The following is a 71,530-nucleotide window of genomic DNA, read 5'->3' on the forward strand; positions in this document are numbered from 1 at the left end:
TTCAAAACTCTATAAAGTGCACTTTAAGGGCATAAATACTATCCAGGGACATGATTAAAAATGAATTCGTAAATGTATTGAAAACCAATTTTTAATCTGTTCCGGAGGTCAGAAAAAAGTAATAAGTATTTTATCTGTTCAAAACTCTTTATAAAGTGCACTTTAAAGGCATAAATACTGTACAGGGACATGATTAAACAAATTCGTAAATGCATTGAAAACCAATTAATCCGTTCTGGAGGTCAAAAAAAAGTATTCTTTTCAAAATTCTTTATAAAGTGCACTTTAAAGGCATAAATACTGTACAGGGACTTGATTTTTAAAAAAAAAGAAAATCGTAAATGCACTGAAAACCAATTAATCTGTTCCGGAGGTCAGAAAATCAGAAAAGAGTAAAAAAAAGTCCTATCTGTTCAAAACTCTTTATAAAGTGCACTTTAAAGGCATAAATACTGTCCAGGGACATGATTAAAAATGAATTCGTAAATGTATTGAAAACCAATTTTTAATCCGTTCCGGGGGTCAGAAAAAAGTAATAAAAAGTATTTTATGTGTTCAAAACTCTTTAAAAAAAAATGCACTTTAAAGGCATAAATACTGTACAGGGACATGATTGAAAAAAAAATCGTAAATGCATTGAAAACCAATTAATCCGTTCAGGAGGTCAGAAAAAAAGTCTTATCTACTCAAAAGTCTTTATAAAGTACACATTAAAGGCACGGGGCCAGCGCTATAAACGCTTCGTATTGCGAAAAAAATGTGTAAACCGAAACATGGTTTCCCATAGGAATGCATTGAAGACCAATTAATCCATTCCGGAGGTCAGAAAAAAGTAAAAATACATTATCTGTTCAAAACTCTTTATGAAGTGCACTTTAAAGGCATAAATACTGTACAGGGACATGATTAAAAAAAATCGTAAATGCATTGAAAAACAATCTGTTCGTACTGCGAAAAACATTTGTAAACCGAGGCATCATTTTCAATGGATTTTTATTCGTAAACCGAAAATTACGTCAGCCTAGGTGTTCGTAAACCGAGGTACGCCTGTGCTTGTAAATCTGCTCAAAAAAAGCACTCAAAGACGCCTGAATAACACTTAGATTAGTGTGAATGGAGCTTAAAGGGTAAGTTCACCTTTTCATGCGAAAGTGAACTAGCTCAGTCTGTCCTGGCCACCCCTCCAGACCACAGAACAGCCATTATGTCTGGCGCCAGACAGCCCCGGAGGGAGTATCCATCATAACGCCCGCAATTACAAGTGCTCATTGGTCAGAGCGGTCACATTCTCCTGGGGCACCTTACCCAAAGAAGAAGCCGCAGTCACTCTCCTCATTGGTCAGAGCGGTCACGTTTTTTCTCCTGGGGCACCTTACCCAAAGAAGAAGCCGCAGGCGCTCTTCTCATTGGTCAGAGCGGTCACGTTTTTTCTCCTGGGGCACCTTACCCAAAGAAGAAGCCGCAGTCACTCTCCTCATTGGTCAGAGCGGTCACGTTTTTTCTCCTGGGGCACCTTACCCAAAGAAGAAGCCGCAGGCACACTCCTCATTGGTCAGAGCGGTCACATTCTTCTGGGGCACCTTACCCAAAGAAGAAGCCGCAGGCACACTCCTCATTGGTCAGAGCGGTCACATTCTTTCTCCTGCGCCACCTTACCCAAAGAAGAAGCCGCAGGCACACTCCTCATTGGTTGGAGCGGTCACATTCTTTCTCCTGGGGCACCTTACCCAAAGAAGAAGCCACAGGCACACTCCTCATTGGTCAGAGCGGTCACATTCTTTCTCCTGGGGCACCTTACCCAAAGAAGAAGCCACAGGCACACTCCTCATTGGTCGGAGCGATCACATTCTTTCTCTTGGGGCACCTTACTCAAAGAAGAAGCCTCAGGAACACTCCTCATTGGTCAGAGCGGTCACATTCCATCGCCTGGGGCACCTTACCCAAAGAAGCCGCAGGCACACTCCTCATTGGTCAGAGCGGTCACATTCCATCTCCTGGGGCACCTTACCCAAAGAAGCCGCAGGCACACTCCTCATTGGTCAGAGCGGTCACATTCTTTCTCCTAGGGCACCTTACCCAAAGAAGAAGCCTCAGGAACTCTCCTCATTGGTCATCATGGTCGTGGCTGCTTTAACCAATGAGCTCTTGCCATTTCAAGCATTATGATGGATGCTGGTAGCATGGGCATCAGGACCATGACTTCTCCACGGTTTATCATTGGCCCGTCCCCAACCTCAAAAGCTACGGCAATGGGTGAACTGATTTCTCGTCCTGTTCCATGGAAACCTCCACATGGCTGGTAACACCAGGCATTCTCTACTCGGGGACAGTGGGCACTCCGGTAGTAACTATGGTTCATGCTTGCTTCCCAATTAGGACCAATTGGTGTTTCTCAATCAATGAATACCAGATGTTCTAGAGGAGGGGTGTCAAACTGGCGGCCCTCCAGCTGTTGCCAAACTACAAGTCCCATGAGGCATTGCAAGATTGACAGTTACAAGTATGACTCCCACAGGCAGAGGTATGATGGGACTTGTAGATTGGCCACAGCTGGAGGGCTGCCAATTTGACACCCGTGTTCTGGAGCAATAGTTGAGACCAGAGCTGAGTAAAGTCTTCCAACACCTCCCTTGCCCCGCTAGCAATTAAAAGAAAAAAGGTCATACCCACACATAAAATTTATGGGGCTAGAAATTTGTATTGAAATGCTGGATGAGGCTGGGTGTCACTGTGGGAGGACTCTTGATGTAGTTAGAGGATTCTGCAGACTTGGTGGCCCTGCATGAGAGGAGGTCTCTGGAGAGAGCTGGGGGCACCTTGGTAGAGTGTAGGCCCCTGCAGGGGCTGGGTGATGCTTTTGGGTTGGGGATCTGAGAGGCTTTGCAGGGTGCTGGATGGCATTGTGGTATGTTTGAGGGCACTACTATGAGAGCTAGGAGGCACTTTAGGAGGCTAGGTTAGCTTGCTGGAGGCCATGGCCCAGTGGTTAAGAGCCAAAGTCCCAGAGCAGAGGACTGCAGACTTTCTAAACAAAGGGCCAGTTTATTGTCCTTCAAGCTTTAGGGGGACTGCCACTAGTGAGAGTAAGCACTGCCCCATCATTGTTCTCAATGGCAGGTATGGTGCTCCATCGTTGGTGTCATTGGGAGGCATAGTGCCCCATCATTTGTGTCATTGGAACGGTTCCCCATCATTGGTGTCATTTGGAGACACGGTGCTCCATCGTTGGTGTCATCGAGAGGCATAGTGCCCTGTCATTAGGAGGAATGGTTCCCCATCATTGGTGTTATTCGGTGAAATGGTGCTCCGTCGTTGATGTCATTGAGAGGCATACTGCCCTATCATTGGGAGGAATGGTTCCCCATCATTGGTGTCATTTGGAGAAATGGTGCTCCGTCGTTGATGTCATTGAGAGGCATACTGCCCTATCATTGGGAGGAATGGTTCCCCATCATTGGTGTCATTTGGAGAAATGGTGCTTCATCGTTGGTGTCATTGAGAAGAATAGTGCCCCATCATTGGTGAAATTGGGAGGAATGGTTCCCCATCATTGCTGTAATTCGGAGAAATGGTGCTCCATCGTAGGTGCCATTGAGAGGAATAGTGCTCCATTGTTGGTGTCATTGCTAGGCATGGTTCCCCGTCATTGGTGTCATTTCCAGAAATGGTGCTCCATCGTTGGTGTCATTGAGGAATGGTGCCCTATTATTGGTAACAGGGGGACCAGATAAAAGCAACCAAAGGGCTGCATCTGACACCTGGGCTACAGTGTGGAGACCACTGTCCTAGATGATACTGAAGGTCTTTTGATTCCAGTAGGTGATTTCAAATTCATGTATGATCTCCTCTTAGATCTTTCTAGAGGGTACTCCCACCTCTCTTACTTCTACCTGAAGAAGCTGAAGCCCAAACTCCACTTAGCTCCATTGGTTGATTCCTAGTGACCCATGCAGCCCAATGCCCAGGACTACTCTCTCCTGCATGGTACTTCTTCGCATCTGGATTACCGTTTTTGTTCCTCACAAACACAAGTCCTCGATGCTCTCTACATCAAACGACCTAATTCTCGGCTCGGGTCAGATACATGAAGTCCTGGTTTATATCGATAGTAACTTACAAAAGTGTCCTCCTGGAGGTTGAGCGAGGTTCTGTAGGACACAATGACTGAAGTCTCCCAGGAGCCTACCTCATTAACTCCTATGGCACCCCAGAGAGAAACCCAACGGGGCATTTTCCTGAAGCATGGGACTAGGTAAAAAAAAAAAAAAAAAAAAAAAAAAAAGGGAAGGGGAACATAAATGTTCTTCAAAACTCTTGGAAAACTTAAAAATCTCACTTAGTAGAGGAACCGAAACTTGGCCATTAAGACAAAATTTGGTCTTGGTGAAGATATGCTGTTCATGTATGGTTACAATTGAGGAACTATAGATATGCATGAAGAGAAAATTCTTAGTACCGCCCATTTCTACGTACAGAGGGATCATTTCCCGGACTGAACCTTGGGGTAAAGGGACAAGTTCCCAGGTAGCATCACATGCTCACTTTTCCTTGGGAACGCCTCTATTCGGTTGGTGGGAGAAAATACTGTCATTTCGGGTATGGAGGAGCATGGGAAAGCATGAATGGTTGGCAGTTGGCTGAAATGACTTTGTACTTCTGGGTATGGGGGAGCCTGTGGTAAAACGATTGGCAGTTGGCTAAAAATACTTTGAAGTTCCAGGTATGGGGGAGCATGTGACAGTGCCAACGGTTGGCAGTTGGCAAAAAATACTTTGTAGTTCCAGGTATGGGGGAACATGTGACAGCGCCAACGGTTGGCAGTTGGCAAAAAACACTTCGTAGTTCCAGGTATGGAGGAGCATGTGATAGCGCCAACAGTTGGCTAAAAATACTTTGTGCCATTACATACTCCCCATACCCAGAAGTACAAACGATTGGCAGTTGGCTAAAACTACTTTGTACTTCTGGGTATGGGGGAGACTGGTAAAACGATTGGCAGTTAGCTAAAAATACTTTGTACTTCTGGGTATGGGGGAGACTGTGGTAAAACGATTGGCAGTTGGCTAAAAATACTTTGTAGTTCCAGGTATGGGGGAGCATACGATAGCGCTAATGGTTGGCAGTTGGCTAAAAATGCTTTGTACTTCTGGGTATGGAGAAGCATGTGATAGCACTAATAGTTAGAATTTGGCAAAAAAAATACTAAGTGCCATCACATGCTCCGCCATACCTGGAAGGTCAAAGTATTTTTGTCCAATTGCAAACCATTAGAACGATCACATGATTCCCCATACCTGAAACTACAAAGTATTTTTTGCCAACTGCCAATCGTTTTAGCACAGGCTCCCCCATACCCAGAAGTACAAAGCATTTTTAGCCAACTGCCGTTTGTACTTCTGGGTATGGGGAGTGATAGCACGAACAGTTGTCAGTTGGCTAAAAATACTTTGTACTTCTGGGTATGGGGACTATGTGATGGCACAAAGTATTCTCAGCCAACTGCCAATCGTTGACGCCATCGCATGCTCCCCCATACCTGGAACTACAAAGTATTTTTTGCCAACTGCCAACCATTTTACCACAGGCTCCCCCATACCCAGAAGTACAAAGTATTTTTAGCCAACTGCCAACCGTTTGTACTTCTGGGTATGGGGACTATGTGATGGCACAAACGATTGGCAGTTGGCTAAAAATACTTTGTAGTTCCAGGTATGGGGGAGCATGTGATAGCGCCAACAGCTGGCTAAAAATATTTTGTGCCATCACCTAGTCCCCATACCCAGAAGTACAAATGGTTGGCAGTTGGCTAAAAATACTTAGGGAAAAAAAAAAAGGGAGGGGGGGGGGGGGACAGGGACCCCTTTCCTTTTCCTCTACAGGAAAGAAGATGGAAGGCTCCGGGACCACAGCAGCACAGGACCACAAATTTAGGACCCTTAGCGCTCATTCACATTGGTGGCAGCCCCTGCTGTGGATCACTTTTCAAAGGGTAGTTGATAGGCAGCTTGCATGTCTCCTCACTTTCCGTTTTAACCCTTAAAAGCCCACACCACTGCACCAATTCCTCCCCCCGTGCAGCCTGCCCATCCCCCCCCCCCCCCTCTCCAAGATGAGACAGACCCCAATACAGACTACAAAGACAAGACTCCATGAGTCAATCTGGATTCCAATGAAGTTTTATTAGGAGTAGAAAGTGCCGGAGTATATCAAGCACCCCCCATCTAGTGCCATGCCCCTCCCCCTCCCCACCGAACAGTATCCTTGAACAGTAATAAATACAAAAAGACATCTCCTGCAGGACGAGGGTCTAGAGAACGTGCTGAAATGTCGGACGCCCGCCCGCGTGGTCTGCTCAAGGGCCGCATCGGCTTCCAAGTGGCTCTGCCGAGTCATGTGACCTGCCGCTCGTTCCGCCCTCATTCCTGGGGATTTGCTGGGGCCGGTGCTGCCTTGCCGTGATCTTCACCCTTCTTCTTGTGGCCGGATACGATGTCGTCGATGCGGAGAAGTAAGATGGCGGTCTGTGCAGGAGGGGGGAGAAAAAAAAAAAAGTCACAAAAAAAAAAAAATACAGAAACTGATGGGACTGTGGGGGAGGGGACAGAGTGTAAGCTCCTCTGGTACAGAGACTGATGGGACTGTGGGGGAGGGGACATTAGAGCATAAGCTCCTCTGGTACAGAGACTGATGGGACTGTGGGGGAGGGGACAGAGTGTAAGCTCCTCTGGTACAGAGACTGATGGGACTGTGGGGGAGGGGACATTAGAGCGTAAGCTCCTCTGGTACAGAGACTGATGGGACTGTGGGGGAGGGGACATTAGAGCGTAAGCTCCTCTGGTACAGAGACTGATGGGACTGTGGGGGAGGGGACATTAGAGCGTAAGCTCCTCTGGTAGAGAGACGGATGTGACTGGGGGGGAGGGGACATTGGAGTGTAAGCTCCTCTGGTACAGAGACTGATGGGACTGTGGGGGAGGGGACATTGGAGTGTAAGCTCCTCTGGTACAGAGACGGATGGGACTGTGGGGGAGGGGACATTAGAGCGTAAGCTCCTCTGGTAGAGAGACGGATGTGACTGTGGGGGAGGGGACATTGGAGCGTAAGCTCCTCTGGTACAGAGACTGATGGGACTGTGGGGGAGGGGACAGAGTGTAAGCTCCTCTGGTACAGAGACTGATGGGACTGTGGGGGAGGGGACATTAGAGCGTAAGCTCCTCTGGTACAGAGACTGATGGGACTGTGGGGGAGGGGACATTAGAGCGTAAGCTCCTCTGGTACAGAGACTGATGGGACTGTGGGGGAGGGGACATTAGAGCGTAAGCTCCTCTGGTAGAGAGACGGATGTGACTGTGGGGGAGGGGACATTGGAGTGTAAGCTCCTCTGGTACAGAGACTGATGGGACTGTGGGGGAGGGGACATTAGAGCGTAAGCTCCTCTGGTACAGAGACTGATGGGACTGTGGGGGAGGGGACATTGGAGTGTAAGCTCCTCTGGTGCAGAGACTGATGGGACTGTGGGGGAGGGGACATTGGAGTGTAAGCTCCTCTGGTGCAGAGACTGATGGGACTGGCTCAGTGTTCTCCGTACAGCGCTGCAGTAGATGTCAAAGCTAAATAAAAGTATAATAGTGTGCGACTGTGGGGGGGGGCATTAGAGTGTCAGCTCCTTTGGTGCACATGTGGACATAAATGGTTCAATATTCAGTAGGTAAGTGTCCTGCATGAAACAAGATGTCTTCTCCACTCACCTCTACTGCCGTTTTGTAAGTCTGCAGTTTCACCGCCAGCGGCTCCCAGATTCCCAGATCCTTCATGTCGGCGAGGACGCCGTTCTCCCCATCCACACCCCACGTCTGGCAGCCCTCCTGGGTGTGCTTCGCCTTTAATAAACATAACATTTACCTTTTAGAGACATTCTGTTTAAAGTCACAAAACACAACAAACGTTTCCTGTGACCACTTCTCCTTCCAATAAAAGATCGGGTAACATGCAAATTTATGCAAATTCCACGCACGCCGAACAGGAATTTTTAAGCAGCTTTTTCATGGCATCACTCACCTTTGATAAATATCGCGCTTTGTAGAGATCTGATGGAGCCATTGAAAGATACAAATTCTGCATATAACAGGGCAGCTAGAATAGACTGACCCCCCCGGGACTGCCAGCGTTGCATGCTGGGATATCCGCACCAATAGTGGGGTTCTGAGTTGTGGGATTAGATGGTCCGGCCATTTTGCACACAGGTCTATGTTGTGACGCTGTGCTCATGGGGGCACCCCCACCTTTACTAGGGGGAGAGGAGGGAACACCGGCGGCCGCAAGGGAGAGAGGAGGGAACACCGGCGGCCGCAAGGGAGAGAGGAGGGAACACCGGCGGCCGCAAGGGAGGGAGGAGGGAACACCGGCGGCCGCAAGGGAGGGAGGAGGGAACACCGGCGGCCGCAAGGGAGGGAGGAGGGAACACCGGCGGCCGCAAGGGAGGGAGGAGGGAACACCGGCGGCCGCAAGGGAGGGAGGAGGGAACACCGGCGGCCGCAAGGGAGGGAGGAGGGAACACCGGCGGCCGCGAGGGAGGGAGGAGGGAACACCGGCGGCCGCGAGGGAGAGAGGAGGGAACACCGGCGGCCGCGAGGGAGAGAGGAGGGAACACCGGCGGCCGCGAGGGAGAGAGGAGGGAACACCGGCGGCCGCGAGGGAGAGAGGAGGGAACACCGGCGGCCGCGAGGGAGAGAGGAGGGAACACCGGCGGCCGCGAGGGAGAGAGGAGGGAACACCGGCGGCCGCGAGGGAGAGAGGAGGGAACACCGGCGGCCGCGAGGGAGAGAGGAGGGAACACCGGCGGCCGCGAGGGAGAGAGGAGGGAACACCGGCGGCCGCAAGGGAGAGAGGAGGGAACACAGGCGGCCGCAAGGGACAGGAGGGAGCACCAACAATGAATGGGAACCGATGGGTGAGGTCACCATTCCCAGCCATTGCCGAGCATTCTCTCCTCTCTCTTCTCCTCTGGCTGGCACAGAAGATCATGTGACCAGACTGAAGTGGCCTGAAATATTAGTATATACCTCTTTCTTACCCAGGTTAGTCAGCATAGGTGGGGGGGGGGACCAGTTAGTTAGGTTGAGGCTGGAATTCTACTTTAAGCAACACATGTCCATAGGGGGAATCACGTCTGACAGAGAGAATGTCTGTCTGACCTAATCAGGCATCAATAAAGCTTGTTGCAGTATGGGGGGGGAAGAAAGAAGTGGCACGTGGCCTATGCATTTGTGTGCTTGTGGTGTAGTCAAAGCCGGTGTGTCAGGATCCTCACCCTCAGAGAGGTCAGCACCCGGATGGTGCTGGCTCCGCAGTTCTGGATCAGCGTCCTTGGAATGACCTCGAGGGCCTGGGCCACGGCGCGGTACGGCCACTGCTCCACCCCAGTCATGGCCTTGGACTTCTCGGTGAGGACGTGTGCCACAGCCATCTCCGCCGCTCCTCCTCCCGGGACCAGGTACGGGTCGATCATTACGTTACGGCAGACCTGCATGGCGTCCTGGAGGTTCCGCTCCACCTCCTGCAAAAAGCACAAAACACAATTTAATCGACATTTCCCTGCAGCTGATCTTTTGGGGGCCATGACTGGCAGCCATATTGGTAGAGGCAGGACCTTGCTTCCTCATTTCATAGCTGCCCGGGAGTTCACTAGTGATCTGATGACAGAGGTGGAGGAAGCACAGATCCACTGAATGGAAGAAGCAGGGAGATCCTTGCTCTGCAGGTTCTCAGGTACAGCTTCATCTTTTGGGGGCCATGACTTGTTCTGCAAGGTATCAGGCAGCCATATTGGTAGAGGCAAGACCTAGCTTCCTCATTTCATAGCTGCCCCTCCCAATCACTGGTGATCTAATGACAGAGGTGGAGGAAGCACAGATCCACTGAATGGATGAAGCAGAAGCAGGGAGATCCTTGCACTGCAGGTTCTCAGGTACAGCTTTATCTTTTGGGGGCCATGACTTGTTCTGCAAGGTATTGGGAAGCCATATTGGTAGAGGCAAGACCTTGCTTCCTCATTTCACAGCTGCCCCTTCTGATCACTAGCGATCTGATGACAGAGGTGGAGGAAGCACAGATCCATTGAATGGATGAAGCAGAAGCAGGGAGATCCTTGCACTGCAGGTTCTCAGGTACAGCTTTATCTTTTGGGGGCCATGACTTGTTCTGCAAGGTATTGGGAAGCCATATTGGTAGAGGCAAGACCTTGCTTCCTCATTTCACAGCTGCCCCTTCTGATCACTAGCGATCTGATGACAGAGGTGGAGGAAGCACAGATCCATTGAATGGATGAAGCAGAAGCAGGGAGATCCTTGCACTGCAGGTTCTCAGGTACAGCTTCCTCTCCAGCAAGGAGGACAGTGAGCAGCACAGTAGTGACATCACCAAATCTGGTGAGACAAATCGAGGCAGCAGTGCCTTAGATCTCCCACTGCAGATATACAGTGGCCCTAGGGCCGTAGGCTGGGCTCTAGGGTTTTAAGCTGTTGAAAACCAAAGTAAAACCCAAATCTACAGACTTCGTTCTGATCTTTAAAAGGTTACGTTCATCTATGGAAGCATGTTACACCCACACTGAGGGGGTAACGCGTGTCAAAAGACCGGTAGCCGGTGGAATTGGCCTCCGATCACGTGACCACAGTGACAGTGGTCACATGATCGCCGATCCTTCAAGCCTTTCCAATTTACGAACAGAACTGCAGAAGTCACTTACAGCCAGGATCTCCTTGCTGGCCCCGCGCAGGACGATGGTGCAGGCCTTGGGGTCTTTGCATTCGGTGATGAAGGTGAAGTACTCGTCGCCGATCTTTTTGATCTCGAAAAGTCCGGCGCCCGTCCCCACGTCCTCTTCCCGCAGCTCGTCTGTGCGGCTGGCGATGCGAGCTCCGCAGGCTCTGCGCGCAGAATACAATGCCGTCATTGACCTGTATGGAACCATTACCTGAGCGGCAGCTTCTGCATCCCTTTCCCCGGGAGGTACCTGGCTATCCTGTTGTTGTCCGTCTTGCGGACTCTGCGGATGGCGGTGACGTTTGCTTTGACCAGATAATGCTGAGCGAGATCTGAAGGAAAGCAGATAAGAATGATATAGAAAAAAGAATCCGAAATACAAAAATGTAGTCAACTTAAAGAAAAGTTCCACCCAAACGTGTAAGCTCCTCCCACATTTGGTCCCCTACTTCCCCCCCCCCCGGAGCCCTCTCGGACACATCGCAGGTCATAAAAGACTGCAGCCCATTCACAAAGAGCATCACGCTTCGCACATGCTCAGTAGGAAACGGCTGTGAAGTCGCTACTGGTTCCCCGTAGACTAGATGGCTGTGGCAGCACCCGATCGTGGATTGAAGACGAGGAAACCGCCAGATCCATGAACAGGTAGAGCGCCCTAATAATAAAAGTCATCAGGCCACAGTATTTGGGGGGATGGGGGTGGAGCTAAACTTAAAGTCACTGGTCACAGAGTTGGGCGGACATGCCCGTGCAAGTGCGAAGGGGAGGAGCCGCGACGCCCGTGCAAGTGCGAAGGGGAGGAGCTGGGGCACGCCCCTGCCAAGAACGAAGGGGAGGGGCCGGGGCAAGACCGAACGGGAGGGGCCGGGGCAAGACCGAACGGGAGGGGCCGGGGCAAGACCGAACGGGAGGGGCCGGGGCAAGACCGAACGGGAGGGGCCGGGGCAAGACCGAACGGGAGGGGCCGGGGCAAGACCGAACGGGAGGGGCCGGGGCAAGACCGAACGGGAGGGGCCGGGGCAAGACCGAACGGGAGGGGCCGGGGCAAGACCGAACGGGAGGGGCCGGGGCAAGACCGAACGGGAGGGGCCGGGGCAAGACCGAACGGGAGGGGCCGGGGCAAGACCGAACGGGAGGGGCCGGGGCAAGACCGAACGGGAGGGGCCGGGGCAAGACCGAACGGGAGGGGCCGGGGCAAGACCGAACGGGAGGGGCCGGGGCACGACCGAACGGGAGGGGCCGGGGCACGCCCGAACGGGAGGGGCCGGGGCACGCCCGAACGGGAGGGGCCGGGGCACGCCCGAACGGGAGGGGCCGGGGCACGCCCGAACGGGAGGGGCCGGGGCACGCCCGAACGGGAGGGGCCGGGGCACGCCCCTGCAAGACCGAACGGGAGGAGCCGGGGCACGCCCCTGCAAGACCGAACGGGAGGAGCCGGGGCACGCCCCTGCAAGACCGAACGGGAGGAGCCGGGGCACGCCCCTGCAAGACCGAACGGGAGGAGCCGGGGCACGCCCCTGCAAGACCGAACGGGAGGAGCCGGGGCACGCCCCTGCAAGACCGAACGGGAGGAGCCGGGGCACGCCCCTGCAAGACCGAACGGGAGGAGCCGGGGCACGCCCCTGCAAGACCGAACGGGAGGAGCCGGGGCACGCCCCTGCAAGACCGAACGGGAGGAGCCGGGGCACGCCCCTGCAAGACCGAACGGGAGGAGCCGGGGCACGCCCCTGCAAGACCGAACGGGAGGAGCCGGGGCACGCCCCTGCAAGACTGAAGTCAAGCTTTACAACAACTGCCCCGTTCAGCCCAGTGTAGACTCCTCTCCGCTGCTCCGCCATTAATAGGAGGGGCACCCGGGTCGGTCATTATAAAAAGTGTAGCCCCTCCCCCCTCCTCACCAGAGATCCCCTTCTCTGTGATGACCACATCCGGCTTTAGTCTGATGATATCTTCGCAGATCTGCTGGATGTACTCCTCCTCCAGCTGCAGGATTCGGGCGAAGTCCTCCTCCCGGGTGATCTCGATCTCCGTCTGCCGGAAAAGGACAACAAAAGCCGACGTTAATAAACGATCGTCCTCGCCGGCACACTACCAGCGGCCATTGGGGGCGCCCTCACCTGGCTCTCTCCCTTCTTATACTCCAGGGAACAGTCCAGGAGGACGATCCGCGGGTTCTTGATCAGCCGCTTCATCTTGGGGTGTGTGACGTCTTTGTTCACCATGACACCGCGCAGAACCTGGGACTCTTCGATGATGCCGCCTGGAATCTACAGAAACGAGAGCGAAGGAAATGTTGGCGCGGAATCCTAAAATCAGAAGAGCCGGCTTAAAGGGATAGTTCACCTTTACCAAAAAAACTGCCCCTGCAGGTAGAAGGAAACCTGTAGGTGAAAAGACTCCCTCCCGCCACCGCCCCTTTAAGAGCCGGGAGGTGGAGGCAGGCGTTCCAGTCATGTGACCGCTGTGATTGGCAGTCACAGCGGTCACATGATCAGAAAGCTGCCGGTTACTGTGTTGGGAGTGCGCACTCAGCACAGCAAACGTTACATAAATGTCCTAGGCCAGGGGTGGGCAACCTGCGGCTCTCTAGCCGTTGTGGAACATTTCCCATGAGGCATTGCAACATTACAAAACTGACAGTTACAGCTATGACTTGCAGAGGCATGATGGAACTTGTAGTCCTGCAACAGCTGGAGAGCCGCAGGTTGCCTACCCCTGTCCTAGGTAAAGGTGTAGGCCACCTACATACCTCCTGCAGCCTGGCGGAAAAACTCAAGAGCTGGCATCATCCTGTCCTGACTGGTTGCTAGGACGTTGCTAGGACACTCCCTTCTGATTCAACCCGCCCTGGCATGTGTGGTCTTCCCTGTTCTGAGCTTAGCAATGCTGTAAAAGGAGGAGATGGTGGACCACACATGCGCGGCGGGGTTTAGGAGCTCGTTCCTGTGATGGTGTGAGTGAGCAGTAGCAGCTGGGAGTCTCTTAGCAACAGCCTAGCAACAAGGCAGGACGAAGCCATCTCTGGGTGTTTTTCGGCCAGGCACCAGGAGGTAGATAAAATGGCCTATGCCAGGGGTGGGCAACTGTGGCCCTTCAACTGTTGGTGAACTACAAGTCCCATCATTCCTCTGCCTTTGAGAGTCATGCTTGTAACTGTCAGTTTTGCAATTCCTCGTGGGACTTGTAGTTCTACAACAGCTGGAGGGCCACAGTTGCCCACCCCTGGCCTATGCCTACAGCAAGGGCATCTTCCAACTTCATTTACAGCTGCACAGCTTTTTATCTAGACTCCTCCCCAGGGGCGTCCCTAGGGTTGGTGTCACCCAGTGCGGTGACACCAACAGTCCGATGACACCGATAGTCCGATCCAATATGCTCCCCAATCCGCAGATCCGATCCCTCGGCTTGCAACCTATACGGGGTTAACTGATCTGGCAACACCGGCCCGGGGGGGGGGGGGGGGATGGGGTGCGACGGGGACACAGGGAGGGGAAGAGCCAGGGCTGTGTGTGCACGACAGGGACCGCCCACCTCTGAAGGGGTGACACCATGTGTTACCGCAGATCCGATCCATCTTGCGGGAATCGTTGGCTTGCAACCTATACGGGGTTAACTGACACCAGTCCGGGGGGGGGGGGGGGAGCGACGGGGACACAGCGAGGGGAAGAGCCAAGGCTGTGTGTATGTGCACGACAGGGACCGCCCACCTCTGGACGGGTGACACCACGTGATACCGCAGATCCGATCCATCTTCCGAGGATTGTCGGCTTGCTTTAAAACTTTTTGGTGTCACCCCATGCGATAGGCGTCACCTGGTGCAGCGCACCCCCCGCACCCACCTAGGGGCGCCACTGCTCCTCCCTGCACAGGCAGTTTTTTTGGTAAAGGTGAACTAACCCTTTAATTATCGCCAAATATCAACTAGATCAATAAAAGGCACAGATATGGGTGTCACTCGTGAGGTTTTTATTTTTTTTTTCACCCCCTATATACAGATCTTCACATCCTTCCAGCACTGGGATCACATCCCCCGAGCCTTTCCAAGGCTGGAGGGACGGAGTAAGGCAGGGGGGGTCAAACTGGCGGCCCTCCGGGTGTGGCGAAACTACAAGTCCCATCATGCCTCTGCCTTTGGGAAGTCATGCTTGTAACAGTCAATCCTGCAATGCCTCATGGGACTTGTAGTTTAGCAACGGCTGGAGGGCCGCCAGTTTGACACCCGTGCTGTAAGGAACACCATGTGGTCACAGAGCTGGGATGACATGCAGCCTGTTCGTTCTAACCGAGCCTCTCCTCCCGTGCTCCGTAGCGAATGGCAGTTCGCCGCGGAAAAGCCATGAAGAATCAACCAATGATTATCCACCGTTAAGCGGCACAACCAATCACAGCCTTCTCTAGTACCGCCAGGTTCTGTCAATCAATCTCCCCGCTCGGCACTGACCTTCTCCACCTTGGCGTACTTCTTGATGTCGATCTCCTTGCGCCCGTTCTCCTCCAGCTCTACGGTCTTGACGGCATCCAGAGCGATGTTGCAGGCCATGTCCGCCCAGCGTTTGATGGCCTTGGTGTTTATGGCGCTGTTGATGATCTTCAGCATCCAGCTCTCGGTCGCTCGTGTCCACAGGGGTGCTGAGGGGGGGCGGGGACAAAGCATGAGCAAGGCATGGAGGGAACATTTTTTTTTTTTTGATTTACATATAATGGGGAAAGGTAACCGGTCTCCGTTGAAAAGTATTCCGATAGGTTCATACATCTGGGATAAACATATATACAAGCCCATTGGGCGATGCATTGTCCCCTCCCCCACCTGCTCCTCCTGCCTTGCCAGGTTTGTTTATTGGTCCCTTCCTAGTGACAGGGCTTTTTATTAGCACCGATCACTGTAGTGGTGTCACTGGGGATGACAGTGACACCAAGTTAGTCCCCCCCCAGTGTCAGAATGCTCGCTGCAGTCCCACTACAAGTCGCTGATCGCCGCCATTACTAGTATAGAAAGAAAAAAAAAAAACAATCCCAGTCTCTATACCGCCGTTTATAAACGCTATAACTATAGGAGGAGCCACAAGCAGGAGGAGCCCCTCATATCAATGTGTTCCATCGGGGCACCTGAACTCCTTCAGAGTGCTGATCATGTCATCCAGGGCCTTGCGGTAGGCGCTGATCACGACAGTCGGGTGCATCTGCTGCTCCAGGAACTGCTCAGCGACGGCCAACATCTCTCCAGCTGTAAAGACAGAGAAGAGGCTCAGATCTCACCCCTCCCCCAGCATCTCACCCCCCTCATCCCTCCCCCCGCATCTCACCCCCTCATCCCTCCCCCCGCATCTCACCCCCTCATCCCTCCCCCACATCTCATCCCTCCCCCAGCATCTCACACCCCTCCCCCCAGCATCTCACCCCCCTCGTCCCTTCCCCCCCACATCTCACCCCCTCATCCCTCCCCCCGCATCTCACCCCCTCCCCCCAGCATCTCACACCCCTCGTCCCTCCCCCCAGCATCTCACCCCCTCGTCCCTCCCCCCCGCATCTCACCCCCTCGTCCCTCCCCCCGCATCTCACCCCTTCCCCCCGCACCTCACCCCCTCATCCCTCCCCCCACATCTCACCCCCTCCCCCCAGCATCTCACACTCCTCGTCCCTCCCCCAAGCATCTCATCCCCCTCCCCCCACGTCTCACCCCCCCCACCAAATTTCCCCCCCCTCCCAATCTCACCCCCCCCTAATCTCACCCACCTCCTTAATCTCCCCCCCCCCCCAATCTCACACAACCTCTCACTCTCCTCCCCCCAATCACACACACCTCCCCCCCCCCCCCCCAATCTAACACACCCTCTTAATCTCACCCCCCCCCAATCACACACCCTCTTAATCTCACAACTCCCCCCCTCCCCCTTAATCTCCCCTTGAATTTTACACACCCTCTCAATCTCATCCCCCAATCACACACCCTCTTAATCTCACCCCCGCCCCAATCTCACACCCACCCACCCCCCCAATTTCACACACCCTCTTAATCTCACCCCCCCCCCATCTCCCCCTCAATCTCCCCCCCTCCCAATCTCACACACCCCCGCCCCAATCTCACCACCCCAATCACATCTCCCCCCCAAATCTCACACACCTTCTTAATCTCCACTCCCCAATCTCACAACCCCTCATATGCCGTCCCAAAAACGCCCGGCTTGTGTGTCCCTGTTCCCCTCACCCAGAATGATGACAGATGTGGTGCCGTCTCCCACCTCCTCGTCCTGGGTGCGGCTGATCTCGATCATGGATTTGGCGGCGGGGTGCTGCACCTGGATCTACAATGGAGAGAGAAGCAGGATCCACTTACAATGGGGACGGGGGGGGGGGGGTACATACATCCGGCCTCTGCAGGTCTGATCTGAGCCCCCCCTGCAGCACTACGGCAACACTGGGCCATGTTAAAGAGAACCCGTCACCCTGACCATCCATGGTCTTAAAAATGTCCCCTCCCCCCAACTAACACCTATATCGGCTTACCCCCCCCCCCCCCCTCAGTCGCATGATTTCACAGTCGGACGACACGCCGATTTCAGGGGCGACTCGCAAGACATCCGACCCAGAGGACTACGCAAATCACAGCAAAAGCAGCGCATGGACGGCCTTAGAAATCGGTGCGGCTCCAACCAGGTCAGAACCGCACCGATAGGACGGCTGTCACTGCGGACAATGGGCTGCGATTCGCAAGTCGCATCCGGTGTGACCGGGGTCCAAGGCTCCATCCACGCTCGTCATGCGACTCTGGACACGGCAAGTCGTACCCCACCGACAACCGATCGAATATGTACGACTCCACATTCAAGTTGCAGCGACTTCAAACTACTTCCTGCACTGCTAATGCAGCGTGAGTGCCATACACTGCAATGTGAACCCTCGCGCCCCGTGTGCGCCCCCCATTCGCAGCTGTCAATCACCGGGTCCTGGCCGGTGACTACTCACCCGGTGATTTCCGACAGGGAGGATTGTTTTGTTTGCCGACGGTTCTCCTCCCTGTCTGCTCCGGCACACTGCACAGCCATCCAGATCAGTGCGATTACAGTGAAGCACGCAGACCCCCCGAGTAAAAAACACTCCCAGCACACAGTTAACCCTTTGATCTCCCCGCATATTAACCCCTTCCTGCCCCGTGCCATTAGTATAGTGAAGCACACAGACCCCGCCCCCTAGGTGAAAAAGAAAAAACAAAAACTACACCCAGCACACAGTTAACCCTTTGATCTCCCCGCATATTAACCCCTTCCTGCCCCGTGCCATTAGTACAGTGAAGCACACAGACCCCGCCCCCTAGGTGAAACAAAAAAAAAAAAAAAACTACACCCAGCACACACAGTTAACCCTTTGATCGCCCCTCGTGTTAACCCCTTCCTGCCCAGTGCCATTAGTACAGTGTCAGGGCTTTTTATTAGCACTGATCTCTGTATTGGTGTCACTGGGGATGACAGTGACACCAAGTCAGTCCCCCCCCCAGTGTCAGAATGCCCGCCGCAGTCCCGCTGTAAGTCACTGATCGCCGCCATTACTAGTAAAAAAAAAAAAATCCCCGTATCTAGACCGCCATTTGTAGACGCTATAACTTTTACGTAAACCAATTCATTTACACGTATCGGGGTTGTTGTTTTTTTTTGTAGCAGAATACATTTTGGCCGGAATTTATGATGAAATTTGATTTTTTTCATTTTTTTTTACTGGACATGTTTAATAGCAAAAAGTCCAAAATATTGCTTTTTTTTTCAAAATTGTTGGGCTTTTCTTTTTTTTTGTTATAACGCAAAAAATGTAAAAAAAAAAAAAAAAAAAAAAAAACAAAAAAAAACGCAGAGGCGATCAAATACCACCAAAAGAAAGCTCAATTCGTGGGAAAAAAAGGACCGTAAATTTCATTTGGGTGCAGCGTTGCATGACCGCGCAATTGTCAGTTAAAGTAATGCAGCGCCGTATCGCAAAAAAAAAAAAAAATGGCTTGGTCAGGAAGGGGGGATCCTCTTGAGGGGGAGGGGATAATGATCACATCCTGGCTTTATTAATGGGTGTGATGTCTGTGCCCATGCCCAGGGGGCGTGGCCAAAAAAGGCGGGGGGAATCCTCTGGAGGGGGGATAATGATCACATCCTGGCTTTATTAATGGGCGTGATGTCTGTGCCCACGCCCAGGGGGAGTGGCCAAAAAAGGAAGGAGGGGGTGATAATGATCACATCCCGGCTTTATTAATGGGTGTGATGTGTCTGTGCCCACCCCCAGGGGGAGTGGCCAAAAAAGGGAGGAGAAATCCTCTTGAGGGGGAGGGGTTAATGATCACATCCTGGCTTTATTAATGGGTGTGATGTCTGTGCCCACGCCCAGGGGGAGTGGCCAAAAAAGGAAGGCGGGGGGAATCCTCTGGAGGGGGGATAATGATCACATCCCGGCTTTATTAATGGGTGTGATGTCTGTGCCCACGCCCAGGGGGAGTGGCCAAAAAAGGGAGGAGAAATCCTCTTGAGGGGGAGGGGTTAATGATCACATCCTGGCTTTATTAATGGGTGTGATGTCTGTGCCCACGCCCAGGGGGAGTGGCCAAAAAAGGGAGGAGAAATCCTCTTGAGGGGGAGGGGTTAATGATCACATTCTGTCTTTATTAATGGAAGTGATGTGTCTGTGCCCACCCCCAGGGGGAGTGGCCAAAAAAGAAAGGGGGGATCCTCTGGAGGGCAAGAGGTTAATGATCACATCCTGGCTTTATTAATGGGTGTGATGTGTGTGCCCACCCCCAGGGGAGTGGTCAAAAAAAAGTAGGGGGAAATCCTCTGGGGGGGTTAATGATCACATCCTGGCTTTATTAACCCCTCGCCTACCGGGCACTTATACCCCCTTCCTTACCAGGCCAATTTTCAGCTTTCAGCGCTGCCGCACTTTGATTGACAATTGCGCGGTCATGCAACATTGTACCCATATGAAATTTTGATCATTTTTTTCTCACAAATAGAGCTTTCTTTTGGTGGTATTTAATCCCCGCTGGGCGCTTTACTTTTTGCGCTATAAATAAAAAAAGTGCAAAAAATTTGAAAAAAAAAAAAAGTTTATTTGTTTCTTTTATAAAATTTTTCAAACCGGTATTTTTTCTCCTTCACTGATGTGCGTTGATGAGGCAGCACTGATGGGCACTGATAGGCGGCACTAATGAGGTGGCACGGATAGGCGGCACTAATATGCAGCACTGATAGGCGGCACTGATGATGGGTACTGATAGACGGCACTGACTGGTGGCACTGACTGGCAGCACTGCTGGGCTGCACTGGTGGGCGGCACTGGTGGGCACAGGTAGGTGGCACTGCAGAGTGGCACAGGTGGGGGCACTGCTGGGCACAGGTGGGCGGAGCTAGTGGGCGCACTGCTGGGCGGAACTTGCGGGTGGCACTGCTGGGCACCGATCATCAGTGCCCTGATGATCGGTGCCGATCCCCGCTCTGACAACTGCCGGTTCTCGGCAGTACTTTCCTCACGATCTGACAGTGTGAGGAAAGTGCAGCCGAGAACCGGCACTTGCATTTCCCTGTGATCAGCGTGTCATTGGACACCGCTGATCACGTGGTAAAAGGCCGCTGTGATTGGCCTTTTACCACATCACGTGATCAGCTGTGTCCGTAGGACACAGCGATCACGGAGATCGCCGGGTGCGCACCCCCTGGGGCGCGCAGGAGAGCGCGTTCTGGGAGGACGTCATATGACGGTCCACTCAGAACTGGCCGGCCGCGGTGAAGCCGTCATTCGGCTATGCGCGGTCGGCAAGAGGTTAATAGTTGTGATGTCTGTGCCCACCCCCAGGGGGAGTGGCCATAAAAGGAAGATGGGGGAAATCCTCTGGAGGGGGAGGGGTTAAGGAGGCAGCACGACTACTCCTGGATGCAGCTTTAAAACAGTTAGGCCACGCCTTCTGGATGCACCACCAGGACTCACAGTTAGATCTCAGTAGAGCACATTTTCGTAGACGGCACACGGGCGCCATGTGATGCGTTTACAGACGCCGTGCGGACAGAACACTCACCTCTCGGAGGATGGCGTTCCCGTCGTTGGTCATCACAATCCCGCCCATCGGGTCCAGCAACATCTGGAAGGAAAGCAAAACAAAAAAAAAAAACGTTATTAACCTGTTGCCGCCGGCACCCGCCGCGTATATATGCGTCACTGGGCGGGGTTGATGTTCCTGTGCTGACAGCACGCTGCGCCATGAATTCCCAGCACAGAGACCGAGCTGTCAGTGACAGCTCTCTGTCCAGGTTAACCATTGGTAGCCGGCAGGACCAGCTCCTGATCATGTGACCACAGTGACACCCCGGTGGGGGATTTCGCTGCAGAAGGAAGGGCATTGTCACTTCGTTACAGGAAGTGGAAACAGAACGGGTCTGCTGGCGGGATCAACAGCTAATAAGGGTGACAACAATTTCAATGCAGGAGAAAGCGTTGTCACCCTGTTACAGGAAGTGGAAACAGAACGGGTCTGCTGGCGGGATCAACAGCTAATAAAATGTTACAGAATGGGGAAGCGGTACTCTACCGGAGCGCCTCATTCGTGGCCGCGCCCACCTACTAACACGGTGACCTCTCATGAAGCCAGCCCATCTGTACAGTGGCCCTCAGGGGCCCCACGTTAATGAGTCCGCCTTCTCCACTGCTATAGAGTGGCCCCAGATTTTTTTATTTTTTTTCCCCACCACCCCTGCCTTCCCGAGGCCCTCTCGATTATAATGCCACCTACCTGCTTTGCAGTCAGGACTTCAGGGGGCCCCACAATAAAAGTTCTACCACTTCCTTGTTGTATAGTGACACCTCCCCCCCTCCATTTACACCACCCCCGCCTTCCCTTTGGCCCTTAAGGGCCAATTCATCTAGAATTCCACCTATCTGCTTTGTAAACATCCCCTGTCCGCAGGGTGACAACACTGCTGTGTAATTTCAATGCAGGAGAAAGAGCGTTGTCACCCTATTACAGGAAGTGGAAAAATAACAAGTCTACTGGCAGGATCAACAGGGGATACAATGGTGTCACAGGTAGGATGAAGGGGGCGGGGCGTCAGCGATGGTGAGCCTGGCCCAAGCAGAGGCTTCTCCGCAGAGATCTCCTTCCCCTCCAGAAGCGTGGCCCTTACCTTCATCATGGCTCGGGGCCCCAGGCAGGTGCGGATGATGTCGGCGATGGTCTGTGGAGGACACACACAATCAGGATATGTACGGTGAGCCGTGATTGGACGGCAGACGTAGAGAGGGGCTTACCTTGGCCGCGTTGATGTTCCCGGCTTGGACCTTCCTGCCCGACTCCCTCTTCATATTCTGACCTGAAATACGAGACTATCAGTGAGACGCTGCAGAATGTACACCGGCATCCACCCCCGGGGGGCGCCCTAAGGGAACCCCCACAGTGAGCTGGGGCAGACCCTGAACTGCCCCTCCCCCAATGTCAACTAAACCTGAGGGGCCCCGACATCACAGAGCAGACTGACAGATCCATACACCCCCCCGGGGCCCTTAATATGGCTCTCGGGGGCCCCTCACATGGGACACTGCCAACCAGACTGTGGCCCCTCATTGGAGCCCCTCCTTTAGATTACCAATCCCGTTTTGTGCCCCCCCCCCCATTCATAATACCAACTGTTGACATACAGAACACACATCCGTGATGTCACTCACATGTCCTGTACAGGGGCCCTCGGGGGCCACTCATATCAGATTGCCCCCCTCACACAACTAATAGCTTTAGGAACCCCTCCTGTCCTGTGACCTCAAGGGGCCCCCCTCATATACCCATAGAGGACCCCACATCTCACCTTCCCCATGGAGTGGCCCTCAGGGGCCCTCACACTAATTCTTACTTTGCCTTGCACTGAAGCCCCGCCCCATTCATACACAGATATCTCTCATTCATGAAACCACCCACCTGTAAAGTAGCCCTCAGGGGCCCCACATTAATGACTCCACTATAGCCTTTCCTGGAGCCCCTCAATTTTGATGCCACCCACCTTCTCTATAGAGTGGCCCTCAGGGGCCCCACAGTAAGGATTCAACCACTCCCTTGTTGTGCAATGACCCCACCCCCATTTACATCAACCCTGCCTTCCTGGGGCCCCTTAATTAAGAAACCACCGACCAGCTCCGAACAGTGGCCCATGGGGGCCCCACACTGTAAGTGACCCCACATTTACGACACCCCTGACTTTTGTGGCTCCTAGAGGCCCCTCAATTATGATGCCACTCACCTGCTCAGTGCAGTGGCCCTCAGGGGCCCCACATTCATAATTCTAGCACATCAGCTTGTACTGTGAACCCACATTTATACCACCCCCTTAACTATGGTGCCACCCACCCATAGAGTGCCCCTCAGGAACCCACATTAACATTCCCCCGCCCCCCCCATCCCTACATTCCCTGTGGCCCTTAGGGGCCCCTCACCTACATATAGAGTGGGCCTCAGATTAACGATTCCACCAATTTCCTTATACAGGGAACCCCCATTACACCCCCTCCCCTGTGGCACTTGAGGGCCCCTTAATTATGATGCCACTCACCTGCTCCGCACAGTGGCCCTCAGGGGCCCCACATTCCTGATTCTACCAATCCAACTTTCACTATGACTCCACATTTATGCCACCCCCCTTACCTATGGTGCCACCCACCCGAGGAGTGGCCCTCAGGGGCCCCACCATTTACACCACCCCTACCTTCCCTGTGGCCCCTCACCCACCTTTCCTGTGGCCCTTAGGGGCCCCTCACCCACCTGTACAGTGGCACTCAGGGGCCCCAGATTATTGACTCCATCAATTTCCTTGTACAGGAAATGCCGCCCACCTACTGCGGACAGTGTACCTCAGGGGCCCCTCATTCCTGATAGTACCACTCCTACTTTGTACGGGGCCCCATGTTCATACCTCCCTTTCCTGTGGCCCTTAGGGGCCCCTATCCCACCTGTACAGTGGTCCTCAGGGGCCCCCCAGATTAATGACTCCTCCAATTTTCTTGTACAGTGAACCCCTATTACACCCCCTGCCTTCCTTGTGGGTCCCCCCCAATTATGATGCAACCCACCTGCTCCACTCAGTGGCCCCCAGGGGCCCCACATCCATTATGCCATCATTTTCCTTGTACATTTATACCACCCACTCCCTTTCCTGGGGCCCTTTTAATTACGGTGCCTTGTTCAGGGGCTCCTCGTGCATGAGGCCCCGCCCTGTGGCCCTCAGGGGCCCCACATTTCAAGGTGGAACCTGCCCACATTTATTTCACCCCTCTATGTATGGACAGGGGCCTACAGTGGTCACCCCCTTCCTTGTCTTCTCCTGTGGCCCTCAGGGGCCCCTCCTCCATGTCCAGTCCTGACACCGCCAGTCTGGGCCCGCCCCCCCGTTATGATAGGGCCCCGCAGGGCGGACACTCACTAAGCACGAGCACCGGGCGGCCCATCATGGTGTCGGTCGATCTGGGATCGGAGGATCCGGTCGGCGGAGAATCTTCTGGAGAAAGAAAAGCGCTGAGCCGCCTCCTGATCGCACACTACCCTCGCCGCTCCGCGGTCTCAGCCAATCACAGCCGCCGACGGCGCAACTCCACCAATCCCCCGCCGGGGGCGGGGCCGTCGGGGCTAGGCTGAGCGAGCTTGGTTGACCCCGCACCATCCGTTGGAAGCCGCATGGCAGCCATTGGCGCAGCGCGCGTGCGCGGCCCGTGACGCGGCGCGTTGCATGCCGGGAGTTGTAGTCCATGCCATGGAAATCTACAATCATTGCCTAGCAACAGACCAGGGGCTCCTATAGAGAAGTATAGGCCGCCGGGATGGATGCTGGGAGTTGTAGTTTTTCCTGGTCTCCTGTCATTGGCTGCTGGTGACAACTTCTAGTGACTAAATTAGGGCAGAGAGGGAGTAATGAATGAATGGGGAGAGGCGGGGGAGGGCTCAATACAGCCATATGGAGGGCAGAGGAGTCACCCCATGTCGAGGATTTCTGAATAAAATGAAGGGTGACCCCAGAGGGGCAACAGAACACTGACACCTGGTGGTCACATTATTGTGAAAAATATCCTGCATTACCGAAACTGAGGACCATAGAAAGTTCTGAGGACCCTAGAAGGTTCTGAGAGCCATAGAAAGTTCCAACCATGGACCATAGAAGGTTCCAAGTGAGGACCATAGAAGGTTCTAACCGAGGCCCATAGAAGGTTCCAACTGAGGACCCTAGAGGGTTCCAACCGAGGACTATAGAAGGTTCCAACTGAGAGCCATAGAAGGTTCCAACTAAGAACCATAGAAGGTTCTAACTGAGGACCATAGACGGTTCAAACTGAGGACCATAGACGGTTCAAACTGAGGACCATAGATGGTTCTGAGAGCCATAGAAAGTTCCAACCGAGGACCATAGAAGGTTCCAACTGAGAGCCATAGAAGGTTCTAACTGAGGACCATAGAAGGTTCTAACTGAGGACCATAGACGGTTCTGAGAGCCATAGAAAGTCATAGAAGGTTCTAACCGAGGCCCATAGAAGGCTCTAACCGAGGGCCATAGAAGGTTCCAACTGAGGACCCTAGAAGGTTCCAACTGAGGACCATAGAAGGGTCCAACTGAGAGCCATAGAAGGTTCCAACCAAGGACCATAGAAGGTTCTAACCGAGGCCCATAGAAGGCTCTAACCGAGGACCATAGAAGGTTCCAACTGAGAGCCATAGAGGGTTCTAACTGAGGACCATAGAAGGTTCTAACTGAGGACCATAGACGGTTCTGAGAGCCATAGAAAGTTCCAATCATGGACTATAGAAGGTTCTAACTTGGGACTATAAAAGGTTCTAACTGAGGACCCTAGAAGGTTCCAACCTGAGGACCATAGAAGGTTCCAACCTGAGGACCATAGAAGGTTCCAACTGAGAGCCATAGAAGGTTCCAACCGACGACAATAGAAGGTTCTAACTAAGAGCCATAGAAGGTTCCAAATGAGGACCCTAGAAGGTTCCAATTGAGAGCCATAGAAGGTTCCAACCGAGGACCATAGAAGGTTCCAACTGAGAGCCATAGAAGGTTCCAACCGAGGACCATTTAAGGTTCCAACTGAGAGCCATAGAAGGTTCCAACCGAGGACCATAGAAGGTTCCAACTGAGAGCCATAGAAGGTTCCAACCGAGGACCATAGAAGGTTCCAACTGAGAGCCATAGAAGGTTCCAACCGAGGACCATAGAAGGTTCCAACTGAGAGCCATAGAAGGCTGAAACTGAGGACCCTAGAAGGTTCCAACCGAGGACCATAGAAGGTTCCAACCGAGGACCATAGAAGGTTCCAACCGAGGACCATATTTTTATTTATTTTTTGTTCGGTTTGGGTTTTTATTTCTTCTACTTCTTCCTCTTTATAATAATAATAATGTATTTTTTGTTTGGTTTTGGGGTTTTATTTTTTTATTATTATTATTACTGGTAATAATATTAATATTAATGATAATAATAATAATAATAATAATAAAACCCCAAAACCAAACAAAAATACATTATTATTATTATTATTTTTATTTATTTTTTGTTCGGGTTTTTATTTCTTCTTATTATTATTATTATTATTAATAATAATAATCTATTTTTTTGTTTGGCTTTTTATTTTTTATTATTATGACTATAAATTATCATTTTTTTTCATAATGGTAAGAATAGTAATGACATTGGGGGATCCAGCAGGTGGCAGCAGAGAGGAGGGACCTCTAAATCTCCAGACAGAGCGGGCACGACTACACTTCCCATGATTCTTGGCGGCGGTCAGGCCGGATATCCGGTTTGGAGGAGGGGTGACGTGTCTCTCAATTTGGTGATCTGTAGATTGGAGTCACTCAGAGCCGGGAGCGGAGAGAGGTGAGGGGGTGTTGGGGGCTCCCGGGCCCCTGTGTGTTAGTTGCCTGAGAGCCATTCATATCCAGGGGCCCCTCTGTACAGTTATAGGGCCACTCTTATTCAGGAGCCCTCTCTTCTCCATTCATTACAAGCGGGCATGTGTATTCCAGGGGCCCCTCTCTGCAGTCATAGGGCCTCATATTCCAGGGGCCCCTCCATGCAGTCCTAGGGCCTAATATATTCCGGGGGCACCTATATGTTTACCATCTGTTATCTGGGGCCCCCCTCTGTTTGGTGATGGGACCCTTTGTATTCTGGAGGTCCCTGTGGATCTGCTAGTCACTGTTCTTATATAGGGGCCCCTCTGTGTACTGACAGGTGGCCCCTGCGTATACTGATGGTACCCTATTTATTATAGTTACTCTGGAGTCCATGTCTAATGGCTGCCCGCTATTCTCAGGGGCCCCCACTCTTGCAGTGGGGCCCCAACTATGATAGCTTTCTTGCCCTGGGGGGCTGTCCTAAACAGTTGGGGGCAGTACTAAGCCTCCCCCCCTTCCGGTCCGGACGCTTCCCCCCCCCCCCTTCCAGTCCGGACGCTTCCCCCCCCCCCCCTTCCAGTCCGGACGCTTCCCCCCCCCCCCCCTTCCGGTCCGGACGCTTCCCCCCCCCCTTCCAGTCCGGACGCTCCCCCCCCCCTCCCGGTCCGGACGCTCCCCCCCCCCCCTTTCCGGTCCGGACGCTCCCCCCCCCCCCCCCCTTTCCGGTCCGGACGCTCCCCCCCCCCTTTCCGGTCCGGACGCTCCCCCCCCCTTTCCGGTCCGGACGCTCCCCCCTTTCCGGTCCGGACGCTCCCCCCTTTCCGGTCCGGACGCTCCCCCCTTTCCGGTCCGGACGCTCCCCCCTTTCCGGTCCGGACGCTCCCCCCTTTCCGGTCCGGACGCTCCCCCCTTTCCGGTCCGGACGCTCCCCCCCCCCCTTTCCGGTCCGGACGCTCCCCCCCCCCTTTCCGGTCCGGACGCTCCCCCCCCCCCCTTTCCGGTCCTGACGCTCCCCCCCTTTCCGGTCCGGACGCTCCCCCCCCCCCCCTTTCCGGTCCGGACGCTTCCCCCCCCCCCCCTTTCCGGTCCGGACGCTTCCCCCCCCCCCCCTTTCCGGTCCGGACGCTCCCCCCCCCCCCCCCCTTTCCGGTCCGGACGCTCCCCCCCCCCCCCCCCTTTCCGGTCCGGACGCTCCCCCCCCCCCCCCTTTCCGGTCCGGACGCTCCCCCCCCCCCCCTTTCCGGTCCGGACGCTCCCCCCCCCCCCTTTCCGGTCCGGACGCTCCCCCCCCCCCCCCTTTCCGGTCCGGGCGCTCCCCCCCAATCTTCTTGTCCAGGCCAATTTTCAGCGCTGTCACACTTTGAATGACAATTGCGCGGTCATGCAACACTGTACCCATATGAATTTTTTAGCATTTTTTTGAAACGGATAAAGCTTTATTTTGGTGGTATTTATTCCTCGCTGGGATTTTTATTTTATTTTTTATTGCTATATAAATGAAAAAGTTCAAAAATTTAGAAAGTATTTTTTTAATAAAATTTTGCTAATATTTCATCATAAATCTTGGCCAAAATTTATACAGTTATCTTTTTAATATAAAAAATAAAAATAACCCAAATTAGTTTATAACCAAAAATTATATTTTTTCAAATTTTTTTTTTTTTTTTACATTTTTATTTTACTTTTTTTATAATATTTTTTTGTTTTGCTTTGTTTTTTTACATCCTGTCACCCTAGCAGTAGTGTCACCATGGTGACGCTGTACTACTTGTGGGGGGTGATGAAGATTTTTTTTTCTTTTTTTTTTTACACTGATTGCTTTTATGCCATAAAGGCTGTAACATCAATCATTTCTCCTTCTCTCTGCATTCCTGCAGCCATTGAGAAATACTGTGAGAGCTGTGATTGGTCACAGCTTGTCACATGGTACAAGACTGTTGTGAATGGCCCTGTACCATGTGACCTCTGTGATCATTCACAGATTTCACACGTAGTAAGCAATGATGTCAGAAGTGACATCTTGCTTACTACTTTGCATGTGATCACTGATTGGCCAATCAGTGATCACATGATCGGGACCTCGCGCAGAGGTCCCGTACGATGATCGGACACAGCGGGCACCAGATTGTGGTTGCGGGGCCCTGTGTCTCAGGTCGCTGTCCCAGTCACCGTCCCCGTGTCCCGGTTCGCCGTCCCCGTGTCCCGGTTCGCCGTCCCCGTGTCCCGGTTCGCCGTCCCCGTGTCCCGGTTCGCCGTCCCCGTGTCCCGGTTCGCCGTCCCCGTGTCCCGGTTCGCCGTCCCCGTGTCCCGGTTCGCCGTCCCCGTGTCCCGGGTCTCCGTCCCCGTGTCCCGGCTCGCCGGCCCCGTGTCCCGGCTCGCCGGCCCCGTGTCTCGGGTCTCTGTCCCCGTGTCCCGGTTCGCCGGCCCCGTGTCTCGGGTCTCTGTCCCCGTGTCCCGGTTCGCCGGCCCCGTGTCTCGGGTCTCTGTCCCCGTGTCACAGTCGCTGTCCCCGTGTCTTATTGTTCTTTTTCTGTTTCTAGATGAAGACTGTCCTGGTTGCGTTTGCGGTCCTGCTGGCCCTCGGGCACTGCGAGGAGGGGGCCCGGCTCCTGGCCTCCAAGTCTCTGCTGAACCGATATGCGGTGGAGGGGAAGGACCTGACTCTGCAGTACAACATCTACAACGTGGGCTCCAGGTGGGTGTGGCTGTGCTCGGGGTGGACCCAGCCTGCGGGAGGAGCGATCTACCCTCCTACTATGGGGCTGGGCAGGGCTACGGTTTCCCAGCATCCCTTGCTCAGTAAACCGCATATTAGCATAAAGGGGGGTGTGCCTAGCACAGAGTGGGCGGAGCTAGGAGAAGCACCACCCTGTAGTCTGAGCCGACCCCACGAACGTGACGGGGGGGGACAACACAGCCATCGTGCTCCGGGGGGCAGCCAAGCGTTGTCACAGAACTTATCTGAGGCCGACCGCCTGATCCCGGAAGACTGCGGAGGACCAAGATGGCGGCACCCGACCAACGCCGCCGAACCTGATCAGCAGATTGCAGCAGGACAGGACTGGATCCGAAAGGGCACCTCGGATAACTTTAAGGGGGAGTGGTTCTGTAGTTCTGGGTGTCTCCATGCTGTGGGTGGGGGGAGGGGTTCTGGGTGTCTCCATGCTCTGGTGGGGGGAGGGGTTCTGTAGTTCTGGGTGTCACCATGCTGTGGGTGGGGCTCTGTAGTTCTTGGTGTCTCCATGACGTAGGAGGGAGGGGTTCTGTAGTTCTAGGTGTCTCCATGCTCTGGGTGGGGTTCTGTAGTTCTGGGTGTGTCCCTGCTCTGGGTGGAGGGGAGGGGGTCGCATCGATCTGACAGATTCGGGGTCATGCTCTTCTTCTCTTCCAGCGCTGCTCTGGACGTGGAGCTCTCAGACGATTCCTTCCCCCCGGAGGATTTCGGGATTGTGGCCGGCATGCTGAACGTGAAATGGGACAGAATCGCCCCGTATCCTTCCACCTCGTCCTGTGTCCGTTCCTCTCATGCAGGGGGGACCCCAGACCTTCTACACAAGGGGCCACTTTACTGTCCTTCAGATATCACGGGGACCAGGCTTTGGCCAGCGGGAGTAGAAAATATCCTGGTGTCAGTGGGAGGAATAGTGCTCCATCATTGGTGTCAGTGGGAGGAATAGTGCCCCATCATTGGTGTCAGTGGGAGGAATAGTGCCCCATCATTGGTGTCAGTGGGAGGAATAGTGCCCCATCATTGGTGTCAGTGGAAGGAATAGTGCCCCATCATTGGTATCAGTGGGAGGAAATATGCCCCATCATTGGTGTCAGTGGGAGGAATAGTGCCCCATCATTGGTGTCCGTGGGAGGAATAGTGCCCCATCATTGGTGTCAGTGGAAGGAATAGTGCTCCATCATTGGTGTCAGTGGGAGGAATAGTGCCCCATCATTGGTGTCAGTGGGAGGAATAGTGCCCCATCATTGGTGTCAGTGGGAGGAATAGTGCCCCATCATTGGTGTCAGTGGGAGGAAATATGCCCCATCATTGGTGTCAGTGGGAGGAATAGTGCCCCATCATTGGTGTCAGTGGGAGGAATAGTGCCCCGACATTGTTGTCAGTGGGAGGAATAGTGCCCCGACATTGTTATCAGTGGGAGGAATAGTACCCCATCATTGGTGTCAGTGGGAGGAATAGTGCCCCATCATTGGTGTCAGTGGGAGGAATAGTGCCCCATCATTGGTGTCAGTGGGAGGAATAGTGTCCCGTCATTGGTGTCAGTGGGAGGAATAGTGTCCCGTCATTGGGGTCAGTGGGAGGAATAGTGTCCCGTCATTGGTGTCAGTGGGAGGAATAGTGTCCCGTCATTGGTGTCAGTGGGAGGAATAGTGTCCCGTCATTGGTGTCAGTGGGAGGAATAGTGCCCCGTCATTGGTGTCAGTGGGAGGAATAGTGCCCCGTCATTGGTGTCAGTGGGAGGAATAGTGTCCCGTCATTGGTGTCAGTGGGAGGAATAGTGCCCTGTCATTGGTATCAGTGGGAGGAATAGTGCCCCGTCAGTGGGAGGAATAGTGCCCCATCATTGGTGTCAGTGGGAGGAATAGTGCCCCATCATTGGTGTCAGTGGGAGGAATAGTGCCCCATCATTGGTGTCAGTGGGAGGAATAGTGCCCCATCATTGGTGTCAGTGGGAGGAATAGTGCCCCATTATTGGTGTCAGTGGGAGGAATAGTGCCCCATCATTGGTATCAGTGGGGGGAATAGTGCCACATCATTGGTGTCAGTGGGAGGAATAGTGTACCATCATTGGTGTCAGTGGGAGGAATAGTGCCCCATCATTGGTGTCAGTGGGAGGAATAGTGCCCCATCATTGGTGTCAGTGGGAGGAATAGTGCCCCATCATTGGTGGCAGTGGGAGGAATAGTGTACCATCATTGGTGTCAGTGGGAGGAATAGTGCCCCATCATTGGTGTCAGTGGGAGGAATAGTGCCCCATCATTGGTGTCAGTGGGAGGAATAGTGCCCCATCATTGGTGTCAGTGGGAGGAATAGTGCCCCATCATTGGTGTCAGTGGGAGGAATAGTGCCCCATCATTGGTGTCAGTGGAAGGAATAGTGCCCCATCATTGGTATCAGTGGGAGGAAATATGCCCCATCATTGGTGTCAGTGGGAGGAATAGTGTCCCGTCATTGGTGTCAGTGGGAGGAATAGTGCCCCATCATTGGTGTCAGTGGGAGGAATAGTGCCCCATCATTGGTGTCAGTGGGAGGAATAGTGCCCCATCATTGGTGTCAGTGGGAGGAATAGTGCCCCATTATTGGTGTCAGTGGGAGGAATAGTGCCCCATCATTGGTATCAGTGGGGGGAATAGTGCCACATCATTGGTGTCAGTGGGAGGAATAGTGCCCCATCATTGGTGGCAGTGGGAGGAATAGTGTACCATCATTGGTGTCAGTGGGAGGAATAGTGCCCCATCATTGGTGTCAGTGGGAGGAATAGTGCCCCATCATTGGTGTCAGTGGGAGGAATAGTGCCCCATCATTGGTGTCAGTGGGAGGAATAGTGCCCCATCATTGGTGTCAGTGGGAGGAATAGTGCCCCGTCATTGGTGTCAGTGGGAGGAATAGTGCCCCATCATTGGTATCAGTTTGAGGAATAGTGCCCCATCATTGGTATCAGTGGGAGGAATAGTGCCCCATCATTGGTGTCAGTGGAATAGTGCCCCATCATTGGTGTCAGTGGGAGGAATAGTGCCCCATCATTGGTGTCAGTGGGAGGAATAGTGCCCCATCATTGGTGTCAGTGGGAGGAATAGTGCCCCATCATTGGTGTCAGTGGGAGGAATAGTGCCCCATCATTGGTGTCAGTGGGAGGAATAGTGCCCCATTATTGGTGTCAGTGGGAGGAATAGTGCCCCATCATTGGTGTCAGTGGGGGGAATAGTGCCACATCATTGGTGTCAGTGGGAGGAATAGTGCCCCATCATTGGTGGCAGTGGGAGGAATAGTGTACCATCATTGGTGTCAGTGGGAGGAATAGTGCCCCATCATTGGTGTCAGTGGGAGGAATAGTGCCCCATCATTGGTGTCAGTGGGAGGAATAGTGCCCCGTCATTGGTGTCAGTGGGAGGAATAGTGCCCCATCATTGGTATCAGTTTGAGGAATAGTGCCCCATCATTGGTATCAGTGGGAGGAATAGTGTCCCATCATTGGTGTCAGTGGGGGGAATAGTGCCCCATCATTGGTGTCAGTGGGAGGAATGGTGACCAAAGGGCCGTATCTGTCCCCCGGTCACAGTCTGGAGATCACTGCACTAATGTTTCCTCCTGTCACACACTCCACTTTCTCACTTTTCTTCACTTCCTTGTCACACCGCATGTCCTCCTTCAGCCTCGTTGTGTCCTTAATTCCCGATGTGCAGCGCCAGCAACGTCTCTCACACCGTGGTCCTGCGTCCTCTGAAAGCCGGCTACTTCAACTTCACTTCTGCCACCATCACCTACCTGGCTCAGGAGGGCGCTCAGGTTGTGGTGAGTACTCCAGTGTGTTCAGAGGTCGGACCTCCCCCATGGGTGTGGCTGTTATATCCTCTCTCCATCCTCCAGGTGTATGGCTCCTCCCCTTCAGTCTTGCACAGGCGTAGCGGCTCCTCCCCTTCAGTCTTTGCACAGGCGTAGCGGCTCCTCCCCTTCAGTCTTTGCACAGGCGTAGCGGCTCCTCCCCTTCAGTCTTTGCACAGGCGTAGCGGCTCCTCCCCTTCAGTCTTTGCACAGGCGTAGCGGCTCCTCCGCTTCAGTCTTTGCAGAGGCGTAGCGGCTCCTCCCCTTCAGTCTTGCACAGGCGTAGCGGCTCCTCCCCTTCAGTCTTGCACAGGCGTAGCGGCTCCTCCCCTTCAGTCTTGCACTGGCGTAGCGGCTCCTCCTCTTCAGTCTTGCACTGGCGTAGCGGCTCCTCCCCTTCAGTCTTGCACTGGCGTAGCGGATCCTCCCCTTCAGTCTTGCACAGGCGTACCGGCTCCTCCCCTTCAGTCTTGCACAGGCGTACCGGCTCCTCCCCTTCAGTCTTTGCACAGGCGTAGCGGCTCCTCCTGTCCGGTCTTGCGCAGGCGTAGCGGCTCCTCCCGTCCGGTCTTGCGCAGGCGTAGCGGCTCCTCCCCTTCGGTCTTGCGCAGGCGTAGCGGCTCCTCCCCTTCGGTCTTTGCACAGGCGTAGCGGCTCCTCCCGTCCGGTCTTGCGCAGGCGTAGCGGCTCCTTCCGTCCGGTCTTGCGCAGGCGTAGCGGCTCCTCCCGTCCGGTCTTGCGCAGGCGCAGCGGCTCCTCCCGTCCGGTCTTGCGCAGGCGTAGCGGCTCCTCCCGTCCGGTCTTGCGCAGGCGTAGCGGCTCCTCCCCTTCGGTCTTGCGCAGGCGTAGCGGCTCCTCCCGTCCGGTCTTGCGCAGGCGTAGCGGCTCCTCCCGTCCGGTCTTGCGCAGGCGTAGCGGCTCCTCCCGTCCGGTCTTGCGCAGGCGTAGCGGCTCCTCCCCTTCGGTTTTGCACAGATGTACCAACCATACGCAAATTTGTGAGCGGCTGCATATTTGCATACCATTTAAAAACACATGTGCTGAGAGCGCGCGTCCTGCGTGCTCCCAGCACATGTGTTGGTGTCTCTCGGAAAGGTCCCGATCTCCCCTTGCGATCGGGACCTTTGCCGATCATGTGACCGCAAAAAACAGCGGTCACATGACCCTAAAACCCCACCCCGCCTCCCGGCATCTGAAACCACTTAAAGGGCCGGGAGGCGCTGGCGTGAAGAGGTTAAAAAGAAAATCACCCAATAGTTTGGTACCCGCTGTAGAGAGCAGAGCGGGGTGTCGTCCAATCGGGGCGTTCGTCTACTTCAAATGCGTTGCTGGTCTTTTTTTAAATGGCGGTTTTCTCTCTGACAGGTGGGGTACACCAGCGCCCCGGGACAAGGAGGAATTCTGGCTCAGCGTGAATTCGACCGCCGATTCTCCCCGCACTTTGTAAGTGGTTACGTTTTGGTCTTTTACCCTTGGTGTCACTCGGGGGAGGGGAAGTGGGTGTGGTTGAAGCAGCTTGGGGCGGGTGGTATTACCCATCATCAGCCTTCCACAGCCATCTTGAGCCCCGCCTTCATTTCCACTGGGGGGGGACTTGTGCCCCTTTGTTGGTGTCACTGGGGGGGACTTGTGCCCCTTTGTTGGTGTCACTGGGAGGAATTGTGCTCCTTTGTTGGTGTCACTGGGAAAAATTGGGCCCCTTCATTGGTGGCAGTGGGGGGAATTTTGCCCCATTGTTGGTATCAACGGATAAAATAGTACCCCCAGGGGCCGGATAAAAGCAATCAAAGGGCCACATCTGGCCCCAGGGCCACAGTTTGGAGACCACTGCCTTAGACTGATCAGCAGATTGCACAGCTAAAGTCTGCAGCACCCAGTGACCAGCAGGAATTCATGTCTAAAGGGATGTGCGGGATGGGTGCCTGCCGACCCTTTCCCAGAGGCTCAACCGTACTGCAGAGCAAAAACAGCGTGATGACGTCACTGCGTCTCAGAAGACCTATTGCTTGAAAACCAAATGAATGGATAGAATTTAATTTGCATGTTTGGTGGGGGGAAGGGAAAGTATTCTATGTGTGCGTTGCCACTGTGGATGCCTTGCAGCAGATGTTCCATAGGATGTATATTATTAAAAAAGAAAATTAGAAAAAAAAAGCAAATTGAAGGAAAAAAAAAACAATTGAATTAACCCCTCGCCTACCGGGCACTTGTACCCCCTTCTTTACCAGGCCAATTTTCAGCTTTCAGCGCTGCCGCACTTTGATTGACAATTGCGCGGTCATGCAACATTGTACCCATATGAAATTTTGATCATTTTTTTCTCACAAATAGAGCTTTCTTTTGGTGGTATTTAATCCCCGCTGGGCGCTTTACTTTTTGCGCTATAAATAAAAAAAGTGCAAAAAATTTGAAAAAAAAAAAAAAAGTTCTTTGTTTCTATTATAAAATTTTTCAAACAGGTATTTTTTTTCTCCTTCACTGATGTGCGTTGATGAGGCAGCACTGATGGGCACTGATAGGCGGCACTGATGGGCACTGATAGGCGGCATTGATGAGGTGGCACGGATAGGCGGCACTGATAGGTGACACTGATGGGTACTGATAGACGGCACTGACTGGCATCACTGCTGGGCACTGACTGGAGGCACTGACTGGCGGCACTGACTGGCAGCACTGCTGGGCTGCACTGGTGGGCGGGCACAGGTGGGTGGCACTGGTGGGCACAGGTGGGTGGGCACAGGTGGGTGGCACTTCTGGGCACAGGTGGGTGGCACTGCAGAGTGGCACAGGTGGGTGGCACTGCAGAGTGGCACAGGTGGGTGGCACTGGTGGGCACAGGTGGGTGGGCACTGCAGAGTGGCACAGGTGGGTGATCTGCTGACACAGGTGGGCGGAGCTAGTGGGCACACTGCTGGGCACAGGTGGGCGGAACTTGCGGGTGGCACTGCTGGGCACCAATCATCAGGGCCCTGATGATCGGTGCCGATCCCCACTCTGACAACTGCCGGTTCTCGGCAGTACTTTCCTCACGATCTGACAGCGTGAGGAAAGTGCAGCCGAGAACCGGCACTTGCATTTCCCTGTGATCAGCGTGTCATTGGACACCGCTGATCACGTGGTAAAAGGCCGCTGTGATTGGCCTTTTACCACATCACGTGATCAGCTGTGTCCGTAGGACACAGCGATCACGGAGATCGCCCGGTGCGCGCCCCCTGGGGCGCGCAGGGAAGCGCGTTCTGGGAGCACGTCATATGACGTCCACTCAGAACTGGCCGGCCGCGGTGAAGCCGTCATTCGGCTATCTGCGGTCGGCAGGTAGTTAAATAAATATAAAAATTAATAATAATAAAATATATATAATTTATAGAAGAATTTAATTAGCATTTTTGGTGGGGGGAAGGGAAAGTATTATATATGTACGTTGCCACTGTGGATGCCTTGCAGCAGATGTTCCGTAGGATGAATATTATTAAAAAAAAAAAAAATTAGAAAAAAAAACAAATTGAAGAAAAAAAAAAAATGAATTAAAAATTAGAAAACTAAAAATTAATGATAAAATATAATTTATAGAAGAATTTAATTAGCATTTTTGGTGGGGGGAAGGGAAAGTATTCTATGTGTACGCTGCCACTGTGGATGCCTTGCAGCAGATGTTCCATAGGATGAATATTATTAAAAAAAAAATAATTAGAAAAAAAAAACAAATTGAAGGAAAAAAAATAAAAATGAATTAAATAAAAATTAAAAAAATAAAAATTAATAATAAAATATATATAATTGATAGAAGAATTTAATTTGCATTTTTGGTGGGGGGAAGGTATTATATGTGTACGTTGCCACTATAGATGCTTTGCAGAAGATGTTGCATAGGATGTACATTATTAAAAAAATAGAGAAAAAATAAATAAAAAATATATAAAAATAAAATAATAATAAAAAAATACTAATAATAATTTGGATAAATAACAATCCTGATCCCACAGGCTGCAGTTAGTCTCTAGGGCTCAGGGCGGGGACACGGGTTGCCTAGCCCAGCTGCATGGGGCTACTAAATCCTCGGGGTCACCCTTTTATCCTGACTTCTTTTTATCATCACGTAGCTGGACTGGGCAGCTTTTGGGGTGATGACTCTGCCCTCCATCGGGATCCCTCTCCTACTCTGGTTCTCCAGCAAGAGGAAGTACGACACCCCTAAACCCAAGAAGAACTGAGACGCCAACTTCCCCGACACCCGGGACTCTTTTCTATGAACAGTTGTCACCACGCTGCGCCAGAAAATCAATCATTCTCTTTTTGGACCGCCCACCTCCTGAAGATCCAGATCGTTCATCCATTTTTATTCTTTACGGAGCGGTCACTGGGGGTCCACACATCCTCTCCGCTGCAACTGGCAATGAATTCCGATCGCGCTGGGCGTTTCCTGTTGGCGAGCGGCGATCATTCGATGGAGAGTTCCAGGTGATGGGTATCGGTCCTGTCCAGGGTGCCGAGCCAACAAATTGGACATTTTTTTGGCAATTTTTTAAATTTTTTTTTTTTTAAGTTTCCCCGCACTATTAGCAGAGGGACCACCGATCACCCCGCGACAAATCTTCCCTTCTGCGTCATCGGGAGTGCCGCCGGATTTTACCGGCTCAGAAGACATCTGTAGGATTCCGAAAATCCCATTGTGATGGGCGCCGGGTTCTGGGAGCGACCGTTCTATTCAGGGAAATCTTATGCCGAGAACAATGGAGGGTTTTTCTAATAAAATTTGAATAACTCCAATATCTGCGTCTGTGTGATTTATAGTATCGTTATTGAACCAAAATACATCGAACCTTTTATGTCATCACAGACAGAAAACCCAAAAATTTGTACACAAAAAAAAAAAAATATATATATATACAGGGGGGCAAAAAAGTATTTAGTCCCCACCAATGGTACAAGTTCTCCCACTTACAAAGATGAGAGAGGCCTGTAATTGGCATCATAGGGAGACCTCAACTATGAGAGACAAAATGAGAAAACAAATCCAGACAATCTCATTGGCTGATCTGGAAAGAATTTATTTGCAAATTATGGTGGAAAATAAGTATTTGGTCACCTACAAACAAGCAAGATTTCTGGCTCTCACAGACCTGTACCTTCTTCTTTAAGAGGCTCCTCTGTCCTGCACTCATTACCTGTATCAATGGCACCTGTTTGAACTTGTTATCAGTATAAAAGACACCTGTCCACAACCTCAAACAGTCACACTCCAAACTCCACTATGGGGAAGACCAATGAGCTGTCGAAGGACACCAGAAACAAAATGGTAGACCTGCACCAGGCTGGGAAGACTGAATCTGCAATAGGCAAGCAGCTTGGTGTGAACAAATCAACTGTGGGAGCAATAATTAGAAAATGGAAGACATACAAGACCACTGATAATCTCCCTCCATCTGGGGCTCCACGCAAGATCTCACCCCGTGGGGTCAAAATGATCACAAGAACGGTGAGCAGAAATCCCAGGACCACACGGGGGGACCTAGTGAATGACCTGCAGAGAGCTGGGACCAACGTAACAAAGGCTACCATCAGTAACACACTACGCCGCCAGGGACTCAGATCCTGCAGTGCCAGACGTGTCCCCCTGCTTAAGCCAGTACATGTCGGGGCCCGTCTAAAGTTTGCTAGAGAGCATTTGGATGATCCAGAAGAGGATTGGGAGAATGTCATATGGTCAGATGAAACCAAAATAGAACTGTTTGGTAGAAACACAACTCGTCGTGTTTGGAGGAGAGAGAATGCTGAGTTGCATCCAAAGAACACCATACCTACTGTGAAGCATGGGGGTGGCAACATCATGCTTTGGGGCTGGGACCAGGACGACTGATCCATGTACAGGACAGAATGAATGGGGCCATGTATCGTGAGATTTTGAGTGCAAACCTCCTTCCATCAGCAAGGGCATTGAAGATGAAACATGGCCGGGTCTTCCAACATGACAATGATCCCAAACATACCGCCCGGGCAACGAAGGAGTGGCTTCGTAAGAAGCATTTCAAGGTCCTGGAGTGGCCTAGCCAGTCTCCAGATCTCATCCCCATAGAAAACCTTTGGAGGGAGTTGAAAGTCCGTGTTGCCCAGCGACAGCCCCAAAACATCACTGCTCTAGAGGAGATCTGCATGGAGGATGGGCCAACATACCAGCAACAGTGTGTGCCAACCTTGTGAAGACTTCCAGGAAACGTCTGACCTCTGTCATTGCCAACAAAGGATATATAACAAAGTATTGACATGAACTTTTCATATTCACCAAATACTTATTTTCCACCATAATTTGCAAATAAATTCTTTCCAGATCAGCCAATGAGATTGTCTGGATTTGTTTTCTCATTTTGTCTCTCATAGTTGAGGTCTCCCTATGATGCCAATTACAGGCCTCTCTCATCTTTGTAAGTGGGAGAACTTGTACAATTGGTGGGGACTAAATACCTGCCCCACTGTATATATATATATACATTGTATACAGTCCGGGGGAGGGGGGGACTCACTTCTGGAAGATACTGTATATATATATTATTATATTTTTGTTTTTTACATCTATAAAATATATGTAAACACAAAGGGAAAAAAAATAAATAAAGAAAAACAATTATTTAAAAAAAAAAAATTTTTTTTACTATATATATATATATATAATTTTTTTTTCTTTCTTTGTGTTTTTATATATGTAAAAAAAATAAATATATGTAGTTATATTATTTTATATATAAGATATATTATACAGGAGTGACATCACCGCCCTCCGGATATAAGATATATTATACAGAGTGACATCACCGCCCTCCAGATATAAGATATATTATACAGAGTGACATCACCGCCCTCCGGATATAAGATATATTATACAGAGTGACATCACCGCCCTCCGGATATAAGATATATTATACAGGAGTGACATCACCGCTCTCCAGATATAAGATATATTATACAGGAGTGACATCACCGCCCTCCAGATATAAGATATATTATACAGAGTGACATCACCGCCCTCCAGATATAAGATATATTATACAGAGTGACATCACCGCCCTCCAGATATAAGATATATTATACAGAGTGACATCACCGCCCTCCAGATATAAGATATATTATACAGGAGTGACATCACCGCCCTCCAGATATAAGATATATTATACAGGAGTGACATCACCGCTCTCCGGATATAAGATATATTATACAGAGTGACATCACCGCCCTCCAGATATAAGATATATCATACAGAGTGACATCACCGCCCTCCAGATATAAGATATATTATACAGGAGTGACATCACCGCCCTCCAGATATAAGATATATTATACAGGAGTGACATCACCGCCCTCCAGATATAAGATATATTATACAGGAGTGACATCACCGCCCTCCAGATATAAGATATATTATACAGAGTGACATCACCGCCCTCCGGATATAAGATATATTATACAGAGTGACATCACCGCCCTCCGGATATAAGATATATTATACAGAGTGACATCACCGCCCTCCGGATATAAGATATATTATACAGAGTGACATCACCGCCCTCCAGATATAAGATATATTATACAGAGTGACATCACCGCCCTCCAGATATAAGATATATTATACAGAGTGACATCACCGCCCTCCAGATATAAGATATATTATACAGGAGTGACATCACCGCCCTCCGGATATAAGATATATTATACAGAGTGACATCACCGCCCTCCGGATATAAGATATATTATACAGAGTGACATCACCGCCCTCCGGATATAAGATATATTATACAGAGTGACATCACCGCCCTCCGGATATAAGATATATTATACAGAGTGACATCACCGCCCTCCGGATATAAGATATATTATACAGAGTGACATCACCGCCCTCCGGATATAAGATATATTATACAGGAGTGACATCACCGCCCTCCGGATATAAGATATATTATACAGGAGTGACATCACCGCTCTCCGGATATAAGATATATTATACAGAGTGACATCACCGCCCTCCGGATATAAGATATATTATACAGAGTGACATCACCGCCCTCCAGATATAAGATATATTATACAGAGTGACATCACCGCCCTCCAGATATAAGATATATTATACAGAGTGACATCACCGCCCTCCAGATATAAGATATATTATACAGAGTGACATCACCGCCCTCCGGATATAAGATATATTATACAGAGTGACATCACCGCCCTCCGGATATAAGATATATTATACAGGAGTGACATCACCGCCCTCCAGATATAAGATATATTATACAGGAGTGACATCACCGCCCTCCGGATATAAGATATATTATACAGGAGTGACATCACCGCCCTCCGGATATAAGATATATTATACAGGAGTGACATCACCGCTCTCCAGATATAAGATATATTATACAGGAGTGACATCACCGCTCTGGTCTCTGTAGATCTTGCCTGGTGGGGGGATCCTCTCTCGGGAAGGAATGTCGGGTGGGCGGGGAATCTGCAGATGCAGCGTATAGGGAGACAATGCTGTGTCTATAGAGCTGGGGGCCCATAAATGTCAGCACCCCCCCCCCCCCACCCCCGCCGCCATCCAACCAACTTCAGGACAAAAACCCCATAAAACTCCACTGAGCAGAAATCTATAATTTTCATACAAGGAACCTTCTCCTCTGTATTACACATCACCTCTCCTGCCGCTTGTAGCCAAATAGCAGCCATCCCCCGCCTGGGACAATGTGACCTCCTAAAGAGGAACTCCGGGCAGATAGAAGATCGATCATTCACCATGACAGCGCATCTATAATCAATAGATAATATTCCATCTCCACATTGTATTCCAACGATTTCCTGCCTCCTATTCCTCTGAAGGAGACCCCACACATTTCCTTCCCAGAATTCTGGGACACAGAGTCAGTGTCCTGTGCTGTGCCACACCTTTCACAGAGCCTGCCTTCTGAAGAGGGGAGGAGTCTCAGGAGGCGGAGTCAGGATAGGAATTGTCAAGGGACCGTGAGATATATAGTCCTTAGAAATGGAAGGGAAGCTGCAAAGCATGCTGGGAATCCAGCAAGTTGACAAGATTTTTTTCAGGTAAGCTTTTCACAGAGCCCGCCTTCTGAAGTGGGAGGGGTCTCAGGAGGCGGAGTCAGGACAGGAATCAGCAAGGGATCGTGGGATATGTAGTCCTTAGAAATGGAAGGAATGCTGCAAAGCATGGTGGGAATTCAGGAAGTTAACAAGAGATTTTTTTCAGGTAAGCCTTTCACAGAGCCCGCCTTCTCAAGGAGGAGGAGTCAGGACAGGAATGGGACCATGGGATATGTAGTCCTTAGAAATGGAAGGGATGCTGCAAAGCATGCTGGGAATCCAGGAAGTTGACAAGAGATTTTTTTCAGGTAAGCCTTTCACAGAGCCCGCCTTCTGAAAGGGGGAGGAGTCTCAGGAGGTGGAGTCAGGACAGGAATGGGCCCATGGGATATGTAGTCCTTAGAAATAGAAGGGAAGCTGCAAAGCATGTTGGGAATTCAGGAAGTTGACAAGAGATTTTTTTCAGGTAAGCCTTTCACAGAGCCTGCCTTCTGAAGGGGGCGGAGTCAGGACAGGAATGGGCCCATGGGATATATAGTCCTTAGAAATGGAAGGAACACTGCAAAGCATGCTGGGAATCCAGGAAGTTGATGAAAGGGATTTTTCAGGTGAGCTCCTATTGAACGATCAGATATAACGATCGTTTGCATTAGTGAATTGTACGGTGTGTTGCGATCCTAGATCTCTTTGAATCGCAATGCACCTGAATTCGGCCTGGTGACCAGTCCCTGTACAGCAGAGCTCAGACTGATAGATAGAAAAAGCAGCTCAAGGAGCCAATCAGCTGCACTGCTTTGCTTATGTGACAGCAAGGAGCATGCTGATAGGAGGAGAGAGCAGAGACAAGCTTATGCTTCTTTTCCTTTCACTGTCCAATCACAGGCTGGAGGAGGGGCAACACCTGTAAGTGTTACTGTGCTGTTCAGCAGAGCAGTGTAAATCCCCGGACTGGATGGACGGAAATACAAATCCTTTGACCGCTCCCCCTCTTTATATAGCCGTTTTCACACCTTTCAGCTGTAAAGCGGAACATTGACACCACGTAACAAAGGCCTCATTCTTCGTTGGGCAATAGGGGGCGGAGATATGCAGATGAGCCCTCCATAGGGAACCTGCCAACAATGTACCATGACCCCGCTGCCTGATAGGGAGAGAACAAAGACCGGGCCTGCTGGGTGATCTGAAAGTAATGAATGTTAAAGGAGGACTCCGGACAAATATTTAAGAAATGCCATTTACTAAGAAGGTGCATCTGTTACACCCCATTACTAAAATCTCATAGAATTCCACCATTTCCAAAAAAAAAAGTCCGATATTTTTAAATCTGCACTTTTCTTTTTTAATAATTCCTGGTGATCCTGCCACGAAGTTCCATGATCAGTCACTTCCTCCTATAGGGACACAACGCTGTCCTAGGTTGTCACCCTCCTCCTTTAATTCATATATATATCTTGTATTGGGCCCCTTGAGGTTGTCGGTTTTCTGTAGTATGCTGACATCTAGTGGCAATTTCTGCTCACTGCAACATGTTTACTAATGTGATCTTGGTATCTTCCTTTGTCTTCCCCTCCTGTTTAGTGCTAGTTAGTTTCTTCCAAGCTAGACCCTCCTCAGGCTATGCAGTTTGGTGCGTTTTTGACGCGTTTTGCATTTTTTTTTACCTTTCAGCTTGTTACTGGGCAGATTAAAACATAAAACGCGTCAACGCATCAAATGAGAAGATCTCCAGAGTCTTCGGTTCCAGCCGTTGGTCGCTCCGGCACCCACTTTATCATACAGCTAATAAAAAAAAAAAAAAAAAACACAGGAACGTGTGCGTTGGGATTGTGTTATCTTGAAAAACGTGTCAAATGGGAGGAGCGTCACCAGCGCACCGAGGATCTCCGGTTATGGGTTCAAAGCTTTAATAAGCAATCACATGGTTAGAGCAAGTGCGACGTTTCGGAGTCTCGCAGGACCTCTTCATCAGGCAGACTTCCTATCTGAATTCATCCCAAAGGTGTTCTATGGGGTTGAGGTCAGGACTCTGTGCAGGACAGTCAAGTTCCTCCACCCCAAACTGGCTCCTCCATGTCTTTATGGACCTTGCTTTGTGCACTGGTGGGCAGTCATGTTGGAACAGGAAGGGGCCATCCCCAAACTCCTCCCACAAAGTTGGGAGAATGAAATTGTCCAAAATGTCACCTTAAGAGTTTCCTTCACTGGAGTATTGGTCGGCCTGCCTTCCCACTCACATGACCTGTAATGGCCTCCCAGTCTTAGTCCGTAGGGTTCAATATTGAGTTGGCCCCGCCCTTCCCACACACATGACCTTTAATGGCCCTCCAGTCTTAGTCTGTAGGGTTCAGTATTGAGTTGGCCCCGCCCTTCCCACACACATGACCTTTAATGGCCCCCCAGTCTTAGTCCGGAGGGTTCAATATTGAGTTGGCCCCGCCCTTTGCAGCTATAACAGCTTCAACTCTTCTGGGAAGGCCGTTCACAAGGTTTAGGAGGGTGTCTATGGGAAGGTTGGACCATTCTTCCAGAAGCACATTTGTCAGGTCAGGCACTGATGTCGGGGGAGGAGGCCTGGCTCGCAGTCTCCACTCTAATTCATCCCAAAGGTGTTCTATGGGGTTGAGGTCAGGACTCTGTGCAGGACAGTCAAGTTCCTCCACCCCAAACTGGCTCCTCCATGTCTTTTATGGACCTTGCTTTGTGCACTGGTGCGCAGTCATGTTGGAACAGGAAGGGGCCATCCCCAAACTCTTCCCACAAAGTTGGAAGCATGAAATTGTCCAAAATGTCCCTTCACTGGAACTAGGGGGCCAAGCCCAACCCCTGAGGAACAATCCCACACCATAATCCCCCCTCCACCAAACTTTACACTTGGCACAATGCAGTCTGGCAAGTATCGTTCTCCTGGCAACCACCAAACCCAGACACGTCCATCGGATTGCCAGACAGAGAAGCGTGATTGGTCCCTCCAGAGAACACGTCTCTTCTGCTCTAGAGTCCAGTGGCGGCGTGCTTTACACCACGGCATCCGACGCTTTGCATTGCACTTGGTGATGGAAGGCTTGGATGCAGCTGCTCGGCCATGGAAACCCATTCCATGAAGCTCTCTACACACTGTTGTTGGGCTCATCTGAAGGCCACACCAAGTTTGGAGGTCTTTAGCTATTGGCTCTGCAGACAGTTGGCGACTTCTGCACACTGTGCGCTTCAGCATGCGCTGACCCCGCCCTGTCATGTGACGTGGCCTACCACTTGGTGGCTGTTGTTCCCAGTTGCTTCCACTTTGTTATAATCCCACTAACAGTGGAGCGTGGAATATTTAGTAGCCAGGAAATGTCACGGATGGACTTATTGCACAGGTGGCCACCTATCACGGGACCACGCTTGGAGTCACTGAGCTCCTGAGAGCGACCCATTCTTTCACCAATGTTTGTAGAAGCCGTCTGCATGCCTAGGGGCTTGATTGTATACACCTGTGTCCATGGAGGGGATTGGAACACCTGAATCACATGATATGGAGGGGATTGGAACACCTGAATGACATGATATGGAGGGGATTGGAACACCTGAATCACATGATTGGGAGGGGATTGGAACACCTGAATCACATGATTGGGAGGGGATTGGAACACCTGAATCACATGATATGGAGGGGATTGAAACACCTGAATCGCATGATATGGAGGGGATTGAAACGCCTGAATCGCATGATATGGAGGGGATTGAAACGCCTGAATCGCATGATATGGAGGGGATTGAAACGCCTGAATCGCATGATATGGAGGGGATTGAAACGCCTGAATCGCATGATATGGAGGGGATTGGAACACCTGAATTACATGATATGGAGGGGATTGGAACACCTGAATCACATGATTGGGAGTGGATTGGAACACCTGAATCACATGATATGTAGGGGATTGGAACAGCTGAATCACATGATGAGGGGATTGAAACACCTGAATCACATGATATGGAGGGGATTGGAACACCTGAATCACATGGTATGGAGGGGATTGAAACACTTGAATCACATGATATGGAGGGGATTGGAACACCTGAATCACATGATATGGAGGGGATTGAAACACCTGAATCACATGATTGGGAGGGGATTGGAACACCTGAATCACATGATTGGGAGGGGATTGGAACACCTGAATCACATGATATGGAGGGGATTGGAACGCCTGAATCACATGATATGGAGGGGATTGGAACACGTGAATCACATGATATGGAGGGGATTGGAACACGTGAATCACATGATAGGGAGGGGATTGGAACACCTGAATCACATGATTGGGGGGGGCGAGAACATTACTTCTGGCAATATAGTGTATATATATATAATTTTCTCCTAATAAATGTCCTGGAATATTGGAGATGTATGTTTTTCTTGCTGTAAGCATTTTGCACCAACTGCGTTCTCCCTTCCAGAGGCTGATGGTTGATCTGGATAAGCAGGACGGACGGGGCCCCGGGGCTCCCATAAAAAGGTTTTATTACATGTGGCAGGAAGTAATCCCTGTAAGTCTCGTTAACAAACATCTGACTTTCTTTTTTTCAAGGTAATTTGGGAAACACATAATTATGGTATATGGCTCCTTCCCAGCCGCCTTCTCAGGGGGAAGACAGTTTAAATGTCACCAAACTATCCGCAGAGCACCGCGAGACATTGGGGGGGGTGTAGGGGGGTGTGAGCACCGAGTGTGACCGCTAGGTGGCACCACAATACACACAACTAGATAGAAACAAAGTCCAAAGTCTAAATAGTAACTTTTTTATACATGTATATAGCTCTGACATATACCGCAGCGCTGTACAGAGATCACTGAGCCACTCACATCAGTCTCTGTACAGAGGAGCTTACACTCTAATGTCCCCTCCCCCACAGTCACATCAGTCTCTGTACAGAGGAGCTTACACTCTAATGTCCCCTCCCCCACAGTCCCATCAGTCTCTGTACAGAGGAGCTTACACTCTAATGTCCCCTCCCCCACAGTCCCATCAGTCTCTGTACAGAGGAGCTTACACTCTAATGTCCCTCCCCCACAGTCCCATCAGTCTCTGTACCAGAGGAGCTTACACTCTAATGTCCCCTCCCCCACAGTCACATCAGTCTCTGTACAGAGGAGCTTACGCTCTAATGTCCCCTCCCCCACAGTCCCATCAGTCTCTGTACCAGAGGAGCTTACGCTCTAATGTCCCCTCCCCCACAGTCACATCCATCTCTGTACCAGAGGAGCTTACTCTCTAATGTACCCTCCCCCACAGTCACATCCGTCTCTGCACCAGAGGAGCTTACGCTCTAATGTCCCCTCCCCCGCAGTCCCATCAGTCTCTGCACCAGAGGAGCTTACGCTCTAATGTCCCCTCCCCCGCAGTCCCATCAGTCTCTGCACCAGAGGAGCTTACGCTCTAATGTCTCCTCCCCCACAGTCCCATCAGTCTCTGTACAGAGGAGCTTACGCTCTAATGTCACCTCCCCCACAGTCCCATCAGTCTCTGTACCAGAGGAGCTTACGCTCTAATGTCCCCTCCCCCACAGTCACATCCGTCTGTGTACCAGAGGAGCTTACACTCTAATGTCCCCTCACCTCCATCCACATGTTAATGACTCTTTAAGTTAAAACCTTTCCATTGTGATTACATATCTTATTGTAGACCTGGTTCTCTGTGCATAACTATGCAATGTAGGCAGATCAGGGCTGGCAGGAGGGGCCAGCAGGGGGCTGTACATTGCTTCCTGAAAACATCACAGCACATCACAGCATCTCAGTCTTCCTCTCGGCAAGATACAAGTATGAAATACATAGATGGGTGAGTATCGATCTGGAGGAGTGTGCTTTCCAAGGCCCACACCTTCATTTGCATAGGTAACGCCCATTTATATTTGCATAATCGGCCATTTGTGTAGGTAACGCCCATTCCTATTAGCATAATCCTCCATTTGTATTTGCATAGGTAACGCCCATTTATCTTTGCATAATCCTCCATTGGCATAGGTAACGCCCATTTATATTTGCATAATCCGCCATTGACATAGGTAACGCCCATTTATATTTGCATAATCCGCCATTGGTATAGGTAACGCCCATTTATATTTGCATAATCCGCCATTTTTATAGGTAACGCCCATTTATATTTGCATAATCCGCCATTGGCATAGGTAACGCCCATTTATATTTGCATAATCCTCCATTTGTATAGGTAACGCCCATTTATATTTCCATAATCCTCCATTTTTATAGGTAACGCCCATTTATATTTGCATAATCCTCCATTTTTATAGGTAACGCCCATTTATATTAGCATAATCCTCCATTTGTATTGGCATAGGTAACGTCCAGGGGCAGACTGACAACTCATGGGGCCCCCGGGCAATAGGGGATCATGGGGCCCCTGTGTTCTTGCCCAAACTCAAAAAAGCCTATGGAAAAGGTACTGCGGGCATTTTATGGGGCCCCCTACTGACCCCGGGCCCTCGGGCAGTGCCTGAGTTTCCAAATGGTCAGTCCGCCCCCTGGTAACGCCCATTTATATTTGCATAATCCTCCATTTGTATTGGCATAGGCCACACCCATTTCTATTTGCATAATCCTCCATTTGTATTGGCATAGGCCACACCCATTTCTATTTGCATAATCCTCCATTTGTATTGGCATAGGCCACACCCATTTCTATTTGCATAAACCTCCATTTGTATTGGCATAGGTAATGTCCAGGGGTGGACTGACAACTCATGGGGCCCCCGGGCAATAGTGGATCATGGGGACCCTGTGTCCTTGCCCAAACTCAAAAAAGCCTATGGAAAAGGTACCAGGGGCATCTCATGGGGCCCCCTACTGACCCCGGGCCCTCGGGCAGTCCGAGTTTCCAAATGGTCAGTCCGCCCCCTGGTAACGCCCATTTCTATTTGCATAATCCTCCATTTGTATTTGCATAGGTAACGCCCACACGTGATGTTGCACCTTCATGATTGGAGTGAAAGAAGCTGGGGCTCAGGACAGTCAGGCTGGGGAGGAAAGAGCAGGATGATGCCGGGCGTCCTCCAGCCAGGAACTGAGGCTGCGCTCTATCTGGCCGGCTGCAGCTTCTAATGCACATTGTGAGAGCAGAGGAGGGAAGCCTGCGGGGAGGGCCGGAGTTCCCCTTTATCTGCACTCCCCTCCCTGCACCATTGTTCCACCTGCAAAGGGAAGGCAGCCCATTAAACTGGGGTTTTGTTCCCATCTGAATGACACCCTGCAGGGCTTCCAGGGGATCAAGGCTTGAAAGATCCTATCAAAGGGCTGAGCTGGTTTTATGTCTCCAACCTGAGCCGGAGGGAGGAGATCAGCGCGGGGAGGGGTGGAGGAGATCAGCGCGGGGAGGGGTGGAGGAGATCAGCGCGGGGAGGGGTGGAGGAGAGGTTGGGATCAGCAGGCAGATCAGCGGAGGGGACGGAGGGGAAGCAGCTGCTGGGGCAGGAAAGTTTGGACCAGAATCTGGGAAGGGAGCGGATCCGGGAAACAGGAAGAGCCGGCCGGGTGACACAATCCGATGAGGGGATCCTGGGATCCGAGGGGAGCCGAGTGCTGGGGTGACGGGCTGAGACATCGGTGAGTGAGAACAGGGCGAGCTCTGCCTGAGTTCAACGACTAGATCGCTAGCTCTGGGGGCCAGTCCCTGTACCTGGGGGGTTGTCTGATTGTAAGCTCTGGGGGCCAGTCCCTGTATCTGTGGGGTTTTCTGTTCTCGATTGTAAGCTCTGGGGGCCAGTCTCTGTATCTGTGGGGTTTTCTGTTCTCGATTGTAAGCTCTGGGGGCCAGTCTCTGTATCTGGGGGGTTTTCTGTGTCAGATTGTAAGCTCTGGGGGCCAGTCTCTGTATCTGGGGGGTTTTCTGTGTCTGACTGTAAGCTCTGGGGGCCAGTCTCTGTATCTGGGGGGTTTTTCTGTGTTTGATTGTAAGCTCTCAGGGCGAGTTTCTCTTCATATGTAAGCTCTGGGGGCCACTCTCTGTATCTGTGGGGTTGTCTGATTGTAAGCTCTGGGGGCCAGTCTCTGTATCTGGGGGGTTTTCTGTGTCTGATTGTAAGCTCTTGGGGCCAGTCTCTGTATCTGGGGGGTTTTTCTGTGTTTGATTGTAAGCTCTGGGTGCCAGTCTCTGTATCTGGGGGGTTTTCTGTGTTTGATTGTAAGCTCTGGGGGCCAGTCTCTGTATCTGGGGGGTTTTCTGTGTCTGATTGTAAGCTCTGGGGGCCAGTCTCTGTATCTGGGGGGTTTTCTGTGTCTGACTGTAAGCTCTGGGGGCCAGTCTCTGTATCTTTGGGGTTTTTCTGTGTTTGATTGTAAGCTCTCAGGGCGAGTTTCTCTTCATATGTAAGCTCTGGGGGCCACTCTCTGTATCTGTGGGGTTGTCTGATTGTAAGCTCTGGGGGCCAGTCCCTGTATCTGGGGGGTTTTCTGTTCTCGATTGTAAGCTCTGGGGGCCAGTCTCTGTATCTGGGGGGTTTTCTGTGTCAGATTGTAAGCTCTGGGGGCCAGTCTCTGTATCTGGGGGGTTTTCTGTGTCTGATTGTAAGCTCTGGGTGCCAGTCTCTGTATCTGGGGGGTTTTCTGTGTCTGATTGTAAGCTCTGGGGGCCAGTCTCTGTATCTCTGGTATTTTCTGTGTTTGATTGTAAGCTCTCAGGGCGAGTTTCTCTTCATATGTAAGCCCTGGGGGCTAGTTTCTGTATCTGGGGGGTTTTCTGTGTTTGATTGTGAGCTCTGGGGGGCGATTGTCTATTCAATTGTAAGCTCTGGGGGCTAAAGCTTGGGCATCTTGAATCGCCTTTTGTCCTGTTTGAAATTATAAGCTCAGGGAGGTCAGAGAACTACAACTCCCAGCATTCCCTCCATGACTTGGACCCCAAGATTTAAAGTTCTTGATTGCAAGCTCTATGGGCGAGTGTCTATATCTGTGGGGTTTTCTGTGTTCGATTGTAAGCTCTGGGGACGAGTGTCTATATCTGTGGGGTTTTCTGTGTTCGATTGTAAGCTCTGGGGACGAGTGTCTATATCTGTGGGGTTTTCTGTGTTCGATTGTAAGCTCTGGGGACGAGTGTCTATATCTGTGGGGTTTTCTGTGTTCGATTGTAAGCTCTGGGGGCTAAAGCTTGGCATGCTGAATCGCCTTTCAGCCTTGTATTTGTAATTATAAGCTCAGGAAGGTCGCAGTGCATCCAGAACTACAACTCCCAGCATTCCCTCTATGGCTTGGACCCCAAGATTCAAAGGTCTTGATTGCAAGCTCTGGGGGCGAGTGTCTATATGTGCGGCCTCTGGTGATCTGTGGCTTTCTATATTTGATTGTAAGCTCTGGGGGCTAAAGCTTGGGCATCTTGAATTGACTTTCGACCTTTTATTTGTAATTATACATAATTATAAGCTCAAGGCGGTCACAGTGCGTTCAGAACTACAACTCCCAGCATTCCCTGCATGTTCTGGATCCCAAGTTTTAAAGGTCTTGATTGCAAGCTCTGGGGGCCTAGTGTCTGTATCTGCTTTCTCCAGTAATCAGTGGTTTCCTGTATCCAATTGTAAGCTCTGTGGGGTAAAGTTTGGGCATCCTGTCCTGGGACTACAACTCCCAGCATTCCCTGCATGTTCTGGATCCCAAGTTTTAAAGGTCTTGATTGCAAGCTCTGTGGGCGAGTGTCTATAGGTGCTTTTTCGGTAATCAGTCGTTTCCTGTATTCGATTGTAAGCTCCGTGGGCTAAAGCTTGGGCACCCTGTCCTGGGACTACAACTCCCAGCATTCCCTGCATGTCCTGGATCCCAAGATTTAAAGGTCTTGATTGCAAGCTCTGGGGGCTAGCGCCTGTGTGCACACCCTCCCAATAACCTGTGTTCAAGCTCCGTGGGCTGCCTACGGTGGCTGAATTAATTTTCTTCTTTTAATGCATTTTTTCCCCCGGCGATCCTGCCAGTAACGCACTTCCTGTCCTAGGGTGACAACGCTCACTCGCTATGGAGGAGAAGTGTTGTCACCTTTTAGGCGGGACCAGGGGCGGACTGACAACTCATGGGGCCCCCGGGCAATAGGGGATCATGGGGCCCCTGTGTCCTTGCCCAAACTCAAAAAAGCCTATGAAAAAGCTACCAGGGGCATCTCATGGGGCCCCCTACTGACCCCGGGCCCTCGGGCAGTGCCTGAGTTTCCAAATGGTCAGTCGGCCCCTGGGCGGGGCCATAAAACCCCTCCCCCTTTCTTCTTCTCGGGATAGCTGGGGGACAGTGTAACTGATACGAATGAAGAGCAGGAAGTTTTCGGCTTACAGGATTTCTGGCAGGATCAACACAACATTTTTACACTTGAGGGATTTCGGGAAACTCCTCCAATGGCGTAAATCACGAAAAAGGGAGCAAATAGAGAAGTTCATTGCTGGGGTTTCCATGTATTTGGTCACGCCCCCCCTCGCTGGTATGAACCCCCCCCCTCGCTGGTATGAACCCCCCCCCTCGCTGGTATGAACCCCCCCCCCCACGTCATTCTCCGGACCCCACGATGGAATTTTTCTAATTAACTTGTAATTCCGTTTGATGTGGAGGCCGCTGAGCCCAATATCTGCGCGTTTATTACCTCGGGAATCCGGCTTATCTGACGCTTCTGGCACAGAACGCGCCTCACTCCCGGAGAGCCGAGTGATTGAGAAACCCTCCGGTCTCCTCCTGCATTCGCCGCGCCGGAGGAACGCATCAACGGGCGCAAAGCCCTACGGTGCGCAATGTACGCAAACGTGTGGCGCCAATCGTTGTCAAGGACGCCTCAACGCCGCAAACGAGACGCGGTAAAGCGAATGCGCCTTTTTTTTGTCGACGTTTAAAAGGGGCTGACTTATGTGAGACGCGCAAAACAACGCGCGTGTGTGTGCGCCGCCTGAGGTCCCCCCCCCCCCGATGAAGAGGACAGCCAGGACCTGGAAATACGGCTCACCCACTTTCCTCCCAGCCAATAGACAACCCGGCATCTGACACCCCAGAAACAGTTGTATATGGTGACCCCGACATGCTGGCTCAGAGTAGCACAAGCTCCTGATGTATCAGGGTGGGGGGGGGGCTCTGATGTACGGGGGGACTCTTATGGGGACCATGATGTAAATAAAACTCTGATGAGAAATCTGAAGTAAAGGAGGGCACTCTGATGTAAGGGGGGGGGGACTCTGATGGGGGCCCTGATTTAACGGGACTCTGATGAGAACTCTGAAGTAAAGGGGGAGGCTCTGATGTAAGGAGGGACTATGATGGGAACTCTGATGTAAGGGGGGGACTCTGATGGGGGCCCTGATTTCACGGGACTCTGATGAGAACTCTGAAGTAAAGGGGGAGGCTCTGATGTAAGGAGGGACTTTGATGGGCACTCTGATGAAAGGGTGAACTCTTATGGGGACTCTGATGAGAACGCTGAAGTAGAGGGGGAGGGGGGGATCTAATGCAAGGGGGGAATCTGAGGACCCTGTTGAGGATCCTGATGTAAAGTGGGACTCTGATGGGTGCCCTGATTTAATGGGACTCTGATGAGAACTCTGAAGTAAAGGGGAGGCTCTGATGTAAGGAGGAACTCTTATGAGGACTCTAATGAGAACGCTGAAGTAAAGGGGGGGTTTAAGGAAAAGAAGGGACTCTGATGGGAACTCTGATGTAAGGAGGACTCTGATGGGAACTCTGTAAGGGGGGACTATGATGGGGATCCTGATGTTATGGGACTCTGATGAGAACTCTAAAGTAAAGGGGGAGGGGCGCTCTGATGTAAGGAAGGACTCTGATGGGAACTCTGATGTAAAGAGGGACTCTTATGGGGACCCTGATGTAAATGGGACTCTGATTAGAACTCTGAAGTAAAGGAGGGGGCCTGGAGGTAAGGAGGGACTCTAATGTAAACTCTGATGTAAGGGGGACTCTTATGGGGACTCTGATGTAAGGGGTAAATCTGATGGGGACCCTGATGTAGGGAGGGACTCTTGTGAGGACCATGATGTAGCTGGGACTCTGATGAGGACCATGATGTAAGTAGGAGTCTGATGAGAACTCTGATGTAAGGAGGGACTCGGTTAGGAACTCTGAATTAAGGGGGGATTCAGATGGGGACCTGGATATAAAGGAGGACTCTGATGTAAGGGGGGAATCTAATGGGGTCCCTGATATAGGGAGAGACTCTTATGGGGACCCTGATGTAAGTGGGACTCTGATGAGAACTCTGAAGTAAGGAGGGACTCTGATAGGACCTCTGATGTAAGGGGAGATTCTGATGAGGACCTAGATGTAAAGGGGGACTCTAATGGAGACCATGATGTAAGTGGGACTGTGATGAAAACGCTGAAGTAAGGGGGGACTCTGATAAGAATTCTGATGTAAGTGGGATTCTGATAGGGACCCAGATGTAAAGGGTGAACCTGATGAAGGGAGAGACTCTGAAGTAAGGGGGACTCTGATGGGGATTTTTTTTTGGCCTGCAAATATTTATAAAATACACATGACAATCCTCAGACAGAAAAGTTTGGAGCCCGCCCCCTTCCCCCGCCTTGCAGAGTCCACGGACAGCCATTGTTTCTGTCATTGGGTGAGATCACAGCGGAGCTGAGTGTTCCGGAAGAAAGCATTGTCATCCCTTTTTATTGCCTTTTTTTCTTAATAAAACCTTGCTGAGGTCACCGCTACAATCCCGTGTGTGCGCTTCCTGCTACAGACCGCGACCATGAGAGGCGACCGCCCGCAAATGGACGCCGGAGAGCCGACCGCGTCTTCCCGCGCCACGCGCTCCCAGTGCTACGGCGCCACGCGGTTTGGCCCTCACATTGGCACAATTGACCCATTGCCAGAATTTGGATTCAATTCCAGGAACCTGGGAACTTGACCCGGAAATACCAGAATTTGGGTTCAATTGCAAGAATCGTTGTGGTGTCACCATACCTGGGAACCTGTTGGAATGGACCCATCGATTTGGATTCAGTTCGGGGAACCACTGTGGTGTCGCCATACCTGGGAACCTGTTGGAATGGACCCATCGATTTGGATTCAGTTCCGGGAACCACTGTGGTGTCACCATACCTGGGAACCTGTTGGAATGGACCCATCGATTTGGATTCAGTTCGGGGAACCACTGTGGTGTCACCATACCTGGGAACCTGTTGGAATGGACCCATCGATTTGGATTCAGTTCGGGGAACCACTGTGGTGTCACCATACCTGGGAACCTGTTGGAATGGACCCATCGATTTGGATTCAGTTCGCGGAACCACTGTGGTGTCACCATACCTGGGAACCTGTTGGAATGGACCCATCGATTTGGATTCAGTTCGGGGAACCACTGTGGTGTCACCATACCTGGGAACCTGTTGGAATGGACCCATCGATTTGGATTCAGTTCGGGGAACCACTGTGGTGTCACCATACCTGGGAACTTGCCGGAATCGGGCAATGTTAGAACTTGGATTCAATTCCAAGAACCATTGTGGTGTCTTCATTCACGTGAACTTGCCAGAATTGACCGGCATTGCCAGAACTTGGATTCAATAGCAGGAACCTTTGTGGTGTCATAATACCTGAGTACTTGTCGGAATCGGGCAATGCTAGAATTGGGATTCAAATCTGGGAACCATTTTGGTGTCATCGTACCTGAGAACTTGCCGAAATTGACCCGGTAATGCCAGAGTTTGGATTCCATTCCAGGAACCATTGTGGTGTCATTGTACCTGGGAACTTGTTGGAATGGACTCATCAATTTGGATTCAGTTCAGGGAACCACTGTGATGTCATCATACCTGGGAACTTGCCTGAATCGGGCAATGCTAGAACTTGGATTCAATACCAGGAACCTTTGTGGTGTCATAATACCTGAGTACTTGTCGGAATCGGGCAATGCTAGAATTGGGATTCAAATCTGGGAACCATTTTGGTGTCATCGCACCTGAGAACTTGCCAAAATTGACCTGGAAATACCAGAATTTAGATTCAACTCCCAGAACGATTGTGGTGACGTCATACCTGAGAACTTGCCGAAATTGACCCGGTAATGCCAGAGTTTGGATTCTATTCCAGGAACCATTGTGGTGTCATCGTACCTGGGAACTTGTTGGAATTGACCCATCGATTTGGATTCAATTCAGGGAACCATTGTGGTGTCATCATACCTGGGAACTTGTTGGAATTGACCCATCGATTTGGATTCAATTCAGGGAACCATTGTGGTGTCATCCATACTTGGGAACTTGTTGGAATTGACCCATCGATTTGGATTCAATTCAGGGAACCACTGTGGTGTCATCCATACTTGGGAACTTGTTGGAATTGACACATCGATTTGGATTCAATTCAGAGAACCACTGTGGTGTCACCATACATGGAAACTTGCCTGAATCAGCCAATGCTAGAACTTGGATTCAATTCTGGGAACCATTGTGGTGTTATTATAACTGGGAACTTGCTGGAATCGGGCAATGCTAGAAATTGGATTCAATACCAGGAACCTTTGTGGTGTCATAATACCTGAGTACTTGTCGGAATCGGGCAATGCTAGAATTGGGATTCAAATCTGGGAACCATTTTGGTGTCATCAACCTGAGAACTTGCCGAAATTGTCCTGGTAATACCAGAGTTTGGATTCCATTCCAGGAACCATTGTGGTGTCTTCATACCTGGGAACTTTCCATAATGGACCTGGAAATACAAGACTTTGGATTTAACTCCCAGAACCATTGTGGTGTCATCGTACCTGAGAACTTGCCAGAATTGACCCAGTAATGCCAGAATTTGGATTTAACTCCCAGAACCATTGTGGTGTCATCGTACCTGGGAACTTGTTGGAACTGACCAATCAATTTGGATTCAGTTCAGGGAACCACTGTGGTGTCATCATACTTGGGAACCTGTTGGAATGGATTCATCGATTTTGGATTCAATTCAGGGAACCATTGTGGTGTCATCATACTTGGGAACCTGTTGGAATGGATCCATCAATTTGGATTCAGTTCGGGGAACCACTGTGGTGCCATCATACTTGGGAACCTGTTGGAATTGACCCATCGATTTGGATTCAGTTCGGGGAACCACTGTGGTGTCGTCATACCTGGGAACTTGTTGGAATTGACTCAACGATTTGGATTCTGTTCCGGGAACCACTGTGGTGTCTCCATACCTGGAAACTTATCGTAATTGGGTATTGCTAGAACTTGGATTCAATTCCAAGAACCATTATGGTGTCTTCATACACGTGAACTTGCCAGAATTGACCGGCATTGCCAGAATTTGGATTCAATTCTGGGAACCATGGTGGTGGTGTTATAACTGGGAACTTGTCGGAATCGGGCAATGCTAGAACTTGGATTCAATACCAGGAACCTTTGTGGTGTCATAATACCTGAGTACTTGTCGGAATCGGGCAATGCTAGAATTGGGATTCAAATCTGGGAACCATTTTGGTGTCATCGTACCTGAGAACTTGCCGAAATTGATCAGGTAAATGCCAGAATTTGGATTCAACTCTCAGAACCATTGTGGTGACGTCATACCTGAGAACTTTCCAAAAATGTCCTGGTAATACCAGAATTTGGATTCAATACCAGGAACCATTGTGGTGTCATCATACCTGGAAACTTACAGGAGTTGACCCGTCAATGCAAGAATTTGGATTCAATTCAGCGAAACACTGTGGTGTTATACCTGGGAACTTGCCGGAATCGGGCAATGCCAGAATTTGGATTCAACTCCCAGAACCATTGTGGTGACGTCATACCTGAGAACTTGCCAGAATTGACCTGGAAATACCAGAATTTGGATTCAATTGTGAGAACCATTGTGGTATCATCATACCTGGAAACTTGCAGGAATTGACCCGTCAATGCAAGAATTTGGATTCATTTCAGGGAACCACTGTGGTGTCATCATACCTGGAAACTTGCCGGAATTGGGCAGTGCTAGAAATTGGCAGAATTGACCGGCAGTGCCAGAATTAGGATTCAGTTCTGGGAACCATTGTGGTGTTATACCTAGGAACTTGTCGGAATCTGGCAACGCCATTATTTGGATTCAATTCTGGGAACCAGTTTGATGTCATCATACCATGGAACTTGCCAAAATTGACCCGGTAATGCCAGAATTTGGATTCAACTCCCAAAACCATTGTGGTAACTTCATACCTGAGAACTTGCTGAAATTGTCCTGGTAATACCAGAAGTTGGATTCAATTCCAGGAACCATTGTGGTTTCTTCATACCTGGGACCTTGCCGAAATTGACCCGGTAATGCCAGAATCTGGATTCAATTCCCAGAACCATTGTGGTGACGTCATACCTGAGAACTTGATGAAATTGTCCTGGTAATACCCAAATTTGGATTAAATTCCAGGAAACATTGTGATGTCATCATACCCTGGAACTTGCCGGTATTGGCTCGGAAATGCCAGAATTTGGATTCAATTGCGAGAACCATTGTGGTATCATCCTACCTGGGAACTTACCAGAATTGACAAGGCAATACAAGAATTTGGATTAAATTTCAGGAACCATTGTAGTGCCATCGTACCTGAGAACTTACAGGAATTGACCCATCAATGCAAGAATTTGGATTCAATTCCGGGAACCGTTGTGGTGCCATCATACCTGAGAACTTGCTGAAATTGACCTGGTAACACCAGAATTTGGATTCAATTCCAGGAACCGCTGTGGTGCCATCGTACCTGAGAACTTGCTGAAATTGACCTGGTAACACCAGAATTTGGATTCAATTCCAGGAACCGTTGTGGTGCCATCGTACCTGAGAACTTGCTGAAATTGACCTGGTAACACCAGAATTTGGATTCAATTCCAGGAACCGTTGTGGTGCCATCGTACCTGAGAACTTGCTGAAATTGACCTGGTAACACCAGAATTTGGATTCAATTCCAGGAACCGTTGTGGTGCCATCGTACCTGAGAACTTGCTGAAATTGACCTGGTAACACCAGAATTTGGATTCAATTCCAGGAACCGCTGTGGTGCCATCGTACCTGAGAACTTGCTGAAATTGACCTGGTAACACCAGAATTTGGATTCAATTCCAGGAACCGCTGTGGTGCCATCGTACCTGAGAACTTGCTGAAATTGACCTGGTAACACCAGAATTTGGATTCAATTCCAGGAACCGCTGTGGTGCCATCGTACCTGAGAACTTGCTGAAATTGACCTGGTAACACCAGAATTTGGATTCAATTCCAGGAACCGTGGTGGTGTCATCATACCTGAGAACTTGTTGGAATTGACCCAAAGTCCTCTGGTGATAAAATCCATACGTAGCACTGTGTGGGTCCTGGATTCTGAGACACTGTTAACCCCGCCAGTGGTCCTCTTTCCTGGGATCACATGACACCCACTTTACAAGTTGGTCCCACTCAAACCCTGCCTCTAAATATGCAGGGAGCACCCATAGCACCCACTTTATCCATTAGTCCCACCCAGATCTCATCTCTAAATATGCAGGAACTGCCCGCTTGTGACCCCCAAACTCCACAACTAAAGTCTTTTTGAGTTCCTGTGTATGTGCCAAAACTCAAAATGCAGTGATTCCAGAACATGGCCCTAGACGCAGCATGAGCAGGACCAAGTGGGTCAAGATGTGGCAACTTCAGAACAGGTGGCATCCATGTGAATCAATCGCTGTCATTGAAAACACAATATTCGCCCGCAGTGAATGTTTGGTGAATATCAGATTCTTAAAGCGTACGTAATAACAGGCCCATTCAAGGTCGCGTTTTATGACTTTGTAAAGTCAAGTTTCTGTCGATGAAGGTTCCGGGTTGTCCTCCCATACTATCAGTTTATGGCCGCCATGGATCCTCCTGGTGCAGGCCTTGGTGTCACACAGGCCTTGGCTGGTAATAGGTGACAAGTCGAGTTTTATTTGCACTCTACAGGTTGTCATTGTCTTTCAGCGTTGGTATCTCGACCACGTGACTTGGACCTTTTATGACGGAACGCCACGCAGCTTGGTAAACAGAGATCCGGGGCCCGGGGATTGTTAGAAAGCGTCTCCCACAGCTCAGCGTTTGCTCAGAGACCTTGTTGTTTGCACGGCTGGAATTACTGGCCCTTAATAACTGCAGAGGCATTGTTCCCGCTGTCCTACCTGCCTTTTTCCCATGCTGGGCGCTCAATTATTTTGTTCCGGGTCACCTAGCAGGTGGATTAGAGCTTAATGGATGCCCTCCATGGTGACACTAATATTACAGGCAGGACTGCAAGGCTCAGCCAACATGCCTCTCTGGCCAACGGCGTCATAGTGATCCCTCTCTGGCCAACTGTGTCATAGTGATCCCTCTCTGGCCAACTACGTCAAAGTGATCCCTCTCTGGCCAACTGCGTCATAGTGATCTCTCTCTGGTCACCTCCGTCAAAGTGATCCTTCCTGGCCAACTGCTTCAAAGTGATCCCTCTATGGTCACCTCTGTCAAAGTGATCCCTCTCTGGCCAACTACGTCATAGTGATCCCTCTCTGGCCAACTGTGTCATAGTGATCCCTCTCTGGCCAACTGCGTCATAGTGATCCCTCTCTGGCCAACTGCGTCATAGCGATCCCTCTCTGGCCAACTGCGTCAAAGCGATCCCTCTCTGGCCAACTGCGTCAAAGCGATCCCTCTCTGGCCAACTGCATCAAAGTGATCCCTCTCTGGCCAACTGCGTCAAAGTGATCCCTCTCTGGCCAACTGCGTCAAAGTGATCCCTCTCTGGCCAACTGCATCAAAGTGATCCCTCTCTGGCCAACTGTGCCAAAGTGATCTCTCTCTGGCCAACTGTGCCAAAGTGATCTCTCTCTGGCTACCTGCATCAAAGTGATCCCTCTCTGGCCAACTGCATCAAAGTGATCCCTCTCTGGCCAACTGCATCAAAGTGATCCCTCTCTGGCCAACTGCATCAAAGTGATCCCTCTCTGGCCAACTGCATCAAAGTGATCCCTCTATGGCCAACTGCGCCAAAGTGATCCCACTCTGGCCAACTGTGCCAAAGTGATCCCTCTCTGGCCAACTGCATCAAAGTGATCCCTCTCTGGCCAACTGTGCCAAAGTGACGCAGTTGGCCAGAGAGGGATCACTTTTGCGCAGTTGGCCAGAGAGGGATCACTTGTGCGCAGTTGGCCATAGAGGGATCACTTTGACACAGTGGGCCAGAGAGGGATCAGTGATGCAGTTGGCCAGAGTGGGATCCCTTTGACGCAGTTGGCCAATGTATGCGAGTGCTTGACAGCCATATTAAAGCACCGTTGAGGTTTATGTAACCTTCATGTTTTGGTTTCATATTGGAGTGCGGTTGGCCCCGTTTTGACCTCATGTATGACGTTTTCCCGAAGGATTGCGCCATGAAGGCCAGGTTCCCTCTGCCATCCTTCTCTCCAGATCCAGTCCATCAGCCTTCATACGCACTCGGTTGGCTCTCGGACAGACAATTACCGATGTCTCTGCAAACACCTCGTAAATGTGAGCTGTGTGTGCATTCCAGGAGGTGTAGAAGGAAGACGTTGGGAAGGGTTGATGGGCCTCAGCCAGAAGCACCTCACATGTCCCAGGAGGCTGCAGAACCATCCAGAGAGCACTGCACATGCAGCAGGGGAACCGGCTGTGGCCCCCCCAGGAAGCCACAGCTGGCTGCCTTATCCAAGATGGCGGCACTAGGGACCAGCAGCTGTAAGAAGTACTGGCTTTGGGAAGACTGCATTAGACTCCAGGCACTGGTGGTACTTGTAGTACTCCTGTGTGAACGAGGCCTTCAACAAAAAAACTAAAAGTTCCTCAAAGTGTTACAATGATGATACAAAGTATCTGCAGAGTAATAAGAAGGTCAGGGATTGGTCAGTTACATAATCACCTCTATTGGAGTCAGATGTCACACGGCAAACTCCGCTCAACCCGGGGGGAGGGCTCCGGTGTGTGGTCAGGGACTGAGCTTACGTAAGTGTGAGTGTCATCTCCGTCCTCTGGATGTAACTGTGAGGGAGAAGAGGGATTCTGACATTCTCCTGTAGTACATGTGCAGTCTCTGACCACCTCCTTTATTATATCTGCAGTCTCTGACCACCTCCTTTATTATATCTGCAGTCTCTGACCGTCTCCTGTATTATATCTGCAGTCTCTGACCATCTCCTGTATTATATCTGAGGTCTCTGACCGTCTCCTGTATTATATCTGCAGTCTCTTACCGTCTCCTGTATTATGTCTGCAGTCTCTGACCGTCTCCTGTATTATGTCTGCAGTCTCTGACCGTCTCCTGTACTATGTCTGCAGTCTCTGACCGTCTCCTGTATTATGTCTGCAGTCTCTGACCGTCTCCTGTACTATGTCTGCAGTCTCTGACCGTCTCCTGTATTATGTCTGCAGTCTCTGACCCTCTCCTGTATTATGTCTGCAGTCTCTGACCGTCTCCTGTATTATGTCTGCAGTCTCTGACCGTCTCCTGTACTATGTCTGCAGTCTCTGACCGTCTCCTGTATTATGTCTGCAGTCTCTGACCCTCTCCTGTACTATGTCTGCAGTCTCTGACCGTCTCCTGTATTATGTCTGCATTCTTTGACCGTCTCCTGTATTATGTATGCAGTCTCTGACCGTCTCCTGTATTATGTCTGCATTCTTTGACCGTCTCCTGTAGTATGTCTGCAGTCTCTGACCGTCTCCTGTATTATGTCTGCATTCTTTGACCGTCTCCTGTATTATGTATGCAGTCTCTGACCGTCTCCTGTATTATGTCTGCATTCTTTGACCGTCTCCTGTATTATGTATGCAGTCTCTGACCGTCTCCTGTATTATGTCTGCAGTCTCTGAACGTCTCCTGTATTATATCTGCAGTCTCTGAACGTCTCCTGTACTATGTCTGCAGTCTCTGACCTTCTCCTGTAGTACATCTGCAGTCTCTGACTGTATCCTCTAGTTTCCCTGACCATGTTCTGTAGTCTGTCTGACATCTCTGACCATCTCCTTTAGGATGTCTGCAGTCTCTGATTGTATCATCTAGTTTCCCTGACCGTGTCCTGTACTATGTCTGCAGTCTCTGACCTTCTCCTGTACTATGTCTGCAGTCTCTGACCGTCTCCTGTACTATGTCTGCAGTCTCTGACCGTCTCCTGTACTATGTCTGCAGTCTCTGACCGTCTCCTGTACTATGTCTGCAGTCTCTGACCGTCTCCTGTACTATGTCTGAAGTCTCTGGTCATCTCCTGTACCATGTCTGCAGTCTCTGGTCATCTCCTGTACCATGTCCGCAGTCTCTGGTCATCTCCTGTACCGTGTCCGCAGTCTCTGGTCATCTCCTGTACCATGTCCGCAGTCTCTGGTCATCTCCTGTACCATGTCTGAAGTCTCTGGTCATCTCCTGTACCATGTCTGCAGTCTCTGGTCATCTCCTGTACCATGTCCGCAGTCTCTGGTCATCTCCTGTACCGTGTCCGCAGTCTCTGGTCATCTCCTGTACTGTGTCCGCAGTCTCTGGTCATCTCCTGTACTGTGTCTGCAGTCTCTGACCTTCTCCTGTACTATGTCTGCAGTCTCTGACCTTCTCCTGTACTATGTCTGCAGTCTCTGACCTTCTCCTGTACTATGTCTGCAGTCTCTGACCATCTCCTGTACTATGTCTGCAGTCTCTGACCCTCTCCTGTACTATGTCTGCAGTCTCTGACCTTCTCCTGTACTATGTCTGCAGTCTCTGACCATCTCCTGTAGCATTACCTATACAGAATATGATGTCTGCACCCCCTGGAGATATCAGAGACCCCGGCTGAGGCCACCACGGCCACGTACAGCACGAGGTTAGAACGGAATGTAATACAAACATCTATCATGGAAACATTCTCATCCAGGGAACTCATCACGGTCAGGAATGATCTGCTGGGCCCGGCCCCCGTGGTCGGGGTGGTCTGGTGGTAATTGTCCTCCTTTGGACCAGAAGTTCTAGAACTGGTCAGAGGCTGATCCTGAACAACATGCTTTTTTTTTTTTTTCTACAACCTCGTCAACTTTGTCACTCTGATGTGGCAGTCGTTAAAGTTGATTGCGCTGATTCATGGTTTCCACGCCCTCGGAGCTGATCCTGGAGGTTCGCCGTGTCCTGGTGGCTGGGAGGTATAGATAGGAGGAAGGGCCGGGACTGGGGATGGCCCCTGGTAAGGGCCGGGACTGGGGATGGCCCCTGGTAAGGGCCGGGACTGGGGATGGCCCCTGGTAAGGGCCGGGACTGGGGATGGCCCCTGGTAAACGACGGGACTGGGGATGGCCCCTGGTAAAGGATGGGACTCGGGATGGCCCCTGGTAAGGGCCGGGACTCGGGATGGCCCCTGGTAAGGGCCGGGACTCGGGATGGCCCCTGGTAAGGGCCGGGACTCGGGATGGCCCCTGGTAAGGGCCGGGACTCGGGATGGCCCCTGGTAAGGGCCGGGACTCGGGATGGCCCCTGGTAAGGGCCGGGACCCGGGATGGCCCCTGGTAAAGGACGGGACCCGGGATTGCCCCTGGTAAGGGCCGGGACTCGGGATGGCCCCTGGTAAGGGCCGGGACTCGGGATGGCCCCTGGTAAGGGCCGGGACTCGGGATGGCCCCTGGTAAGGGCCGGGACTCGGGATGGCCCCTGGTAAAGGATGGGACTCGGGATGGCCCCTGGTGAGGGCCGGGACTCGGGATGGCCCCTGGTGAGGGCCGGGACTCGGGATGATCCCTGGTGAGGGCCGTGACTCGGGATGATCCCTGGTGAGGGCCGGGACTCGGGATGGCCCCTGGTGAGGGCCGGGACTCGGGATGATCCCTGGTGAGGGCCGTGACTCGGGATGATCCCTGGTGAGGGCCGGGACTCGGGATGGCCCCTGGTGAGGGCCGGGACTCGGGATGGCCCCTGGTGAGGGCCGGGACTCGGGATGGCCCCTGGTGAGGGCCGGGACTCGGGATGGCCCCTGGTGAGGGCCGGGACTCGGGATGATCCCTGGTGAGGGCCGGGACTCGGGATGGCCCCTGGTGAGGGCCGGGACTCGGGATGGCCCCTGGTAAAGGACGGGACTCGGGATGGTCCCTGGTGAGGGCCGGGACTCGGGATGATCCCTGGTGAGGGCCGGGACTCGGGATGATCCCTGGTGAGGGCCGGGACTCGGGATGATCCCTGGTAAGGGCCGGGACTCGGGATGGCCCCTGGTAAAGGACGGGACTGGGGATGGCCCCTGGTAAGGGCCGGGACCCGGGATGATCCCTGGTAAGGGCCGGGACTCGGGATGGCTCCTGGTAAAGGACGGGACTCGGGATGATCCCTGGTAAGGGCCGGGACTCGGGATGGCCCCTGATTAGGGCCGGGACTCGGGATGGCCCCTGGTAAAGGCCAGGGGGGGGGAGGCGGGACAAGCGCCGTGGCATCCCACCAATAGGCGCCACTGAAGTGGTCTCGGTATGTCGGAGGAGAAGAGGTTTAATCAGTAGGAGAAGCCGGGAGCTGCACTCCACTGGAGTGTTTGATCGCAGGGCGTGGGGCGGCCTCTTGACTGATAAGTGGGGCGGTTGATCTCTGACGAGGCGCCGCTATCGGTGAACGAGCCCAGAGCCCCGCGATTGGCTGCTGATAAGCCGATGCAGCGTCCCGTGCCAGCCCTCGGTGTCACCAGCACCTGTCTGCATAGAGAAATCGCTGAAAGGTCACAATACACAGCAACTGTATGGAAGAGCTCCACCTCTGATCATTAGTATGCCGTCCTGGGCTGAGATGGTGTCATCAGTCTGCTGCAGGCAGGGGGAAGCATTTCCTCAGTCTCTCCTCCACTAGTGATCAGTCTGCTGCAGGCAGGAAGAAGCATTTCCTCAGTCCCCCCCCCAGTGATCAGTCTGCTGCAGGCAGGGGGAAGCATTTCCTCAGTCTCTCCTCCACTAGTGATCAGTCTGCTGCAGGCAGGAGGAAGCATTTCCTCAGTCTCCCCTCCACTAGTGATCAGTCTGCTGCAGGCAGGAAGAAGCATTTCCTCAGTCCCCCCCAGTGATCAGTCTGCTGCAGGCAGGGGGAAGCATTTCCTCAGTCTCCCCTCCATTAGTGATCAGTCTGCTGCAGGCAAGAAGAAGCATTTCCTCAGTCCCCCCCAGTGATCAGTTTGCTGCAGGCACGAAGAAGCATTTCCTCAGCCCCCCCCCAGTGATCAGTCTGCTGCAGGCCTCCCCCAGTGATCAATCTGCTGCAGCCAGAAGGAAGAATTTCCTTAGTCTCCCTCCCCCCCCAGTGATCAGTCTGCTTCAGGCAAGAGGAAACATTACCTCAGTCTCCCCTCCCTCAGTGATCAGTCTGCTGCAGGCAGGAGGAAGCATTTCTTCAGTCTCCACTCCCTTAGTGATCAGTCTGCTGCAGGCCAGAAGAAGCATTTCCTCAGTCCCTTTGCTTGCCTTTATCTGGCCCTTGGGGCACGATTGAATCCACTGGCGCCAACAAATTCCTCCCAATGATACCAATGATGGGGCCCAATGACTCCAAGAATGGGGCACAATTTCTCTCAATGACACCATCGATGGGGTACAGTTCCCACCAATGACACCAAGAATGGGGCCCAATGACACTATTGATGGAGCACAATTCCTCTCACTAACTCCAAAGATGGGGCATTGTTTACTCGCACTGATGCTGGGACATTTTCTGGTCCAGCTCCCCCCCCCCCCCCCAAACTCTGAAGGACAGTAAACTGGCCCTTTGCTTAGAACAGGGGTCTCCAAATTTTCTAAACAAAGGTCCAGTTTATTGTCCTTCAGACTTTGAGGAGGCCGGACTGTGGTATCAGTGGGAGGAATAGTGCCCTGTCATTGGTGTCAGTGAGAGGAATAGTGCCCCATCATTGGTGTCAGTGGGAGGAATAGTGCCCCATCATTGGTGTCAGTGAGAGGAATAGTGCCCCATCATTGGTGTCAGTGGGAGGAATAGTGCCCCATCATTGGTATCAGTTGGAGGAATAGTGCCCTGTCATTGGTGTCAGTGAAGGAATAGTGCCCCATCATTGGTGTCAGTGGGAGGAATAGTGCCCTGTCATTGGTGTCAGTGAAGGAATAGTGCCCCATCATTGGTGTCAGTGAGAGGAATAGTGCCCCATCATTGGTGTCAGTGGGAGGAATAGTGCCCCATCATTGGTGTCAGTGGGAGGAATAGTGCCCAATCATTGGTATCAGTGGGAGGAATAGTGCCCCATCATTGGTATCAGTGGGAGGAATAGTGCCCCATCATTGGTGTCAGTGGGAGGAATAGTGCCCCATCATTGGTATCAGTGGGAGGAATAGTGCCCCATGATTGGTGTCAGTGCGAGGAATAGTGCCCCGTCATTGGTGTCAGTGGGAAGAATAGTGCCTCGTCATTGGTGTCAGTGGGAGGAATAGTGCCCCATCATTGGTGTCAGTGGGAGGAATAGTGTCCCGTCATTGGTGTCAGTGGGAGGAATAGTGTCCCGTCATTGGTGTCAGTGGGAGGAATAGTGCCCCATCATTGGTGTCAGTGGGAGGAATAGTGGCCCATCATTGGTATCAGTGGGAGGAATAGTGCCCCATCATTGGTGTCAGTGGAAGAATAGTGCCCCATCATTGGTATCACTGGGTAGAATGCTTCATCCTTTGTGTCAGTGAAAGGAATAGTGCTCCATTATTGGTGTCAGTGGAGGAATTTTGCTCCATTGTTGGTGTCAGTGGGACACAGATAAAGGCAAGGAAAGGGCCACATCTGTCCCCCGGGTCGCAGTATGGAGACCACTGGCTTAGAAAGTTTGGAGACCCCTGAGCTACGGATGATGCTGGACGTCCTCCCAGCCAGGAAATGGGGCGGAGCTCTGTCTGACTGGCTGCAGCTTCTAATGCACATTGTGAGAAGCTCCCAGTGTGCGGTGACACCAGAGGAAGTCGTTTCAGTCCAGGAGAGGAGCCGATCGGAGAATGGAGGTCAAATTTAGGGCCCTATGTTCCTGAACAGCCCAGCTGTATGGCCGTCACTCGCCCCTGTTGACTTTCTCAGGTCAAGCACTGAATTCGGAGACCTTTCACGTTTTATTTGGGGATGGTCGGTCATTGTGAAAGCTCCACCCCCTAATACGGCCGCCATGAACAGTAAAGTCAGTGAAGGGAAGAGGGCAGGGCTGGTATTTGGAAATTGGTGGTTGTAGAGTCTGATAATGGCCGGCTTACAGTAATTGGGCAATTAGGAGATGAAGGAGCCGGATAAGAGTGGTATGCATGGAGGATGTCCGGTATACAGTCCTCCAAGGGTGGGACCACGCATTCACCGTCCAATCGTCTCATGCCATCTTCTGGCCTGTGTTCCTCCTTTAAATCGCAAAAACGTAACAACTGCACTAGTATCTGTCGCTGGATCACATTGTAATGACCCTCAGTAGACTTGCGCTTCGGCTCACTACCAATCGAAATTTATCTGAACTTCCGACTCACAATAGTGACAAAAGTCCAAAATAAATAACCAAATGAATTCATCGACTTCCAAAATGAATTTGACTTTGAAATGGAAACTTATGGGGCAGCACAGTGGCTAAATGGTTGGGTAGCACAGCGGCTAAATGGTTGGGTAGCACAGCGGCTAAATGGTTGGGTAGCATAGTGACTAAATGGTTGGGTAGCATAGTGACTAAATGGTTGGGTAGCATAGTGACTAAATGGTTGGGTAGCACAGCGGCTAAATGGTTGGGTAGCATAGTGACTAAATGGTTGGGTAGCACAGCGGCTAAATGGTTGGGTAGCATAGTGACTAAATGGTTGGGTAGCATAGTGACTAAATGGTTGGGTAGCACAGTGACTAAATGGTTGGGTAGCACAGTGGTAAATGGTTGGGCAGCACAGTGGTAAATGGTTGGGTAGCACAGCGACTAAATGGTTGGGCAGCACAGCGGCTTAATGGTTTGGCAGCACAGCGGCTAAATGGTTGGGCAGCACAGCGGCTTAATGGTTTGGCAGCACAGTGGTAAATGGTTGGGCAGCACAGCGGCTAAATGGTTGGGCAGCACAGCGGCTAAATGGTTGGGCAGCACAGCGGCTAAATGGTTAGCACTTCCACCTGGCAGTACTCGGGTCGTAGGTTCGAATCCCAACCACGGCACCACCTGCCTGAAGGTTGCATGTTCTCCCTGTGCCTGTGTGGGTTTCCTCCGGGTACTCCGGTTTCCTCCCCCACTACAAAGACATGCTGGGAGGTGAATTAGACCCTGTCTAAATTGTCCCTAGTCTATGTATGTATGAATGTGATTAGATTGTACGCCCCTCGGGGGCGGGGACTGATGTGAATGTACAATACACATGTAAAGTGCTGCGCAAAATGACGGCGATATATAAGTACCTGAAATAAATAAATAATAATATTGCAATAAATACAAGAAGGAATAAAACTGAAATAAGATGATTCCTACTTAGGCTGCTTTATAGAATAGAATATAAAAAGGATAGAATAGAGTAGAATAGAAAATAAAGGATGGAATAAAACAGAATAAAAAAGAATAGAAAATAGAAGGATAGAATGGAATAGAAAATAAAAGGATAGAATGGAATAGAAAAGGATAGAGTAGAATAATAAAGGATAGAAAAAATTATAGAATATTAAAAAATAGAATAAAATCAGAATAAAATAAAAAATGAAAGGATAGAATAGGATAAAACTGCATAGAATAATACAGAATTAAATAGAAAAAGACATAACAGAAAAGAATAGATTAAAACAATAGAATGGAAAATAAAAGAATAGAATAAAACAGAAAAGAATGGAATAAAAAATAAAATAGAATAGAAAATTATAGGGCGGTCGGTGTGTATGGGTGGTGCATTGGTGGTCACATCAGTCGCTGCTGAAAGCCAGCGCAGAACAGCGAGGTGCAGCAGACGGAAGTGAGTGCGCATTGGCAGGAAGTGGGTGAAAAAAGGCCGCATGAGATCAGCAGTTTGGGGTCTCCTTCTGCTTTCACCAGATGGTCCTGCTGATATTCCCGCCTGTATCAGGCCTCCCCTTCAGTCTTGCACAGGTGTACGGGCTCCTCCCCTTCAGTCTTGCACAGGTGTACGGGCTCCTCCCCTTCAGTCTTGCACAGGTGTACCGGCTCCTCCCCTTCAGTCTTGCACAGGTGTCCTGTCTCCTCCAGTCTTGCACAGGTGTAGCGGCTCCTCCCCTTCAGTCTTGCACAGGTATACCGGCTCCTCCCCTTCAATCTTGCACAGGTGTACCGGCTCCTCCCCTTCAGTCTTGCACAGGTATACCGGCTCCTCCCCTTCAATCTTCCACAGGTGTACCGGCTCCTCCCCTTCAGTCTTGCACAGGCGTACCGGCTCCTCCCCTTCAGTCTTGCACAGGTGTACCGGCTCCTCCCCTCCAGTCTTGCACAGGTGTACCGGCTCCTCCCCTTCAGTCTTGCACAGGTGTACGGGCTCCTCCCCTTCAGTCTTGCACAGGTGTCCTGTCTCCTCCAGTCTTGCACAGGTGTAGCGGCTCCTCCCCTTCAGTCTTGCACAGGTGTACCAGCTCCTCCCCTTCAATCTTGCACAGGTGTACCGGCTCCTCCCCTTCAGTCTTGCACAGGCGTACCGGCTCCTCCCCTTCAGTCTTGCAGTTGTCCAGGCTCCTCCCCTTCAATCTTGCACAGGTGTACCGGCTCCTCCCCTGGACTGATATGGCTTACTCCGATTTCACCGCACACTGCGAGCTTCCCACAATGTGCATTAGAAGCCGTAGCCAGTCAGATAAGAGCTCCGCCTCAATTTCTGTCTGGAGGACGTCCAGCATCCTCTAGCTCCTCCCCCAGCCTGGCTGTCTCGGGCCCCGCCCCTCTTTCATTAATCAGATTTCAGTTCTTTCAGTCCTGGAGGCTCAGCATCACACGTAGGCGTTACCTATGCAAACACAGCCTGCCTAGGAACGCCCACTCCTCTAGACCGTTACCTGCCCTTCATCTTTGCATAGCTCCTCCCACTGAGGGTGGCCAAGAGGAATACTGAGGCAGTGCGCTTTGGTGTTTTTTTTTTTTTTTTTAAGAAAGCTATTTACTGGCCCCTCCCAGCAGCCATAATCTGCATGCACTGCATAGAGAAGCACAGTGACCTAGTGATGACATCACCAATATAATGTATTGAAAACAGGTTTCATAGGAGGGGGGGGAAAGCAAAATAACTTCCTTTTTAAAAACGTTTAATAAAGAAAACCTTTTTGAAGGAAATTTAAGCCACGGGAATGTGCGGTCTCCTCGGGCGATGGTATTGGAGGTGTTGGCTGGAGCTGAC

The 71,530-nt window shown here is 51.3% G+C and overlaps 2 protein-coding genes across 3 annotated transcripts; one reads left to right on the top strand and one right to left on the bottom strand.

Annotated features, from left to right (window-relative positions):
* Positions 1 to 6,160: 6,160 nt before the first annotated feature.
* On the bottom strand, positions 6,161 to 24,345 carry LOC149429980 (T-complex protein 1 subunit gamma-like). Its single transcript, XM_089666288.1, is given in 15 exon segments — positions 6,161 to 6,521; positions 7,749 to 7,880; positions 9,311 to 9,556; positions 10,748 to 10,928; positions 11,015 to 11,096; positions 12,663 to 12,795; positions 12,882 to 13,031; positions 15,206 to 15,361; positions 15,363 to 15,393; positions 15,871 to 15,988; positions 16,970 to 17,066; positions 20,810 to 20,872; positions 21,912 to 21,962; positions 22,036 to 22,097; positions 24,192 to 24,345. Coding segments are annotated over 15 exon segments (1,635 nt in total). The 5' UTR covers positions 24,220 to 24,345; the 3' UTR covers positions 6,161 to 6,416.
* Positions 24,346 to 26,528: 2,183 nt separating this feature from the next.
* Positions 26,529 to 44,100, top strand: LOC149429981 (translocon-associated protein subunit beta). Of its 2 annotated transcripts, none has more exons than XM_089666287.1 (6): positions 26,529 to 26,639; positions 29,200 to 29,354; positions 30,051 to 30,149; positions 33,074 to 33,182; positions 34,578 to 34,655; positions 43,965 to 44,100. In XM_089666287.1, exons 2-6 carry the CDS (start codon positions 29,200 to 29,202, stop codon positions 43,989 to 43,991), a joined length of 468 nt encoding a protein of 155 aa, XP_089522413.1. In that variant the 5' UTR covers positions 26,529 to 26,639; the 3' UTR covers positions 43,992 to 44,100. The 2 variants fall into 2 exon arrangements, with proteins under 2 accessions (XP_089522413.1, XP_089522411.1); XM_089666285.1 differs by lacking the exon at positions 43,965 to 44,100 and adding an exon at positions 37,313 to 37,979.
* The last annotated feature ends 27,430 nt before the right edge of the window (positions 44,101 to 71,530 follow it).

Source organism: Staurois parvus, unplaced genomic scaffold, assembly GCF_062004578.1.
Source record: "Staurois parvus isolate SC_StPar_1 unplaced genomic scaffold, SC_StPar_1.0 ptg002673l, whole genome shotgun sequence".
Taxonomy (NCBI): Eukaryota; Metazoa; Chordata; class Amphibia; order Anura; family Ranidae; genus Staurois; species Staurois parvus.

What these genes read in the sequence shown, in the direction of transcription:
- LOC149429981 (XM_089666285.1), top strand. Translation starts at nt 29,200, where the DNA reads ATGAAGACTGTCCTGGTTGCGTTTGCGGTCCTGCTGGCCCTCGGGCAC. An exon ending in AGGAGGGCGCTCAGGTTGTG is followed by an intron (nt 33,183 to 34,577) that starts GTGAGTACTCCA and finishes TCTCTCTGACAG; the next exon opens with GTGGGGTACACCAGCGCCCC. An exon ending in GCCGATTCTCCCCGCACTTT is followed by an intron (nt 34,656 to 37,312) that starts GTAAGTGGTTAC and finishes ATCATCACGTAG; the next exon opens with CTGGACTGGGCAGCTTTTGG.